At 42.6% G+C, this 72,089-nt stretch overlaps 1 protein-coding gene and 2 long non-coding RNA genes across 3 annotated transcripts; 1 reads left to right on the plus strand and 2 right to left on the minus strand.

Moving 5' to 3' along the window:
• Positions 1-622: 622 nt before the first annotated feature.
• DLX6 (distal-less homeobox 6) lies at positions 623-5,931 on the minus strand. Its single transcript, XM_090046974.1, has 3 exons — positions 4,880-5,931; positions 3,515-3,708; positions 623-1,883 (listed from the first exon to the last, which is right to left on the minus strand). Exons 1-3 carry the CDS (start codon positions 5,247-5,249, stop codon positions 1,632-1,634), a joined length of 816 nt encoding a protein of 271 aa, XP_089903100.1. The 5' UTR covers positions 5,250-5,931; the 3' UTR covers positions 623-1,631.
• Positions 4,796-40,194, plus strand: LOC149864869 (uncharacterized). Its single transcript, XR_016442308.1, has 2 exons — positions 4,796-4,934; positions 40,001-40,194. It is a non-coding gene; the product is annotated as an uncharacterized LOC149864869 (long non-coding RNA).
• A 146-nt stretch (positions 40,195-40,340) lies between these two features.
• Positions 40,341-45,512, minus strand: LOC149864870 (uncharacterized). The gene is made up of 3 exons (XR_016442309.1): positions 45,415-45,512; positions 45,088-45,173; positions 40,341-44,489 (listed from the first exon to the last, which is right to left on the minus strand). It is a non-coding gene; the product is annotated as an uncharacterized LOC149864870 (long non-coding RNA).
• Between the last annotated feature and the right edge of the window lie 26,577 nt (positions 45,513-72,089).

Raw genomic sequence — 72,089 nt, forward strand, 5'->3', positions numbered from 1 at the left:
TTATAGTGACTGTCCTTTTGCACGACTGTATGTAGCTGTCATTATATGGAGCACTCTGAGTATCTCTATTGACTTCTGATAAATGGCTCAGTGGTTTCAAGGTTCATAATTTGAAGGATGCCCAGGTCTCTAGCCATTAATTCTCGCAGTATGGGGCATGCAGCTTGTGTGACGAAAGGACTTTTCATTTTCATTATTTCTCTGCTTTCCACAATATAGTAAGGATATAATTCTTCCTGGACAGTGCATTGTATACCTAGGCACCTTTCAGGGCTTTGCAAAACATTACACAGCTTTAATTGTCTGTCTGTTATTTAAAAACAAAGGAGGGCGCCTCCTCCTCCTCCTCCTTTTTCCCCCTTCCTCTCCAAACCTACTTGTGTAGGAAATAATGCAAAGCACCGAGTTTTACCTTGAGGGAACCCTCAGGTTAAATGACACAGTCATGTTTTTTAAACGTCAAAATGATAGCAGTATAATGCTGAAAACAGGCTAAGAAGCGACTGGGTGATTTGAAACATCCCCAATTGCCTGTGCAGCATAGACAGATGCGGGGGCTCAGGTTTATACTTTAAAAAAGAAGAAGAAAAGAAAAGAAAAGTCCTTGCTGGTACATTTATTGCTTTTCACGTCAAAAATGTTGCGGGAATCAGTGTGTGTGCCTGCCGGTGTCTGTAGCCATAGCTCTAGCTAGAGACAGAGAGGATGTGCTGTTCCATCTGCAGAGAAATACGAGACACACGGGCTTTTTGTGGCTTTTACTCTATATATGAAAGGAGACAAAAACATACAAAGTATATATACAACTAAAATTCAACAATATATACAGAAAGGGTGCTCCATATAAACGTCCCTATAGCTTAGTGAATGAGAATGCCACCAGTCAAGTACTAGACCTTGCAGAGCCAGGGTGGGCTGCTTTGGTGGGTCCTCCCTCGGTCTTTCCCTGTGCATTTCCGGGGGTCTGGAGGTGAGGTGGCGTGGGGGCGGGGGGTCCAAGGAGAGACAGTGGTTTCTTCTGCGTTGTTGCCCATTTCATTCTGATAAAGCATGCAGGTTTTGCTTCGTCGTTCTAATGCTCTAATCTTACAGGGTTTGTTTGCTTTTTTTCTTTTACAAACAGTTCTCTTTTTTTCCTATTCTTTTTTCCTTGTCTTTTTCTTCCTTTATTTTCAATCTGGATTTGGTGAATACAAATGCAGGCGTGCGAATAACCTCCCTTTCCTCGTGTAATGTCTTTAGCTCATTAAACAAGTAAAAACGTCGCCATGTATATTTGGGTTCTTCTTGGACTGGGGAAGAGAGGAGGAGAAAAAAAAGTCTGTAAAAAGTTTTGCTTTGACGTATACTCCAAAGAGAAAGAGGCTGGTGCCTTCAAGTCCAAATGAAAATATCCTAAAGAGAAGTGTCTTATGTGCGCCAGAGGGAAAATTGTGTCTTTCTGTTCAAGATCAATCGCTGAGGTTACTTAAAAAAAAGCCACCCTGTCTCCTTGCCACACGTACAAGTCCATGCAGAGCCTGTTAGCTGGCATCGCTGGCAAGGCAGGGAGCCTCTTGCCATGGCGAGACTGGGCTTTTTTTTCTCTCTTACTTCCTTTATTTCTGGACAGAGTATTTCTCTTGGACAATTCACATCATTTGTGGTCTCTGCATTGTGTCTTGATGTGGAGAGGAATACCAGTGAGAATACCCAGGCATGTAGCTGTTGGGAGGCATATTGACTCCCTTGGTGGAAGCTGAAACGTCCCAGACTGGAGGGAGGGCTGGCGAGCGCGGGGACAGGGCGGCGGAGCCCGGCAGAGGGTCGCTCTCGTGGGGGTTGCTGCCCTGCTTTAGCAGCTTCTTGAATTTGGAGCGTTTGTTCTGAAACCAGATCTTCACCTGGAAGCAAAAGGCAGGAGAGATTAGGCCGCGCGGGCTGGACCCATTGCCCAGGGACCCCCGGGCATCGACATGTGGAGCAGGGGTGTCCCTGCCGCGGAGGAAGGGTTGGCGTTGCCCCGCAGCTGGGACCGTGCGGACTAACGGGTTATTAGCAATAACGGGCAGGGCGGGCACAGCTTTGCACAGGGAGCCTTTCTTTTCGTGCCCAGGCCAAAACAATGACCCGGCGCTCCTAGCAGTTTAGGCTCCTGGCGCACACACGTGCGCGCGCGCGTGTATGTGTGTAAGCGTGTCTTTACACTTTTCCACGGATCCTTTCCCTCATTCGGGATTTTGGAGGTCATTCGATCAGTTGGGCAAACTGTTGTCAAACAGAGGGAATCATATGATCCTCTACTAGGAGACAGGAACCAATAGACAAAGGGCATCTTCAAAAGAAAAACGTGAATCAGAAAACAGGCACCAGCAAGCAGGCGAAGAGGCTGGCTAGGACGAGGACTGAGCTTTTATTTGAAAAGCACGACCTCTGCAGAGAGGGTCACGTCCTGGCCGTAGGAAGCACGCTGGGCTTCAGCCTGGTACCTTTTGAATCGGGTCAAAATCTCCGATACGGAGTTTTCCCCTGCACTAGGGCTGCAGGATCGGGTCCGTCCCGAATTACTGTAAGGTGACAGAAAAGGGGTCTTACTTAAAGATTCAAACCACGGGCTGCAGCTCTCAGGTTAGTCTTTAGGTAAGTAAGGACTCGTCCTTCGGTGGGGGGTGTTCAGGATCGGGCCCATAGCTCCGTGTGTGTGAGCACCCGCTATCTTTTCCAATGCCATTGGGATAATGACCAGATACGTTTCCGTGTTTCGGGTCTGCTCCGGATTTAAAAATCATCCCCATCAGCTAATGCTATCCATTGCCAGGCTGAAACACTGCAAGGCTTTGGGGAAGTCAGCACTGCACACTCTTACACTTCACAGGAGTCGACACCGTTTCTGCCTCTGCAAACCTCTGCTCGGGAAGCCTGTAATACCTGGTGTCTTTCAATCTTAAATTAGCAGGCTAGCACCACTACACCAACCACACTTAACTATGGCTTAACCTGCTATAATTTTGTACACGGATGGCTTTGATCTTCAGATCTATTATCACCTTTGGTACATTTTGCCCAAGGGTAAACACTGCATTTGAGTTAGTCATCCAGGATGAATTAACTATTGATTTTACAGGTATTTCCTAATGAGATCTTGCTTTCTCTGTATCTCTAGGTTGCTACCAGCTGGATTTTTATTTCAGCTCTTCTCTGAGAGCTAAAGGCCTAAGGTTTCCTTATTTTTTTTGCTTTCACAATTGAGCAGGTTGGTGAAGTAATTATTTTGTTTTTTTGTTAGTGGTGTCATCCAGAGGGGAGCGTTTGTTCGCTGCTGGGCTGGGGAACCGCAGATGCAATTATTGCAGTGGCAGACCCTACTCTCTGTCTCGCTTAGATATCGGATGGCATTAAGTACCGTACGGCATGGCATGTATTCCCTTCTCTACTGCCAAGTACACAGGCCGAGACGTCTAGTGAAGCTCTGGCTCGGGCTGGCCTGGTACCCTGCGGCCAGGATCTCAGTGACTCGGGGTTCCCAGTAATTTACCTGTGTTTGAGTAAGTCCTAATGAAGCTGCCAGTTCAGCTCTCTCTGGAAGTGCCAGGTACTGGGTCTGCTGAAAGCGGTGATTTAAAGCTTGAAGTTGTAGGCTCGAATAAATGGTTCGTGGCTTCCGAATCTTTTTCCCTTTTCCATTGAATCTGATTTCCCCATTCTCGATCACTGTTGTTTTTTGCTGATCTGCAAGCAAACAACACACTTGAAATAGCACCAGGGCAGGGTACGCCTCACGCACTCGGCAGCTTCTGAACGTGGGCATTTTGTCTGCCAGGCACCCTCCGCTCTCTCTCTTAACTGCAGCATGCAACAATGCCGGCTCGATCCCAGTACTCCAGTGCTGGCACACACATCCGCAAGGCTACAAGGCATCAGACAAGACTGACTCCGAGTAGAAACGTACCTATTTCCCCACGGAAAAAAAGAAGAAGCTGTCTCTAGATTCTGGATGATTTATTTGGCTTGCAAAATACATACCTATCTGTATAGCATTTGCTTTCACGGAGGGCTTGCTCATTCCATGGCCATTGAAATATCTATCTATCTGTCTGTCTGTCTGTCTAGCTATCTAGCTATCTATCTAGCATTTGCTTTAATGCAGGGCTTCTTTGGCCATCGAGGGAGGGGGTTGTTTTGTTTTTTACACGGCTAATTGACTTCACGTCGCCAGTTTGGTAGTCAGTGAATTCCTAGGTAGATACTTTTAACAGTGCTTTATTTATTGGTGTATTTATTTATTTATTTATTAATCTCAGGCGAATATATTAAAGAACGAGCTGCTAGCTGGAGGGAAGGGGGGTGGGGGGGAGAATGGCACAGCAAACTCATCTTGCAACTTTCACTCCGCAGGTGTTAATAGTAGTTCTCGCCCTGCGCCGGGAAACAAAGGAGCCCCGGCCACACTCCCTAAGCTGCCTTGAAGCGCCCCCGAAATGGTTCCCGGCCCCGGCCAGAGCCGCGGAGGCAGATCGCTGCGGGCCGGGCCGGGCCGGGCCGGGCGCGGGGTGTCCGGGCTGCAGGCCCGCGGTCACGGGCACCGCAAGCAACTAACCCCCCTCCCTCCCTCCCTCCCTCCTTCCCTCCTCCGCGGCCCCGGGCTCCGCGGGCAGAGATCGCGGCTGGGAGGCGAAGGGAAATGCGGCGCGCGAGCACGGGCATGTCTGGATCTCCCCGCAAACACATGCGTGTCCCTGCAAACACACACACACGCAGGCATGCAGGGCGGCGGGGAGCCCGGAGCGCTGGATCCGTCCCGGCGGGCTGGTGCGGGCGGGCGGCGGCGAGCCGGGCCCTGGAGCCGGCGCGGGCTGCAGGAGGGAGAAGCTGAAAGCGATAAGAAAGCGGCCGCTCTCACCTGCGTCGTCCGCCCGCGTCTGGCTGGCCGCGCTGCTGTTGTGGTAGGACTGGAGGTAAGGGCTGTGCTGCGAGTGGCTCATGTAGGGGTAGGCGGCCAGCGAGCGGTGGTTGTAGGAGTTGGCGCCGCCGGAGTAGGGCGAGCCGTGGTGGTGGTGCTGGTGGTGCGGGTGCGAGCCGGCCGCCGAGTGCAGGCAGTGCAGCGGGTAGTGCGCGCCTGCCATGGCCGGCGAGCTCTGCTGGGAGTGGGGCGGCGGCGGCGGCGGCGGCGGCGGCTGCTGCTGCTGCTGCTGCTGCCCAAACTCCATGAAGGCAGATTTGGAGGAGTCCTGCGCTTCCAACCCGTCAGCCATCGTAGTCATGGTCATCATCAAAGTTTGGGAGTGAGAGAGCGGCTCCCTCAGGCTCACCCCCCTCTCGCTCCCTCTCTCACCAGCCACCTTAGAGCCTATTATCCTGCACGGGGAATTAGTGAGGTGGCTCCTTTTTTTTTTCTTTCTTTCTTTCTTTCTTTCTTTCTTTCTCTCTCTCTTTTTTTTTTCCAGAGCACTAGTGAGAGGGGCCTTGTTCACTGAGGGAGGGGAGAAGGGGAGGGGTGTGTGGGGGGCGACTATTCCTGAGGGGGGTTTTCTCTCCTCTTCCCCTTCATTCCCAACTTGTTTTTTTGGCTGGCGGAGTTTAAGGCAGAGATTTTAAGGTGGATTCTGGTAAAGTTGAGCTTCTGCTTTTAGACTTGAGGCAGAGACGCCACAAGTCGAATGGTTTGTCTCCAAAGGGCAGCGCCTCCCCATTGGTCAGTCAACCCCTGACGTCACCACCCCGGAGCTTCTACTGGCGTCTGTGCGAGCTCGAGCTTAGCCCACCTTCGGCAACTCGAATCCCAGCGAGAGCCGCGCGCGCCCTGCCCGCGTGTGTGTGTGTGTGTGTGTGTGTGCGTGTGTACGCGTGTGTGTGTCTTGTGCGCGCGCGCCTGGTGCTGCAGCACAGCTCTGCTCTCGAAAGCCTCCTCACCAGACAGCAGCACCCTCTTGCAAACCCAAAGCATCCTCACAATGAGCCTCTTCCCAACCATAGATGAGGCACAAAAAAAAAAAGGATGCATTTTTATTTTTTGCACGCTGTCACTTTCTGGAGGGCTGGGGCATTTGTGCCTGTGTCATGTGCATTTGAAGCCAATGCATCCAATCCACCCAAGTGCAGCAGCCCATCTACTGAAGGTGTGCTTTAGTGGATCCGTGTGCCTCACACCTCAGAGTTTCCCCTTTACTGCATTTCCAAGCACGCAGTAAATACACGTAGGTTGAAAGGGATTCTGAAAGTGAAACCCCCCCCCCCCCAGAAAACGGTGCCAGCCTGTCTCCTTGCTGAAAAAAAAGACAATATTTTCTATATTTTAGAAAGGGCAGGAGCCTCTTCAGAGAGCGAATCCTTGGAGATCTGACAGTAATGCATTTTTTCCTATTGAAAACAGAAGCTACTGTAATGCTTTCAAATATATGCAAATGACACATGCGGTTAGTGGTTTGGCAAATCTTGATTACAATATAAACTACCCAAGTAAAAGTGCCTTCGTCCTAAATTTGTCTTTAGATTACAATTCCAGTTGATTTTATTTTATTGTCAACATTGTTAATGATAAAAATAGAGTCGTTTTACAGTTATTTTTACTTTCTGGAAGGAGGCAATTAGACTTCTAATCAGGAATACACAAAAATCTCCCATGATTAACTGCAGTACTTTGTTCAAATTGCTGCTATAAAATTCAGAACAATTTGCCTGTAATGATTATGGACTGGGTTTATTTTGGGAGGTGGAATAAAAGTGGATATAGCATAAATTATCCTCTAATTATACACCAGTGTCGCCTCAATTATCCTCTTATCAAAATGGTTGTCTAACTGCCGCATTTAGTTTCAATTCTCTCCTTTTTTCTATAAAAAGAACTTCATACCTTGTTATTATTAATCCATTTATTATTTGCAAGGGGATTTATATCTGAGCATCCAGGTGGTATTACCACTTCTCGTTCAAAGATGGACTGGAGGAAAGACATTTCGGTTTGAACCAGCACCGTTGTGGATCTATCCTTTCCTTCCCCGTCCCCTTGTTTAAAGCTCCTTGCGTCCGACTAAGGTGGTGGGGGGAAGCCGCAGCTCCAGAGCCCGGCCGGGAGGATGCAGGTAGGAGCAAGGCGAGAGCCATCCCCGGAGGAAGCTGCGAGCTTTTGGGCTCTGCCGGGGCGCCTCGGCGTCCTGCCGCGGGCTGGGGAAGCGGCCCCCGCACAGGACGGGGTCGCAGGCTTTGCGGGGCGCTCGGAGACGCCGCGGCGGGTGGACGCGGGGGGGGGGCGGTCCCGGCCCGGCAGAGGCGGCGGGGCCAGGCCGTGCTGTGCCCGTTTGCACAGCGCTTCGCAGCCCCTGGGCACTTGCGGTCCCCTGCTTGGGGGCACTGGACAGGGACTGTCTTTTTTTTGTTCTCCGGGGGAGCAGGGATCCAGTCCCTCCCCGGTTAACTGGTTAACTTCTCGAGGCGCTGGAGTCGGTTCAGTGACTCTGAATGCAGCTGCCGAGAGCACGCCAAAGGGTAACCCGAGCCAGGCGTTTACACACCGGCCCTGAACAAACCCGCTCCTGGTAACACCGGAGAGGGGGGAAGGCACGGGGCCCGCTCTGCCGGGGGCAGGGGACGTCCCGCACGGGGGCAGCGCCCTTGGCAGCTCCCCCCGCCCCGAGCTGGGCGCTGGCGCTGCCGGGCAGGTGCACATGTGTGCTCCGCTCTGCGGGTGGCCCGGGAAGGTGCCCGCAGCGCCCGGCGGCAGCGCCCGCGGGTTTCAAGGAGAAGCTGGAGGCCGCGCTGGAGAGAGCGAGAGACACCGGCTCAGGGAGCGGGGAGGGGAGAGGACAGGGACTGCTGCCCGGCTGGGCACAGCGCGGGCTCCCGCGTGGCGGCTGCGTTCAAGAGCGCGGTGTGTGTCCGCGCGGCAGGTCGCTGCAGTTAGGAGGGATAGAGACGGGCGGGCCTGAGCGGTATGTGCCTCTATGGACACCTAAAGTGCCTTTTAGAATTCATTTGATCGATCTATCTATCTATCTATCTATCTATCTATCTATCTATCTATCTATCTATCCATCTATACGTACACGCACTTATGTATGGGCACAATCCAGCATGACCACCTTCAGAATAAAGAAGTCAGGGTATGTAAGTATATAAAATTAACAAAGCGTCCCTGTATAGACAGTTGTTCAAGGGATACATACATGCATACATACACTTCTAGATAGCTCTATCTATATGTAGATACATATGTATAGATACACATACATATCATGGCACGTAATGTATCGAGAAATGTTATGTGTGTAACTATTCAAGGAGATAGGCACACACACATATAGACATAAATATTTATCTACAGAGAGGCAGAAATATTTATCTACACATATAGAGAGAGAAATATATTTATTTATATATATGTCGATATATAAGTATGCTTCTATGTCTATACCTAACATTTATCTATCTATCCATCCTTTGATCAATATGTATATTTTCCCTGAATAACTACACATCTCTTGAACAATTCTCTACACATGCGTCCTCTTTTATTTATTTGTTAATTACGACACGTACTTATTATATGTGTGTGTGTTCACGCACACATGCATGTATATGCCTAATGCTCCCCGGAGCAATTTTCAAGTGAAGGATTGCCATTTTCTATAGGACAGTTAACTACATCAAGTCTTATACTAGTAATTTCCCCAATTTAATTAGGCAAATCTATCAGTGTGGAGCTGGCGCTTTCTCGTGTTGATTGGCTGATGTTAATGACTCTTGACTAAAAGAAGCCAGGTTGGTTGTAAATATTTATTGTTTTCATTTTGTCCTCCAGGTCGAAGGGACCACACCTTTGGGGAGTGGAAAAGGCTGAGGGGGCTGTGGTGATATCACACAAAGGAGGTGGTGGAGGGGGTTGTTGCGTCTCTCCTCTGCTGAACTCTGGTTTCATAGCCGGGAGCAGGGCTATGCCGAGCTGGGCCTATTGTCCCTGCGGCCCCAGATGCTCCAGAGTGTCCTCTCCCCCGCCGAGAAAGGAGGGCGAGACTGGCCCAGGAGGGGACCTCTACTAGGCTTTGATTATTCCAAAGGAGGGGGGGGGCGCAGTTTTGAGGAGATTGGAAGCCGAAGCATTTCACTGAAAGGGGTGGCAGGTGTAAAGAAATATGTCGTGTCTGAAAGGCAGGATTTAAGGCCTAAGATATTTTTGGGGAAGGGTATGTGTATGGAGAAAGAAAGAAAGACAATCTTCGAGTGTAAGAACTGCTCAGAGACAGAGATTAGTGGCAGAGACCTGTTAAGAATATCTATCTATCTATCTATCTATCTATCTATCTATCTATCTATCTATCTGTTCTTGTGCGCGTATTTTCCCTCCAGCGTGTTTTATTAAACATTAGTTAAGCAGGGCACGGGTTGGTTGCCAAGCTGGTTTCAGTTACCAGGTTATTTCTAAAGAAATTAGACCTGTATAAATAGGCTTTGAGTTCAGAGAAATAACCCTGGGTTAACTTCCATGGTCACTAAAGACTCATAGCGTGGGAAGGAGCACGTTTCTTTCCACTCAGGATTTAAAATATTAAAAAGATATAAAAATCAGGAAGCAAATGATGAATCCGCCGGAGGAAAAAAGCTCCTTTGGTACCGAAGACCTGGGCAAAGGCAACTGTGGATCCCTTTGTAGAGGCTCTGGCGTTGGCAGCACGGGCTGGGAGCGGGGTACATCTGGTCAGGGAAAGCAAAGCGCTCCAGACTTCCACTTTACCCAGTAGATGCCAACTGGTTGTCCAGGCTTTGGGCCGAAACTATAAGACCAGCATGTTACAGTCATCTTGCAGCAAATCTTCCCCACGATGAAAAGCAGCAGTTACTCATGAATATTCTGTTATCAGCTGTTCGCTTTTTCTATATGTCTTTGACAGCCAAATTCGGGCTCCCGAACAGAGATGCTAGAAGGGCCAAAGCCTGAACATATCGTTTCACGGTCACAAATCCCGACCTGGCTATCTCGAGGCTGAGCCAGACCCTAGTTCAATCGCAGGCCGAAGGTGCTTTCCTTGCATCTTCTGGATACACAGTGATTAGAAAAACAGACTGCATCAGGCGGATCCGAGGCCGAGCCTTGCAAGCTCATGTTTTCAAATGCCCCTCTGGATGGCATTTCGTCCTCCAAAACTAGACAACAATTAATCCAAAAGAAACGGGCGAGATTCAGTCCTCCCTACCCCTATACACACACGCGCACATAGGAGTACACTTACACACCACGTGGACCTCTACTGATATTTCTTTAAACGAAAGCTTGCAATGCTAAAATACTAACTACAACCCTCTCTCTGTACGTGCTTGTGCGCACAGTGAGTGACTGCCTATAAATGTGGATATATTACGTTCTCTAGAATATATAATCTATACCGTATCTGCACTCTCATTGGTATACATAATATTGAATGGTCAAAGATATTTGACCATGTGGCTTAAACTCAAGTTTCTTTGGCTATATAAGTCAACAAACACCAGTCTGAAGGGACTAGCAACAACAGGAAACGGGGATCTATTTTTAGGATATAATACGGCGTTAATACAAGTGGCCAGAGGCTTCCTATCTGCCTTCTGTTTCATTCATCCATTCCACAAGAGCAGAGCTGAGAAAACCAAAAGACTCTTTTTTATTTCTCTGTTTCTCCTTTGCAGTCAACCCTAGGCTGATAATATACTGATGGGTTAAAAAAATGTTCTTTGTTTTTAGCAGGCACCAAAAATCGAGAAGGTGTGTGTGTATGTGTGTGTGTAGGCGCGTGTGTATGTGTGTGTGCATGTTTGTTTCGGGGTGTTGAAATCCAGTCCTTAATTAGATGAAAGTAAGCACTAGTTTGGTATTAAATTCTCATTTCAGATCCTACTTTGCGTAAGGGCTCTGAGCAGCTCTCCACGCATTTTGGACCTGAGTGTACACACACACGCGCGCACCCACGCAGGCACGCACCCGTAATAAATACACACTCCCCCACACATCCAAAACCGGGAGAAACGTTGGCTGAGGCATAATTCTCCCCAAGAGCCATCCGAAGCATCAGGACAGGCAGGAACTTATTTGGGAAATTATTTTCTCTCGTACACTTTTTCCCCACTAAAGGTAATGTGTGTGCGCGTTTGTGTTTGTACATATACACGTACAGTGAGCACAGCACTGTCACGTATATAGTGTGGGAGGGATGGGGGGAAAGCAGGCAGATCCCTTTATGACATCAAGAAGAGGAACCCTTTACGGATCGGGCTGGTGACAGGAAAAAGAGTGCTGAGGACAGTGTAGGGATTTATTTATAAGGTAGAAAAAAGCGATGACCAAAAGACCTCCCCCCCTCCGCAGAAGGCATCTAGCTCGCGGGGCTAACCTGGGAGGGGGACATATGTCACAGCCCGTGCGGACTGGCAGCCCACCGCTCTGCCTGCCGGGCCGGGTGATGCCCTCGCTTAGGGCAACTTTGACTTAGCCGGAGGCACCGCAGGCGGCTGCCGGGCGCGCCCGAGGGCTGCCCCCGCCCGGAGCCCGCCCTGCCCGCCCGCCCGCACCTCTCCCTGGGCTGGGACACTGTTCTCCAGCCTTTCCCTGCCCGGAGGTGACGGCTCGGCAACAAACAAGCCAAAAACCATCTGACGGATTCACCCCTTGGCAGCTGCCTGATTTCCAGGGAGCAGAGAGAGGCTAAAACAGGATCTCTTGCCCGGCATGTGCTGATCACATTTTCCCTCCCCCCCTTCCTCCCCCCGGTCTCCCGAGCCTATTTACCCCAAGACCCACTGCCTGGTCTCTTCTGCCAGGATGTCATCTTGCCATCTCCTTAATAGCAACCGAGTGGGAAGCAGAGGATCCCGCAGAAGAGGTCACCTCCGCAAGCTATTTTAAGGAGACGCTGCGGAGTTCAGTGCTCCCAGTCCAGCGGAGCGGAGCCTCCTCTGGATTTCAACCCACTAGCATTATAACAGACAGGCAGGCGTCGATGGCTTTCCATCCCGCTAGTGTGAAGGAAGTGGCGAGGAGGGGAGAGAGAAAAAAACCTCAACCCCCCGAGCCTGCAGATGGATCACACACGCAGCTCCCTGCGCTGCAGCGCGGGTCAAGCTAATCGAAGGCAGAAGGGAAAGATCCACAGAGAGCCAGCCACTGTCTCTTGTACAGATTTGTAGCGAAGCCTTGGCTGTAATTAAAACCTTACCGGCAGATTAATTCAGTGTGTTGCTCTGCAGCAGGCTTCGGTGTATTTTGTTTAATGGTACAAATCCGCGTTGCCACTGCGCTAGGACAAGGGCTAAGTTCTGCAAGTGGGGCAGGGGGTGCTGGATGCACGCAGCCGGCTACCTGGCTCAAGGTGCCCTGGGAGCAGCGGGAGGCTCTGTGTATGGGATCGGCCCTGTTGGCTTGGCTAGGGGGAGGGAGATGCCTCTTTACCCCCCTCCCTCAAAAAAAAAAACAACAAAAAACACCCACCCCCCAGCCACACTTATCCCGCGCACAAAGCCTGTCCCCGAGATGCTCCTTTCCAAGCCCCCCAGGCGCGGTGTCCCACGTGTGCCCCCTCTGCAGCTCCACTTGGGTGACACACGAGACAATGTGGGTGTCTGTCCCTACCCAGCCCCTCCTCCTCTTTTTAGAAGCATTTCTGCGGTGGGGGTGGCGGAGGCAATCCTCCAAAAGAGAAAGAAGTGGAAGGGGAAAAAAATCCAGGGCAATTTTTCAAGCCCTCTGTCAAAGCGCCTGCTGAGCTCTCCTCCCGCTCGCCCCCCTCCCCCGCGCTGTCTCACGCGCCGCCCCGCTCGCCCCCCCCCCCCCGGAGGAGCCGCGCTCCCGCTCCCCGCGCCGGAGCGCCCGGCCTGGAAGCCCCCGCGCAAACTCGAGGTTCTTTTCAAGGCAATTTCTCCTGCGGTCCCAGCCAGTCTGCCCTCAAACCAAAAGCGGCTCCGCAGTCGACTACCTTCCTCTGCTCGAGTTGCAGCTAGTTCATCAATATTTGAGCTGCTTAAATTAACTTCTCTCTTGAAAAGAGAGAGGGAGAGAGAATCAGACTTCTATTAAAAATCACAATTAGGATGTCACCTCAGCCGCGTTTGAAAAAATCTCCTCTTCCTTGGCGAGTGAAAGCAGACGCTTTAATTGCAGCAAATTATCGCGATGTCCTCTTCTCAATCGGCTTCGCCTCCGTTTATTTTTAGTACGCTTCAAATGCCTACACATTTCCCTTGTTGAGATCCGCGCAATTATTTATTCTACCTTTAGGGATGCATTTAGCTACCATTGAATGGGGATGTAGTAAACACAGCGAAAAGGAAAATGCAGTTCTCGAGGTTTATTTAATATACAAGGGAAGAAAATAGCCGGGCTTTACGTTTTCTCCAGACAATCCTCATTATCTGCGATAGATTGCAAGGAGCTTTCTGTATTTATTTACCTTTTCCATCTGCGTGTGTATGTTTGCTGCTTTTTTTCCCCCCTGAAACGATCTCAGTAGACCGTTAAAAGCAAAACTAAAAATTAATTTGGTCCGGGGGATCCAGAGGGATTCATTACCTAATATCTATGCAGAGGAAAATCTAAGCAGAAAAAACATGCCTAGGAATGCGTTTCATTTTTTTTTAAGTAACCTCTTTTATAGCAACTTCCCTCCCGCGATTCGGTATGGACCCACTGGCAAAAAGAAGTCAAGCTTTCAGTGTCACTGCGGAGAGCGGCGAGACCTGAGTAACTGATCTCAACACAGGGATTTTTTAAATTACTTTTTTCCACCAAAGAATTAATTTCCTGCGAGTGGACGCCCTTTCCCAGCCCACAGAGTGGAGCCCACTGACTCGCCACCCCCGGGTGCATGATAGTTTTGCACTGAGCATAGGCAGGAAAGAAAGGGAGGGAGGGGGGTGGGGAGGACACACCGGGTATCTATGGCATTGAACGAGGGAGGTAGCCCAGGGTTCTGACAGATGGATCCGAGACAAATCAGATCTGGATTAACTTGCCTGTTTTGTGAATTGTCTGCATTTGAGAAAGCAGCCCCCCTCCATTATGCCTCTGGCAGGTTTAGTTACACGTGCCTTTATAAATGTATTATCCGACCCCTCCCGCCTTGCAGCCCAGTTCAGGTTCCCTTCCACACCGGTGGAAGAGAGGCGCTCCCTGCCCACTACAACAGAAACCAGAACAAGGAGAATCGCTTTTTCTTTTTTTTTCAATGAAAACATTTCCAAGTAACCCAATTTCGCATCGTGGAAGTAAATTTCATGCTAGGATATATTTTGTACAACATGTAATCTTTCCGAGCCGGAAGACACTTAATTAAAGCCATACTCCGAGAAGTACAGTCATGCCACCACATTCCCTAATTCATATTCAGGCTCCATCCTTGAATTCACATTGTGTTAATGTAGTGTATCGCCTTAATGACATACCTCTCCGAGGCCTGGGGAAGATAAGAAACAACACTGAGGCTAGCGGAAAAATAACAGTGCGGGCAGCTCAGAGAAACGGGCATGAATTTGTTGAGCCGAAATGCCATTGTTTGGCGCTTCGGGATTCGGAGTTTTCGATCGAAATCATTTGCAGGCATAAAAACACAGCGAGCTCAGCCCAGCCCAGGATTTACCGCGGACCTGGAGGGTGTCGTCGCTGCGCTCGGATATGCTGATGCCTTCTTGACATTGCCTCTCCTCTCGCCAAGTGGGCTGCTGTTTGGTCGTTTTTAACATCCCCATAAAGGATAGGGATATATTTGCCTTTTTTTCTTTTTACCAGTACCTGACACGAGTCAGATGCACTTTCTGCACTTGTGTCTGTAAGAGGCGGGCGGGAGATCTCACACATCCAGGCACAAAACCCCCCAACCCCCCTTGGCTGGTTTCATCCTCATCCCTCGGAGAGCAGAGCTGGCTGCTGCAGTGTGGAAGAGAAGAGTTAGCTGGAGCCCCCTCCCCTCGCCTAAGCAAATCTGGTCGAGCCCCGGAAACCGGGGAGGAAAACTCAATCCCAGACCTACCCCTTTGGCCATGACCTCGCACCAGGGCCAGGACCAGCGAGGGGAGGGGGGATTCCCATGCCCTGCATTTTTCAGAGCTCATCTCCCTCATGCCGGTGGTCACAGCGGGAAGGGGCTGCGGAGCCCGCTCCTCAGTTACCGCCGGGGTTTCCCTGGCACGGAGCAGAAAGGATCTTCCATCCAAGGGAAAAAAGCCTCCAGCCATTTTGCACAGGGAGCCGGATCAGGTCCTCAGATGCAGCCTGTAGCGCCTTCGGCTTAGCCCCCGCTGAGCCCGGTCCGGAGCGCGGCTCCTTGCCTCCCAAACCCCGCAGCGCCCCGGCCCCGGCCCCGGCCCGTCCCGCACCCCCCGCAGGAGGGAAGGGGCAGCAGCTCCAGCCCGGGCCGGATGCGCGCGCTGGGAGAGGCTCTGGGCAGCCAAACGAGCTGGGAGAGGCTCTGGGCAGCCTCCGCTTAGCGGGCAATTACAAGTGTGAAGTGGCTTCGCCGGGCAGGTGCTGCGGGAGAAGCAGCGCTGGGCCTGCGGCAGGAAAGAAGGAAGAGAGAGAGAGAGAGAGTTGGGTTTTTTCTTTTAAAACAGCCGTCTAGGACATGTCCCAGCGCTGGGGGAGATCCTCCGCCCGGGCCCGGCACAGCGGCGTCCTTCCCGCAGTCCGTCTGGCACTGAGGGGTCTTTGCCGTGTCCCACGACCCCGGCGCCCCATCCATCCCCGGGGCCGGGGCAGCCCCCGCGCCGCCTGAGCCAGCAGCCGCTCCCGGAGCCGCGTCTACACTAGGCGGAGGCCTCACGTGAGCGCCCGCCCCAGGCCTGCGCGCGCAGCCGCGGCCAGGCCGACCCCCGGCGACAGGCTGCAGGCGCCGGAGCCCGCCCGGCGGGGAGAGACACCGCCGTCTCGCCCGTGTAACATCCGCGCCCCGGCAGCGCGGCCTGCAGGGAGCGAGGCCCGCACGTGCGGGGCGCAGCTCTTCCCAGCCCCTCCCTGGCGGCGTCTGCGGAAGGCCCTGCGGGCTCGCGCGCTCTCCTCCGTCCTCCCAGGGGATCTGGGTGCCCCCCTCCCACAGGGCCACAGCAGGAGCCCCATGCTTAAAGGCCACCTTAGCTGCAGCGGGTACAATCACCCTCTCCACCGCGATACCCAGTCATCAGGTTGAGCTGACCAAGGGATTGCGCCTCCCCCCCCACCCAGTTTCCTGGCCTTTGTCACATGAAGACCCGTCTTCAAGCTGATACAGGGTCACTTGCGGTGTGTGAACGTTACAGAACTGCTTTGGGAGACAACAAGTTTTCATATATTATAATCACACACGTTTTCTACGAACCGAAGTCACTCGCATTCACAGGCACAACTGTATGTGTTTCAGACAGCAGCCCTGTCCCTACACACACACACACACACACACACTTTTCTTAGCACTGAAAGCCGCTCACCTGCATTTGTTTCAGAGGGAAGCCCTGTCCCCAGCCATAGCCCTCCCCCCTTGAGAAACATCACTCCCAAACTGCGGGCATTTGCACAGTGCTCAGCTCAGGACCTCAGTTATGGACGGCTTTACCTGAGTACGGACCGCAGGATCGGGTCCGAAGTTTCTGACACGATGGCTGTTTGACTATCAAATCCCATTGCTGGTTCAGCCCAAACATTAAAAGTCCCTTTTACCGCTTTAAAGGGCTGTTATCAGCTCGAGGACATTAACCTGGAGATGGCTGTAATAGATATGCTGGCTGAGACTTGAAATGCAGTATTTCCACAATCATTTATTATTATTCTTTTTAGTTAAATAACAGGAACTTTCCTGCAGGGCTGCTGTGGATTTTATTTTCCTAACAAGGGACTTTTCCTACCTTTTTATTTTTTTTGAAAAATAGTATTAACCAGTAGAAAAGTGAGATATGGGGTTTTGATGCTCTGATATGACATTAATAATTGTTGCATCATGTAACTTCCTACATCTTGGTTTTAATTTGCAGTGAACCAAACAAAGATATTTGCAATTTTTAAATAAGCACTCTGTAATAAATGGGAACATTGTGCATGAATGCTGTTTCTTCCCCTTTTCTTTAGAAGACATTATTAGCTCTGACAGCATGCAGCTCAGGTTGGGAGGAGAGGATTTTGCAAAGGGATGACAGACAGGAAGGGCAGCAATCATGGGCTTCTTGGGCTAAAGCTTTTTTTCTTTTTTATCAGAATGTTCTGTTCGATGCCATTTATCCTTGATGATAGAAAATTGCTCTGTTGCCAGGACGCTGCTGCTGAAATAGAGGGCAGGAGCCACATTTCCATTTTGCAGCTTGAAAGCTATTCAAATGAATTTGCAGAAAGGGGGAAAAATCTAGAGATAAACAAATGAGAATAAATCGAGATCCCCTTTTCCTTTTTTCTTGTTCTCTCTTTTTTGGCGGGGGGAGGAATAGAGTGAGGGGACTTTCTTCATTTCCTAGATAAGGATTTTTGTTCTTTAGTGTTTGGAATACCTAGGAAGTGCTAAAATCAAGGGACATGTATTTCGGTGCTGCTAAAGCTACAGAGCATGTAAACATATTAGAGAAACTTATGTATATGTGTGTGTATATTCATCCACCTACCATTTTCTTGTGCGTGTGTACACAGGTAAAGGCACACACACAAATACAAAAATAATCTTTAAACATTCTTTCAAGAAGTATAATCAGCCAGCGTTTGTAAGGTGTTGACTATTAGGAAATTCCTTGTCATTCTAAAACAATTAACCCCACAAAATGCTTAAACCGGAATACTGAAACGCAAATCAGAGTTGCCTTTAAGGCTTGCTTATTTCTGGTCCTTCGTTTTCACTCCACACTGATTAGGTGTGTTCGATTCTCTTCTGAGTTGCAAACATCAGTGTAATAAATAATGCGTCTGGATAATGTTCAACATTTAGTCCAAAGAGATTTTGCTGTTCTTTCATTAGCATTTTAAATTAAAAGTTGAAAAATAAAAGCGGACACGTTATTTAAAAGCCAGATGTATAAAAATAATAAGCAATTATGCTCTTCCTTGCTGCTTATTCAACGTTCGGATCTACTCAATAGTTTAAAAACAAATAAATGAAATGTGTGAAGTTTGTTAAATGCTTTCATTACATTGACTTGTTTCATCTACAGACTACTGCTGTGTCAGGCTAGGAATATTGGACAAACCTCGACTGAAGCTGTAAAAACTCTCTGAGCGCCCTATTACCACAAAATAACTTTTAATGAATTCTAACTTCACTGGTCTGTGCAAAAGCCTGGTGCCAGTGAGTCATGGGGTTTTTAAGATTATGCAGCGTCCTCTTAAACATAGAATTTTAAGTGACCATAATGTATTTGATGACATGCTAAATTTGATCAGCTTCGATTTTTTTCACTGTGTCATTTCAACCGAGTTTTACCTCCTATTAATCTATAATTAGCATGTTGGCTTTAAGTCTGAGGTATCTCAAAGTGGTACCTTGTTAGATGTGGTTCCTCTCCGCAATGGGGAGAATGTGAAGAAGAAGAAACAAAATATAACAGGGAGAGAAAGAGAAAGATTGATTTATTGGCCTTCTTCAATAGCTTTTCCAGGAGTGTCCAACCCAGCCAAGCATGAGGCTCTATTATTGATTTTTAAATCTCTCTTCAGCTGAAAATACCACGCTGCAAATAATAATAAAGTATAATCACTGCTGCTATTAGATTATACTAAACACACACATCTGGGGGCTCAGGGGTGTTCAGTTTTCTAAAGTATCGAGGGGTAGACCTGCCCCTTGGAGAGGTCCGTGTGCCCGCCTGGGCATAGGCATCACACACGCGTGACAGGCGATGCTACATGTGACACCCGTGTGCTAGCCTCTGCCTGGCTCATCAGGACCAATTCCTTCTTTGCAGTCCATGCAGCACTCCAAGTCTTTCAATACTTCCAAATGGGACACCTCAGCGCGAATTTACCCGGCTGCCAGTCTCCCTGCATTCAGGGGACATGTGTGCTGGGACACGTGTCTCAGGTCGGTTTGGAAGATGGAGCATGCCTGGAGCCGCGTCCCCCCCCAGCTGCCAGTCTCTTTGGCGCAGGCTTGTCCCGTTTTGGTCTACATTGAAGGGCGTCTGTGTGGAGAGTTTCCTTGGCAGGTGCCGGGAAGGGAGAGGAGAGAGGAGGGCCGCTGGGATGCAAAGCTTTTCTTGGCAAAAGTCGGGACGCAGCATAAGGGCAGGACCCGATCCCGCAGCTCTGCCGGATGGGGCGAGAGGGACCGCAGCGAAGCCCACGCGCCTCCGGGGCCGGGCTCAGCCCGACGCGGCCCCTCCTGCCGGGCCGCCCGCCGCACGCACACCTTCGCGCTGCTGCTGGTGGGCGCGTCGTGGCGGTGGGAGCCAGGGGGGCGACTGAAACCCCGAGGGACACGGAAAGGAAAGGCTTGGGCACGAACAGAACCGGGCTTCTCAGCAACCTTGCCAAAGATCAGGGCGCTGGGCCGACTGCAGGCTGATCTCGGTGCGCTGCCAGTTTGCCTGCCCGACTGCCTGTGTGTGCAGGGTCATGGCACTCACTGTGTGTCCGGTCCAGCACGGCCCTTTGCATCGTCCTCCTGTGCCCATACAAAGCTGCCTGGGCCCTGAGCTGGGAAGGGCTCTCTTAGCGTAATCCCTGCTCGGAGAGCTGTACCTACAGTCTACAAATGGCCTTTACTTTCCTCCTTAGCTCACAGGACAGGCCAGCCTGGAAAGGGCCCTTCGGGGTCCGGAGCCCCCAGGAAGGTTAGATCTAGGGGAAATGTAATCGAGTGAAACACTGGGAATAATGACAAGCATTTGCGGGGTGGGGGGAACCAGGTCTCCACTCTAATGCGACTGGGGAGTCCTCCAGGGCGAAAACACACCGTTAGTTCTCCTTCCCTTTCATCATTTAATAGCTCCAACAGCAGAAGCGAGAGGGAAAAGGTATGAGGCGACTACGGAAAGGGTCATATCCAGTACTGTTTCGGTACGCTGTCCCCCTCTGTCCCTCTCACACACATGCAATGGCAGAACCATAGAAAACAGGACTAGAAGGATCGGGTCATCTAGTTTAGCCCCTGGCTCAGGGCGGGATCAAACCACAACTAGACCATTCCGGACAGATATTTTTCCAACTTGCTCTTCAGCACCTCCAGTAAGGGAGATCCCACAGCCTCTTTAGGGAATCTGCTCCCGTGCTCAACTCCTTTTACAATTGGAAAGAGTTTACTTTCCCCTAAAGCCCAACCCCGTTGCAGTTTCAGACCATTATTGCTTGTCCTATCCACACCCACATCGGTCTACACAAACTGAGTGCTGCTTGGAGTCTGAACTGCATCAGAGCGCCATTCGTTCACATTACTACTTCTTCTCGTGTCTACCCCACATTTGACCATCTGGTTACACATGCCTGTGCTCGTTTATTGTACTTTGCAAGATTCTTCGTTGTACATGTGCCTTCGAGCACAAACAGTTGTGTTCACATTACTGAGGAGACTATATGAGCTGCCAGTGGACTTGAATGTAGATGCATATGGGGCCTGACAAATTCCACTGAGGACTATGGAGAAACTCTAATTGATTTCAATAGGGTTTGGATCAGCCCCTTTTCTGGATGGGATCAGTATTATACATAAGAAAAGAAAACAACTAAATGTGTGCATGCATTTAAGCCCCCCCCCCCAACTATTTGAAGTGGCTCAGTTGATGGGAAAATGCTAGTCAGCATTTATTGGTCTCCTTTAATTAAAATCTCACTGGGTTCCATTTTCCCTGCATTTGGAGCCTGCTTATGTACTTATTTGCCATCCCATCTCCAGAGTTTTGTGATGTGCAATGCAAACAGCAGAGCATTACATTAATCCTGCTTTGATCTCTAAAGGGTGATCACAGCAGAAATCAGGTCATCACACAGACAGGCACTGCTGTGGAAATAAGCTTTTTGCAGGATATCTCCCTTGGTTTCAGGGCTTCCATTGCCAGGTGGCAAACTGAAGATGTGTCAATATAAAGGAATAAATGGTGATTTGAGAGTAGAGATTAAAGCTTCTCCAATCCAATCTCTTGCTATTATCCGGTAGATTCAGAGGCTTGTATCTGTGTTTCCCAACCCTAGCCACCTCAATGTATTAACTTTACTGGACCCTAGGAAACATAAAGTGATATGTGTTCACTTAATTGTCTGCAGAAGTAAAAGTGTGCATGTTTAAACCTTGCTTTAGTGCGGGAGAAAGCCTAGAATATGACCAGTGCATGGCTATTGTTTTGGGGAGTTTTTTAAGGGGGGAGGGGTGTTTCTTTTTCAAAGGGATTAAAACACATCTACCTAGGTTCATATTTTAGAGAGCAGTTAATTAAAACACACTGTTAACACATTGTTTCCAAAAGCACCATTCTCTCTAGTCTAGACAAGGCAAGACAGAGCAATGTGTGGCTACTATTGCCGCCAGTTCTGTTATGAGAACCAGAAAAAAAACAAAGATGACAAGACCTGGATATGAAGCTTCAAAGGACCAAGCTGAACTTTTGGCAAAACTGTATTTAGAGAAGAGGTGATAAAAGGCATGAAAAGTGCCAACACATACAGTCTACTGGAACAAAAAATAACATTGTTAGTACTTCATTTATACTTTCAAACAGATGGCTACAACCCCCTCCCCTCTTCCCCCCAAAAACTAAAGAACAACATCTATGCGGAAAAGCACTTTTTGTCTTATACATTTCCACCATGGCAACTAACATCTTGCATATCTGCATATCCCAACCACCATCTCCCTGCTTCTCCTCAGACAGCTACATATAGATATATTTTTTCTGTCTAATTAGGTGGAGTTGTTAGTGCTGCCTATAATTAAGGTTGCCCGATGCTTCCGATTATAAGATCCTGTTTTCAGTTTCTTATAGCTATACTACACTTTAACCATTCAGGCTGAAATTATCCAGGTCCTGTGGAAAGACCAGTATGTGGCCATATAATTAAAGACTATATTAGAATGAGTTCACACAAGGGGGCTAAATTAAAGTTGAACATATAAACTTAATTCTAACATCTCCTAACTCTTGAGCTCTGGACTAAATTTTTAACCTTAGTGTTCTTTTACCCAAGGTGTGGGTGTATATGTGTGCAGAATCTTTATACATCTTCAACCAAGATGATCATGTCTGGAACCTTTTCTCTGAATCCCTTTGCATTTGAGGTTGTCAATGGTTAGGTTTTGATCCTTAAGGACAGAAGTGTTTGCATTGTTCTGGACTTGATCTAAAGCCTATTTTATGATTCTTCAAATGTACATAAATGCACATGATTCTTCTCAGTGTTACATAGCTTGACCCCAGAAGCCTGGTCTAAAAGGATTCCACACTGACTCTGATGATTGCCTCTTCAGTTGATATTATTAAAGAGATTATATGTTTGAATATTTAAAAGATGAGCATATTTGATTATTTAGCTATAGTTTCTTAGCTGTTAATTATCTGAAAAAGCTTAGGTGTTTTATTAAAATACACAGTTCCTTAAGATAAATATAGTAGCAGTCACCTTAACTTAGAGTCATGTTTTTTTCTTTATCTTTAATGTATTTTTCTTTTTTAACAACTATGTAGGATTAATACAAAAAATTAAGGTTCACAGAGCATCTAGGTTACAGACCCCATAAGATGTGCACAGCTTGTGTTCACTATCATTTACCAGTGCTCTGCAAGTTCTGGACTCTACAGTGTACCATGACACTGAGTGCAGTGTGGCTAGGACTTCACTCCTGATCTGGGTCTCTTGCCTCTTTTTGCCCAGAAGAACTCCAAAGTTAGGTATGTCCCATTTATTTTGTAGTGTTATGTGGAGTTTGAGACTAACCATGGAGTTTCTATTACTCCTTTACCATTCTTTGCCCTGAACAGATTTTACAAAGCTGCTTTCAGCATAGGCATGCTTTATAAAGGTTGCATTGCTACAACAAATGATAAGGCTGATATTTTATAAATAAGTCTTTTTATTTTTGTTTTTCTACATTCACTGTATTAGGGCTATATTTTCCCACCCACAGCTCTAGTATCCAAGTACAATGCAATGGTAATTAACTATATATAAAACTAGAAGTTGTCTGATTAAGCTGTGTTTTAATTAGAGGGAACACAAAGTCAGGCTTTATGTTTTCCAAAAAGTTCAGTTCTTCACCAACCAGAACAAACTAGTTAGATCAGTGGCCTCCAGACATTCTAAGCTTAGGCTTGTGTACCATGAAAGTAATCTAAAAAAACAGGTTTCAATATGAAATTATGGAAGAAATGAATATAGACTTTATGCTGGAAACTTTTAATGGTAAGCTCCAAAGTAGTTCAATATACTGGGTAATTTTAATAGCCTGTTAATGAAAGAGAAAAAACAAACAAACCCCAGCCCAGCCAATTTGCTTCATTTGTTTTTAGACACATTCGGGATTCTTTCTGCAATGAAACTATAGCCATATGCAACACAGTTATTGGATAAACTGTGCACATACACTAAAGATAAAGAGGATCCTTCAGTTCTGAAATCAGGGGCCTTTATCACTTGAAATAAAGGAAAACTTCCTTTGCTTTAGGCTATAGAAGTACCCTGATATTCTATCTAACACACTGCCAACCACCAGAGGGCAAACTACTTATACGTGCATCAGAGTTGCTATAAATAGATGTAATTATTAATTACTATATTCAGTTACAACCTATTTACTTTGAATAAAATCTATATACATGTTTTCAAGGAACTTCTAGCAGAGTAAACATGAATCATTTTTTCAGCCAGAGGGATGCCCAGAAATATCAGACACACATTCATATTTCAAATCAGAGCGATTTTGCAATGACTGAAACTCCAAAAAACCCTAAAACATTCTTCAAACGTTGAAAAAAGCCCATACTTAGCCCTTCAAAATAAATTTCAAATAACGATCAAGATACAAAATGTGAAATCTTACTAGATTGGCGGTTCTCAAAATTTTTCCCCACCACATCCCAACATCTATAACAGAAAAAGGACCAACTTTTTGGCAATATGACTGTGCAGTGACTAAATGGGTTGGCCCATATCCTAAGCTGGCATCAGTCAACATTGCTCCATTGAAGTCAATGGCATTGACCTGGTTTATGACAGCTGTGGTCCTGGCCTAAGTATTTGCACTGCTGAAATATATTTTAAACATGCTCCTTATCTACCAAATAATTTCTCCAGCATAGAAGACAGACTATTTTACTGCTGGCCACTCACAGTAAGAACACTCACAGATGGTATACTGTAAACAGTGTTAATATGGTAAGTATGTTGTTGAAATGGAAAATAATCAGCAATTCTCCCCTTCCTTGGTATGAGCCTGCTCCAAAATCTATTGAAGTTAATGGGGGTATTTTTGTTGACTTGTCTGGGCTTTGGTTCAGGCTTTATATATAATTCCCATAAACAAGGAGTCAAGCAAGGGGAGTGGAGAATAGAGTCCTTTGTCTTTTAATTAGAGTTTACACAGCTTGTGGAAAGCAGTTTTCCTCCAGTCTTAGATCCCTCTGCTCTACTATTTCATTTTTACATTTCCCACACTAGTTTCTGCCTCCTTTTCAGACTAGTATAATGTTGGTAAACTATGTACTGCTTAGCAGTTTCAGTTCAGCTGATGCAGTAGAAACATATTGCATTTTGTATCATTCTCTTGGGAGGGCTTTTGCCCTCTGTAACTGAGGCATACTAGACAGGGGCAAATATGGTATAGAAGATTCTCCCCCTGCAACATCATACTATGTACTACCTTTTCTCATTCTCATTAGAAAAGTAGTTAAGTTGTCTCTGTCACAGTAATTGACTGTTTGTCCAGTAATATGGACAGAATGGGTGCAGCAGCCACGCAGATTTCCCCACAGTGCCAAAGCCTTAAGCTGGAGGGAGTAGAGTTAAGTCTCTGTTTAATCTCCATCCTCCTTTTCCAGTGGCTCTGACTACCAACAAATTGTGTCCAGTTAAGAAAAAAGATCTGGTTGGACCTGTGATGAGGTTCAGAAGATACAGATTTTGTTTCAGGTTCTCCCCAGATTTTTGGACCTTGGACAAATTACTTAGGTACAGATCTCAGAGGGGTTTATGTGCTTCACTCTCAATGGACAGCTAAATCCCTCTGAGGATCTGTGCCTTAACTCCCCATGTGTAGAATGGAGTCATAATACTTTCTTTCTCCCACTCTTTTATTGTCCCATCTACATAAACTATAAGTTTTCTTGTGCAGATTTTCTCTCAGTCTGTGATGGTGTGGAAGTCCAAGCACACAAATGCCCGGATCTTAGCTGGGGCCTGAGTATTACTACTAACAAACTGTGGTGGTAGTGGTTTCTGTGGCAGGGATATTTGATCTTCTTTCATGGGAACAAGCACACCAAGTCATTTCATAAAGAGCATGAAGCAACTATAGGATCAACATTTTTACTCACAATCAACTTACTCTAAGTTCAGACTGCTATTTCAGTGATTAAATAATCCTGTAGCAAATTGCTTCTACACCTAACTCCCATGAGTTACCTAATCTACACATTTTACTGTGGTTTTATAAAGAATGACTTTGATATAGCAAAGTTATTGTGAACAAAATAATATAATAAAGACCAAAATGTGAATACATTTCAAACCAAGGATAGACTTTTCTATTCTTAAGGTAGTGTTTTAATCCAATTTCCCATCCTTACTTATCAGTTAAACAGACAAAACATCACATACGTACATAAGATTTATGTGTGTGCATTATGCATAACATCATTTCTCTGTTACATAATTGCTAGCAATTAGGGAGGAGAAACTCAAAAAATCATGTAGTAAGAGTTAATACATCTGCTATTTTAGGAAGAAGTCAGGCTGTTTTGGGTCACACATTTGTATCTCAGAAGATAGGTGTGACTGAGGCTAGCTAATATTTAGATGGGAGGAATAACCCAGAGGTCACAACAGGAGGCTCCAGTGATTCCAAGAAATATTACTTTTCCATCTTAGGACCTGAGGCTGCAACATTTAATTACATACTTAATTCTAAGTCAGTTGAATCAATACATGAAGCTAGGAACTGCTCTAGAGAAACAAGTCTTCTCTGTCTGAGCAGTTCCCAACAGAAATCAAAGTGGTACATTTTGAAACTCTCTCAGGCTGAGAACAGAAAACTACTTCTCTCTAGAGAAGCAGCCATTAGTTTGCCTTTTAATACCTGTTTGTTGTAAGTGAGTCCAGCTGGCTCTGCTTCCTTTCCCTTGAGCACCTGAGGGAACTACTCCAGGTCCTAGGTTCCCTCTTCTATCCTGCCACATCTTCAGAGGTCTAATTTGCATGCGGTCCTCATGCATGCACATGAGTGAGAGGTGGTATGCAGGGACCTTTGAGAACTTGGTTCTTGAAGGGCATTGTCCACCCACATAAAATTACTTCTTTCCAATATCATGCTTGAAATACATCTGCACACACCCTTGAATTTAATAGGAACAACTTCCACTTACAAAATCGAGGGCATTTCCTCTGATTTATAGCTGACATTCTCACTTCATACCTAAACCCAGATTAGCCACTTGGTATCCCTTAAAAGGGAAAGTAGGATATGAAAAGCTGTACATAGTTTCTGTCCTCTTCAAATCCTCTCTTTGCATAATTCAGGGTTTGTAGTGAAACAATTTCTTTTAACCTAACTTATAAATTATTAAAACACTGATTCCTAAATACATCACATCCAGTCAATGATTCTATCTTAAAATCTACCTCCCCAACAAAGCCCATAGGGACATGTCCAGACAAGCGCAGGCGTGCAGTGTGTGGGTCCAGATAGGTCTGCGGCACCACATACTGCACATGCCACACATGTAGACATTTGCTGCTCTGCTACTTTACAAAGCAGGATTTTTTTTTACTCCAGGAGATCCCATGGTCAAAAAAACCCCCATGCATAAAAAAACTGGGCCACCAGCATGCCACCCTAAACTGGAACCTGAACAGCTGGAACCAAGCTCCAGCACTAGGCTCCCTGCTGCAGGAGTGCCATGGCTGCAGCTCCCAGCGGACCCCAGAACTGGAGATAAGGCTGCTGGGCCAGAACAGTTACTGGTCCCAGCCTCCCCATATCCATCCGGGGCAATGTGCCATGCACCAAAATGCACCTGGCATGGGCATTTCCTGGGGGCAAGTAGCAGTGGCACCAGGTATGCTGTTGCTACTTGCCCCCAGGGAAACACACATTCCTGCTCATGGGGACGCACCCTAGGAGACATTTTTTGAACCATACATGGCTTCTCATACTTAGGATGTGCCAGTGAGTGACAAGTGGCACTTGGTCATACAACCAAGTCAATTCAATTCTGTTCACTGGATTCCTTTCCAAGCAACATGTCTAATAAGTTTCTGCTATGGAAGTCTTCCTTGAAGCCTCTTACATCCCAAATGTTGCTTCCTTTTTAAGAAACATATTCCAAGTTACGAACCGAACAAAAACAATACTCAAAGGGATGGTATGCCAAGCTCTTCACATCAGCGGGAATGTGTGGAAGAGGCAAATACAAAGCCAAAAAAGGGGAGGAGAAAGGTTGTATTAGGAGGGATATTTCACATATGCAATGGGACAAAGAAAGATAATGAGAAAATAATTCTGTGGCAAAGAGATTACTCTTTCATGAAATGTCCATTTATGACTGCATGGTACCACTGTCAGTGTACTGTGTTTTCCTCTCTGCTTGATCCACAGACAATCTGGATCTTCAATCACTGCCAGCTAAGACAATGTGGCCCTTCAGTTCTAGGGCAGAAGCTAAAATGTGCTTAGCAATAGAAGTTCAAGTTCACTTCCTCATGATGACCAGGATGACAGCAGCTTTATAGCTGTAAGCTACAAACACAGCAGTGTTCAGATTTTGGCTTGTCATTGTGGTTACTCTTGTACTCCTCTCTCTCCATATTTATTATCCACCATCTGAGATAAACAGAGATGCTGATAGAGATAGTCCCTTGGGGTCAGATCTGGAGGTGGAGTATTCTTACTGGGGGACCTTCAGCTCCAGTACTCACTTCCTCAAAGGGATGCCCTGGAAAGCCTACCTAGTTATTCAGGTTTATACATGAGACCTGGTTTAAGTCTTGGGAGCAAGACACTGGATTTATTTTACTGGAGATCTTATTCTGGGGGGTTGGCTAGCAGATGTGCTGCCAGATTTGCTATATTTTAATTTATTGTGTGGTTGCAATAATTATGTATGTATGGTGAGAAAATGGAAGAGGCACATTTGATTCCTCAAAATTAGATAAAATATGGTATTCAATCTCTCATTTTCTCTGGATCCATCCTGAGAGATTATGCTCTGTGTGGGGTCACTATTTTAGTGTATTTCCCTGCTTATAATAATATTCCCTCTTTAAACCCAAGTGGTTAGCTAAAATTCAGAATCTTATACCTTGTTCCATTTAGGAAGGGAAATAGGTGATGGAGTCAAGTCTCTTTAATACAGTCCTATTTATTTACAAATAATGTATAAATTCCAGTTTCCCTCAACATTGTAGAAATTGAATAATCAGAGGCAATTTCCTTGCTTAGAGGCAGATCCCCTGAGAAAGCTCTCTAGGCTTTTGAGCCTACCTACTTACCAGCTCGCTGCTTGTTCTGGCTGTGTCTGGAGATTATTTCTCTATTTTATCTTGCTTCTTTTTTTTGTGTGTGTCCACACCACATTCTCCCCACTCAACATACAAGCAAAGTCCTACATTCACATGGTTCAAATTCCTGAGTGGTTTTGGATGTGTCTGTGTTTTGCTCTGGAGAACACCGTCATGGTAATGGAGCTTAACTGTGTCTTCCATCTTAAATGAAGGGAGGCAGCTACCTCCCACAGTTTCACCCAGGCTGCAGCAATACTATATTTATCCTTTACATTTTTCTTTACAGAGCATTCTACCCATTTTTCTTTATTCCTGTGTTATACTTTGCCTGGTTTTAAGATACAGAATAAGGTTCATCAGGTCTGCTTCTTTTCTCCCTTGCACTGGTGCACACTTGTCTAATTGCAGTGATTTCAGTGTAGTTATTCCTGATTCACACATCGAAATACCTGAGGAGAGAATCCATTAACTAGGCATTTCATTACCTGTGATAACACAGCCTGCTGGGGGATGGGGGCAGAGCAGATCTGTTGTCTTGCTACAGCTAGAAATGTGCAAGTTTGTGATTCAGTCAGGAGTCATGATAAAGATCCTTCTGGTCTACTCAGTTGTTAATAGGTACTGGGGGGTCAACACTGGATGTGATATTAGCTACATCACTCCCTTGAGTGCTGTTGGTTATAGAAACTGGTGTGCTTAAATCATGCTAATTTAACTGGTTGCTAAACTCAAGTGGACCTCTGACCCTGAATAGCACAGACCTGTTTAATAACTGAATTATCAGAGAAATGGTCCTTAATTTGCTGAAACCTCAGCGAATGTTAGAGGAAATCAGCAAAAGGACAAGTTCTATACAAGGATTGCAAGGAAACTATATTACAAATTAACAATATAAAATACCCAAAAGTACAGCCAGGCTCCTGATCAAGCAGGCATCTTCAGGATTTTTCAAATCATGTTCTTCAAAAAATGCTCTTTACTGTTAGTAAGTTATTAAATGATAATGCTGCTAGCTATTTCTCTTGTCAAATACCCTCTGATGGCCAAAACACATGTTGGCAGAGATATGTATGTCACTGACTTCCTTTTGGGTGAACTACCAAGAGACACATAGATCAATATGATCCACCCGTTCATTACAACCATGGAAATGTAGGTTTTTACAACAGAATAGCATCTCTGCAATACCTTGATTGTCAAAAAACACAATTACAATAATTGTTTATGCATTAGGGAAACCTCATCCTAAATCTGGCTCTGTGTGGGGGTGAAAAGAGCAGCAGCTGACATTTTAGAATAATCATTATGTTCTTGCTGCAGATATGAGTCAGCATGGTGAGTTTGACAACAAGGGAAAAAATGCAAGCGGCATGGACAGGTTTCAAATGTCATTTCAAGATGCCCGCATTAGTGCATATTACAGCCGAAGAGACTTTCATAACACAAGTAGTGGGACAGTTCCTTACTGGTTATATATTTAAAGTCTAAACATAGGGACTTTACCAGAGGACTCTTGTACCTTACACAATCAAAATGGATGAAAAAATCCAACAGGGAAAAGAGGGTAGGCCATGAAGAGTTTCAGAATGCTGAAATGGTCCTAAGTTTTGCCAAAAAAAAAAAAAATCCAGTTCTTTCTGGAACTCTGACTTAAGGAATATGTACAGGAGCTAGACCACAGCCATTCATGCATCTTGGAAAAAAGGAGGATTCCTTTCAATTAGAAGTTAACAAAGCTGTCTGATTCCTTTATGATTTATTCTGTGCAACCCAACATGTATAATTCAACTTCTCCATATTTGTCCCTAAGGCCCATGCCTTCTCCAGTTGTAATTCCTTTTTTATTCATTTCCTGTGCTTCCTATAATGAACTTCACTGATTTGCAAAGAAACCCCCTTTTGTTGTTTAATTTCCCTGACCATTATCTGCCTCCCAGTCCATAGACTGCATATGAAACATGCAGGGACCATACCTTCCTACATGTTTGGAAACTAGCTACTGAATGTAGGGCACTATTGCAAATAAATCTTATTAACAAGCAGTGACAGCAGACCCATTTATTTTGTGCCAAAGCAGGGTGTACAAATAAATATAATGAATTAAATCAGAAAATATTTTTGGTATCCATGTTGTAAGAATGTTGTTTCAGACTCTAAAGCATGCCAAGGAGTTAACCCGCCTGCCCAGGTTAGAAAATCTCAAGCACTTGGTATATTTTCATAGAATAAAGGGCGAATTTCTAAATATCTCAAGTAATTTGACTGAAGTTATTCTCATAAATTAGATAAATACATAAATATACATTAGGAGCTAGACTCCTAAAATCCTTGTCATGGTAATTTGAAAAGGTACTGTTAAATGACTAGGAAATATATTTCTATAATTTTCCTGCCTTCTTTGGGTTGTGTGGGTGGGTAATACAGCTAAAGAGCCCTGACCTGTGCACTTACGCAAAATAACTGTGTATTGATGTGTTTATAATGGATACACATACAGGGACCATGTTTATAATGGATACGCATTAAGGGATACGTACAGGGCCCAACTGCTATTATTATCATTATTGTTAATAACAACACTACTTCTGCTGCTGCTGCTACTACTACCGTGTGGTAGAGATCCCAGGCAGGATCAAGGTCCCTTTGTAATACACTCTACGCAGAGAAAAGGATGGTCCATCAACTTTCATGTTGATCAGAATGTATGTTTGCTTTGCTGCCATGGAGCAGCAAGTTTCCTGTTGCTGCCTGGGTGCGCCAGGTTAGGAGAACCCAACAGGCATTTGGCTTGCTCCAATGTGCATGGCTGGGAAATAATTATATTCCTTGTGTTCTCCAGAAGGCAGGAACTGCTCCCTTTCTGGAGCCTTTAGGACACAAGACACCACAAATGAATAGGGAGGAGATGAGAGGAGACAAGTCAGTGGCCTTGAGCTGCTGTGCAATATCTAACTGACTCTATATTTGTACAGATAATATGTTGCAGCCATAGGTGGATGTATCAATGGGTTTATTCTTCCTAGGTGCTGAGCAGAACAGCATTCAGAGCTACTGCTGGGGTGATGAGGCCTTAATGCTAACTTCAGTATTGAGCCCAGCTGTAAAGGTACAACAGAGGCCTGGATAAGAACCACCCAACTGCATAGATGCTAGAGGTGGAATAGATCTATTAGTTGAGTCAGCTCATCTCTGCTTTTTTTTTTTTCCTTGCAGTACATTTTCTTAATCTGTCTTTGCCTCTTCTAAATGTAAACTGCTCTAGTGATCTTGCTGCCATCACTTCCCTTTGGAAACTATTCCACAACCTAATGTACCTCCCTGTCAGGAAGTTTCCTCTTACATTCAGCCAGCATTCTCCTTCTCCTTATTCCATTATTTCTGGATTTATTGCCAATAGCCTCACTAAATAATTCTTCCCCTGAAAAAATTGTTATACTGTTAGGCAGCCATCATAAGTGGTACTAAATTTATTTAACCCTTACTGTTTCCTCATAAGTCCAGCCTACCATTGATTTTGGTTGCTTAACTCTGCACTCCCTCCAGTTTGCCCATATTATGGGGGTAATGTGTTGCCTGGAATCAGTAGAGATGTTACAAGTTCGAACATGCCTGAGGCAGCACTAAACTGCACTCTATTTCCTATACTACAGCAATTCTCACAAACACTCCCGCAAGCTCCCAGCTTAGCTGAGCCTATTGTTATCTCTTGACATAGGAGGAGTGGTGCAATTTGTTTCCTAGAATGTGCAGCTGTGGTGCTCTCATTTGGTACGTATGCTCTTAAGAATAGGTAATAATGCCACCATAGGGCCAGGGACTAGGGTTTTGCTCACATGACGACACCGGTTTTCCATAAACCAGTGCTGTATTAACCTGTGGGACACGGAGTATGGTAGGAGTATGAGGGGAAGCTCAGAACAGTCAATATAGAATGTGATGACTTATTTAGGGATATTTTCTATTTTAGATGTGATGGCTGATGTGTTTCTCTATGGTCCACTGGATGGCTCTCTTATCACTTGGACACTTTGTTCAATACATTCTTGCACAGACTTGAGGTTTTTTCTTGTTGCTTAATTTAAGATTCAGACACCTGTGCCAATTGGCTGATGTGGGCAAGGTTTAATTTTTGGTCTTACATGGTTGAGAGAATAATCGTGCGCCTAGATTAATGGAAGAATTTAGTCCACCAATGCTGAAAGTATAGGGAAGGAGTATGTGGGGTAATTTTAATTTTGTATAGTGGTTATAACACTTGGTTCTGATACTTGGGTGTTCTGCTGAAGAACGTGGTATGCTAAGGAGAGATGTCTATTTCTGGGTAAGTTTCTATGTATTAACATATTCTATTAATCTTGTCTTGAAGTAAGGCAATATATGGTTCTCATTATACATGAAACCCATAAATAATTTCCAACAAGACTGCAGGATTTTGTCTAGAAACCAAAATATGAAGGTATTTCCTTCATAATAACATGACATCCACTCTGCAAGCAAAAAGCTATTTGTATGAGAACACATCACAGAAGTGTTAACAACTCAAGGGGAATACCTTAGTAGCAGAGATGCCATGACTAGCTGCTGAACTGCATTAACTATTAAAGTGTAAATACTACTTTGTTCACTTCTTTGTAGTACCATTTCTATTGTTTCATGGAAGAAGCCTTTTCATGCATTAGTCACCTCAAAAAGAAAGCAAAGACAACTTACATGTGAAGTGTATTGGTTACAAAATGCATAAACACTAAGAGGCAGAAAATTCTGAGTTGTCATAGGTTGATTTATTCTGTTGGACCAATGAAGTCAATTTACATAGCAAAAAAATTAAAAGATTGGACTGTTGCCGACTGTGGCAACAACATCAACCAAACATTTGCACTGTCTTAATTGTATCCACATTTTCACTGCATTCCTACAACTTGGCTGGTTACAATGGGAGAGAACTGTGTTCACTACAGCCATGTTCAGAAACAACAGCTGCTTTCCAGCTCAGATATTGCAATCATGGTTTAGATGCCAAAGCAGAAAAATATTTTTTAAAACAACTACAGTAGCAGAAATTATCCTTCTAGCAAATGTATAACATTATTTCTTAGCACAGACCTCTTTACTTTCCTTCCTGAATAAAAATATACAGAAGGAAGCAATCAAACACTTACACAGCTTTTAAAATGCATTGTTCTGGCCACACTTTTAGGTTGGTCCAGGGGACAGGTGGGGATACAGAAACAGCAAAAAGCAGTGCCAAGAAAATGAGGGGAGGCTGAAAACCCATGCAAACTCTGGCCAGATTTGTTGATGATTTCCTCTACACTCCTTGGAGGCTCTTAATTGGCAGCAGTGGCAGTGTAATTGCCTCCTGGCTGCCTCATCCTTGGATACAGCCTGTTCTTTGGGATTCCTCCAGTACGAGGATGGTAGTGCTGATTTGGCAATCATTAACTCATCTCCATTTTTTAAACAAATTAAAATTGGCAGTGAAGTAGGGTCATGCTGCTTAGAGTAGCTGCTATTTTGTTTCTTGCTTATACTCTCTAGTTATGTCCTCTTTTCCCACAAATGCATGGGCTTTAGGAATTGTTGAGGGGGCTCAACATCTTATAAGAACGGTGGTATGGCCAGGGTCTGTATTTCTAGGATATGGACTTTGTGGTGAATTGTACTGACTGGCCACATCTACATGAGATGCCATGTCACCACAGTGACAAGCTACGGCTGCACAGTTTGTTGCTGCGGTGACGTAGGATTATGGGTACTACCCAGGATGCCACCGCTACTGCGCAGTATCAACAAACTACTGCACAGTAGCTCATTGCATGACCCAAGTGCCTCTAGGACCGTGCAGTACCAACCGCACAGTGGGGTGCATGTGTAGATGTGCTCGCTGACAACCAAAATGCTTCTCAGAAAATAACTTTAGGTCCTCACTAAAAAATACTGAATTAAAAGCTTACTAAGATATTTGCAGCTAGACCAATCTAGGCAGAAACAACAGGAGTATTTGTGTATATATGGGTGGGGGGAGGGGTGGACCGGTATGTGATCAAATAACATAATATGTATTTATAATTAGCCTGCTGAACACAGTTAGAAAACACAGAGACAACTTTTAGGCCTTGAACCTACAACCACATTTGTGCCACTAGATTTGGTTGCTGGATTGGTATCTTAGTCCTCACTGATTTCTGAGGTGGGTAGGGTGGATGCATAGCTATAAAATTCAAAAAGCTGCTGATACCATTAATCAAGGTCGACTGCATGACACGTGGTTTGGTTGGGGATCTGATGTATTAAAATGTTCTGTGGTTTGAATCATATCATCCTAATTGCTATGCTAAGTAACTGTCAACCACATAACATGGCCTGGCCAATCTCTGTACTGTCTGTTTTTGCTTTCCTCCTGAGCTTCTTGTAGTATACAGCAAAGACCTACTAAATAGCTACACAGTCATTAAAGTTCTCACTGGTTGGACATGACAGCAGTTCAGATCGAAGCTACAGTATGTCTGAAGGAAAAACAACTTTGTAGTCTGACTTTGCCAAAAGTTTCAGAAGTGACTGCTCAATATTATTTAGCTCTACAAGCAGCAACAGAATTATTTCTTCTAACTGTGGAAAAGCAGAGACAGAATTTTCCTTTGGTGGTGCTGCTGGAAGTCTGAAGTGAAAGGGGTTACTCCAGAATGATGCTAGTGTAACTGAAATAAGAATCTGGCCCATCAGGTTTCTAAGACATGAAATATAATATTTTTCCAGGAAGGGGGAGTGATGAGTACTCCTATTTAATTACTTCGTTGTCAGTTTTGTCAGATTTGACAGAAGCAGGACATGTCTGAAGATATTACTTGGTGTAAAATCTTTTCTAAATTTAGCACAGAGGCACACTCTTTATTACACTGTGTAATTCAATAAATATATACTGGTAACACTTTTGAGATTGCCCTTTGTTAATAGTTTCTAACTTAAGGTTAGTCCCCTTCCTTGACTGACTCTTACCTCAGAATGGTATAGAACAAAAACAGTGCTTGATATCTAGCTTACACTGTGGAGTGTAGCAAGACAAATGTATGGTTTTGCAAACTGATGCAAATGTATGCATTGTTGCACTCTTTTAAAATGCTGATGGACTTTTTACTTCATAACATTCCTGGAGGTAGGATCAGACACTGATAATCTACATCCTTGGAAGATAGATCTTTATAAGCAATTGTGTTAAACGAAGTAAACCATAGAGTCTATCCTCAATCCAGAGCTGCAAAATCCAGCTTTTTCCCTTGCTCCAGGCAAATAAAGCTTTTGCCAAGAATTAAGTATTGATGATTTTTTTCAAGATCATTAATCAGCTACAGAGGGGATGAATACATGTAGCCTAATCTGGTAACTTTCATAGATTCACATTCATAGAGTTCAAGGCTAGAATGAAAAAATAGATCATCTAGCCTCACTTCCCATATATCCCAGTCCTTAGGTTTCACCCAGATATCCCTATGCTGAGCCCAGTACCTTGTGTTTTGCTAAAGCATATCTTCCAGAAAAGCATCTGGTCTTGATTTGAAAACATCAAGACATGGCGAATCCACTACTTCCCTGTTTGTTCCAATGCTTAATCGCCCTCACTGTTTAAAATGTATACTTTCTTTCTAATTGGAATTTTTCTGGCTTTAGCTTCCAGACACTGGTTCCTGTTACACCTTTTTCTGCTGTAGTAAAAAAACTGTTTAGTGCGTTTTGAACGCACTATATGCTGTAATCAAGTCACCTCTTAATCTTTTTGATAAACTAAATAGGTTGAGCTCTTTAAATCTCTCACTGTAAAGCATTTTTCTCATTCTTTGAATAAGTTTTGTGGCTGTTTTCTGCTCCCTCTCAAGTCTTCTAATACCCCTTCTAAAATGTGGACTCCAAAGCTATAGGCAATATTCTAGTATGGTATTTACCCTGCTGCATTCTGGGACATAGATCTCTGCTTATTTCATATTCTGCAGTTTATACATCCAAGGTTTTCTCAGTCCTTTTTGCCATAGAATTGCACTGGGAGCTCAGGTTCTTAGGATTGCTTACTGTCATCCCTTGATCCTTTTCAGAGTTGCTGCTTTCCATATACATTATAAACATATGGCCTGAATTCCTAGTTCCTAATTTTGTATCCAACTATATTAAAATGTATTTTCTTTTACTGGCCCAGCTAACAATGCAATCCAGACTGTCCAATCCTCAACACTATTCACTATTCCACCATTCTCTGTGTTATCCTCACATTTTATATATACTTGGAAGTATTTTGGCTCTTTGATGAAAATGCTGAACAACAGTGGCCCTGGAACTGATGCTCGGGGAACCCCTTTACATACACCTCCATTTGAAGATGATTTCTTATTGATAATTATTTGCTGAGATATGTCAGTTAGCCTATTCTTAATCTAGTTAGTATGTCATAGATATTGCATATATTTTAATTGTAAGAGTATGCCAGTTGTTGTAGATTATATCAAACACTTTGAAATGTTCCAAAGATTAGGAGAAGGATCTGTCAGTCCAAACCAATACAGAAATGTTTATTTTCTTCATTTGGGATATCCTGTCCTTCCTTTTTAATTGGAGTTATGTTCGTGTAACATACAGAATAGTTACTTTTAATTATTATCATAATAATTAATGGAAAAGGTGCAATATAATTTTTATACCAATCTTAAAAATATCTGGGTGGAAAAATATTTAAAGAGGTCCTAGCCAACAGCTCAGTCTGAGGTGCACTTGGCACAGATAGGGTGACTGGTGTGTTTATGATGCCAACACTCCTTCAATGACACTTTTGCATTTCTTTAATTCTGACTTCACTCTGCACTGGGCTTGTGCCCCAGCACAAATTAGAGCAGCCTCTATTTGCACAAGCTGTCAACCACTCCAAACCACTATCTGGCTGCCACGCTTCCTTTCATGTGGCCATGGACCCTACCCCAGCCAGGGACTGGGGTAGCATAAGAATCACTTTTGTGGCTCTATGCCATCCAAGGCCCTGCTGTGTTGGTATGATTCTCCTGTGGCCAGGCACTTTGGGTTTAGAAACTCTTTGTATGAAAGCAACATGAAGCTACTCTAATTCAGCGGAGAAGCCTTTTTTTTCCCCCAATGGCAATTTAACTTCCTCTCTCTCTACGTTTTATATCTCTGCTCTTCGCTGCAGTGTCCAGATGCTTTCCACATAAAATAAATAGCTATAGTGATGCTGCAAGTGAACCTCATGGTGTATCTGGTAATTAATCAGAATTAAAGCAATGAACAATATATTAAACTATGTTGCACACTAACATGATATGGTCCAGAGCATAGAGTTATGATGAACAGGGGCACTTATGCAGTTAAACAAGTAATTACATAAACATAATTAGACATTAACTTCTAGTCTCAGATATTTGAGGAAGAAACTTACATTAATATAATCTACAAAATGCAAAAAAGGTAAAGCCACAATGACATCAAAGCTAAGGGATTTTAATAGCTCATGCTGAAAGTTGCTGTATTGTACATGCTAAAAACCAAATACAGTTGACATCAAGATGACTATTTTGTCAGTATGCTGCAAAGTAACTAAGAAAATGAAATATGCATTACTATAATGAAATAACAGGGAAATGAACTTTATGGGCATTGAGTATTAGGTGTTTAGTGCGAATAGATAAAGGAAAAAAAAACCCTCTGGGGGTATAAACAAAAGAAATCCAACCAAACAGTAAACTAGCTGAAAACAGGATTTCACAGTAGTATACATATCTTGATTCTGAAAATGCATAAAATATGACACTGTAGAGGCAGTGTTGCAAAATTGGGTCCTGTAATCTGGGTATACAAATTAATAGTAATATCATGAATAAAAATAAACATTGTGTAATTACAGTGTAAATGCAGTGTAACTACTACATAATTGCGGTTTTAGCATTAGGAAGTACATACATGGACTTTGTTTCTGAAGAAGAAGCCAAAACTATATAACCAAGAAATGCAAGACAGGGAAAATTGTTTCTAATAAGCTAAGGCCTATTTTTTAAACCCTAAGTATATATTTCAGGCATGTAAAATGTGTGATAAAAATTTCCAGTAAAATTTTCTATAAAAAGTTCTAGAAAATGTTGTATCATGCACTGTCATCTGAAAATAAAGGGGTAGAAACAGGTGGAGTATCTAATTACAGACATAGTCTATTACATAGACAATATCTATTTACACTGATATCAAAAACTGAAATAACACACGAAGGGGGAAATTCATTTAGTGTGATATGTAGGCAAATGGTGTAAATCAGTGTAGTTCAAATGAATAGATAGAGCAGTGATTCTCAACCAGCGTGCCGCAACATCCTGGGATGCTATGAGATCCTTTTCAGGGTGTCGTGGCGTGCTGCTTAATACAAACACTGTTATGTGTGTAAACACCTACACATAATTTATAAGATAAACTCAGAGATTACAAATAGGAATCCATAGTATAAAAAATATCTGCTCTGTTGTGGGCTTTCTGAGTTCTTTCAAACAGAGGAATTGCTCTATTATTTTTCCATAGTCAAAAAAAAAAGCAAAAGCTAAAAGCTGGCATTTTCTGAGGGGTGCCTTAAGTTTAAGGAGGGTGCTTTGAGTCTAGTAAGGGGTGCCTTGAATCTAAAAAGGATGAGAAATACTGATATAGAGATATGTTAATTTACACCAGCTGGAGCTCTGACCTGCTACTTTCAAATTCTGTGGAGAAAGTCAGAAATCACTATTTTATTTTGGGGGGACATTTGAATCTGCTTTGATTTGCAACTGTTTCTTTTGGTTTTGTTTATTAACATCATCAGAGACAGCTCCTTATTGGCTTCTCATTGGAAAAAAGGCCTAGATAAATAAATGATTTCATCAAAGGTTAGTGCTTTCAATTAGCTCGGAATCGGCTTGGGAAATATAGTACTGTAGCATGGGAGGATTTTCAGCACTTGATAAATGTCTTTATTTTGTGCCAAAACACATCTCCTTTTGCTATGTGCAGCCTCATATGTGGACATTAGGCAGATCAAAAGATCCATTTACTCTGGAGGACATTGAGATTCTGCAGATTCTAGGGAATAAGTGGAGAAGATGCTCTCAGCCCTATTTGCCACGATAACTAAGGATAGTCAGGACAAATTTGATAATGGAATTTGACCATTTTCCATCAGAAGACTAATATGAAAGGACATATATATAACAGAAAATGCGGCGCTAAATTCCCCATTTGTATGTATGTTTGGTTTTCCCTATTTAATCAATGACAGACACAAGGGCAGATTTTGGCTTATTATGTATAACACTTTAAAATTAATTTAAGATGATTAATGAACAAGTCAGAAGTTGTGTAGTATTTGTGAATTCTGTGCTTCAACCATTGGTTAACTTTATATTATTTTTAAATTTACAGCTGCCATGGAAAATGACCAGAAACCTACTTTCTCGGAAAGCACATCCATCATCTTCAGGCATTCTTCCAATCCGTTAACTGTAGCTGTTACTAATGAGTGTCTCAGTCCAGAAAAACCAATTATTACAATGTTTCATGGAATGACATCCACATATTGAGAAAAATAAATTGTATTTGGGCAGCATTTCTTCTGATTAGGTTGTCTTTCCCTTCTGTTCTGTAAGCAGTATTATCAAACATCTCTGTGTTAATAATAAAGGTACAGCTCTTGAGCTGTTGTAAATTTATAATGCTCCATGGATGTCATGGGAGCTATGCCAGTTCACATCAGCCAAAGATTTGGCCCACAATGTTTGCAAATCACCTGTTAACCCATGTGTTTCTCTCATGTGCAAGCTTTGTGTATTTTCTTTTAACCAGGGAGGAGTTATAAGATATACATTTTTATTTCTTACAGTGTATCATGTAGAGCAGAATCTGGCATTTGGCTTTAATTTCAGGGATTTTTCTAGAAAATCTAATATTATTTTTAAATTTTCAATACATTTAAAATACATGATCATCAACACAAGCAAATGTACCTCCTTGCTTTATTTTATTTTTAAAGTTCCCATTTTATTTCTTGTCATGTCAAGGCCCTTGATAAAGCTAATTGCTCATTGTTATAACATAGTGGGGTACTGTCAAAGCCATTAGGTTTGAGTGTGGTAGACTTTTTTACTCCTGCTGTGTCCGCACAGAATTTTGAATTGAAGAAGTGGTCATTTTGCTTTGGCTTGGTTACCATCATAGAAAGAGTCTTCCCACTGGCTTCCACTCCCATTCCAGGCTTCCACTGCTTGTGACCATCTCTGGTGGCAACTCTTGCAACTTGCAGTGGCCAGGGCTGCTGGGAAGCAACTCTGTTCTCCATGCTCCTTCAGCAGTCATTCTGCTCCATAGAGTTTCATGCTTATTGTGGTCAAAGCTTCATCTCACCTGTCTGCCCTCCCTGTGGCACAATACAGTAGAAAACAGAAACCATGTGAAGCATATCCAGTTTTCTATCTACATGTTTCTTCCTCAACCTAAGTCAGGAAATATCCTCATTGTCACTGTGTACCAGAGGACAGGAGGAACCTTGTGGAGCTCAGGGCTCCATATAACCAGTGTTTACAGGATACATGGAACACAGCGAGTAGCTGAGTGGCACCACACCCTGAAGGTGAATTGGGCAGAGGTTGAGGAAGGAGAGTGACAAATTTAAAAACAACTTTTTGGTTGGGAAACCCACCTAATGCAACAAGGATAGGGCAGAAATGCATATGACTTCACACAACATTGGCCTTTATCCTGATGGAAATCTTGTTTCCCCTCACTGTTACCTAAGAGTCCAGGAAATGTATCATACAGCATCAGGGATCAGGTTAGGGATGCCTCTCTGCAGCTTCCTAGTGAATGTACCAGTGTAGGGTTATTAAGTATAGAGGCACCCCAACCAGTGCCTAGGTCAGGGGTGGGCAAAATATGGCCCGCAAGCCAGAGGTGGCCTCCCAGGCAATTCTATCTGGCCCGTGGGACCCCTAAAAAATTTAGAAAATTAATATTTATCTGCCCCATGCTGCCTGTCATGCAGCCCTCGATGGCTTGCCAAAACTCAGTAAGCGGCCCTCCACCCAAAATAATTGCCCGCCCCTGGTCTAAGCTGTCCTTTCCTGGAATGCTTCTAAGCCTGATGATGGCAGGAAGGAGAAAAGTGGCCCCTACTGTTATTGTCTACAGGCTCTCATTCTGGGGAACTTTGCATATTACCTATATCTGTTAAGTCAATGTACACAGCATCTGTACTTGGACTTGGTTTGGAAATTTGTATCTCAAGGAAGCCCATAATCTCCAGAAAAACCCCCTGTGAAACATACTTAAGAATTTCAGCTTAACTACATCACTCCCATTCACTCACTGTCTGTTAGTTGCCCTACAAATGTGGGAGCCTTTCCAAGGATCAAAATACAGCTTTGTTGGGTGTTTCAGCAGGGCACATGCTTCCTGCACAAACATGGGGGATGGCAATAGAATCATTTTTTTGCTGGAATATAAGGGAAGATTCCTCTTAGAGAAAAGGGAAACAATGTAAGCCAAAGCAACTGTCTGTAACTTATTAAGGGCAGCTTTTACCATTGCATTCTTTCTGTCATCTGACATTTCTAAGTCATCTAGGGAAGCAGAAGAAAGGGCCATGCAAGTGCACTACAGACCACAGACGTATATGTGGGTGGAGTGCCATCTTTAGTTCCTGGAGACAGATCAAAGTGGTTGGGCTCAGTCAGTGATCTGTGGTATTGCCCATCAGTACTGAATGGCGTCTTGCAGTGGTTGATGAACATCCTACATAACTGTTGAGGGCCCCCTTTTTCTTCATGTGGATATTTCTTAAGATTAATTCCTGGACAACCCACACACCTCTTTTGTTCTCAAGGGTCAGCCCACAGCAAGTTTTCTATTCATTATTCATTCTGCCATGGTTAGATTCCCATATGGTGATATCCTGGGTCACTGGCAGATGACATTCAGCATGTTGCCAGGGGTATACCCAACCTAAAGGATGGTAGTGAATTGTGGACATAAATTTCTAATTGTCTTTTTCTAGTGTATTGTAGAGGGATTTCTAGAGGTGATTCCTTGGTTTGTTTGGATTTCTGATATAGAAATTTATGACTACCAGGAAGCAGGGCTTTCCTTTGGAATTATATGAAGCTATGGACCAGATTGCCCACTAAAAGTCCAGGTCTATAGGTTGGATCCAGCTTATGGTTTTTATCTGTGATGTGCATGCCAAACATAGGTACCTACCATCATCTATTATGCAGACAAAATACCTGGCCTCAGAAACCATCAACCAATGGTTAAGGCCAAGTAGGACAGCTGGAATTAAGGAACTTTCAGAACTGGTTCTTTTCCAGCTTGGTTTCAGAAGATTATACATTGGGGGATTAGCAAACATACTTTTCCATTAAGTAGACAGATAAATGCTTTGGGTGCTCAATGATTATTTGCTCATCCATCCGTACTTTTCCTGATGTGCATTCTTTGTTTGAATTATTTTCAATGACAGGGTGAGTGATGCCTGGTGAACAATTTATTAACGGAAATTTATTATTGGCTAGTAGTTCTTAGTAGAGGGTCAGGAACTATCAAGAAGTATAACCAACTGATGGGTGGGAATTCACGGCCACCAAATCATAAGGGAACTAGATGACCTGGGAATCCACCCTTGACATGGATTATAGGTAAGTCTGTAATGATACATGGACAGAATTTTGACTGCAGGAAGGTACAGTCACTCACAGCCCAGATGATGGGCTATCCTTTAACAGATTTACATAACAAACCTGCTTGCTCTCCTACTGGATACACCAGTGTAAACTGTACTTAGATGGAAGGAACCTATGGGAAGTTGTAAATTTTCTGTGTGGAATTTCTTATCAAATTCTTTAACTTCAGGTGCACCTTTCACTTGGGCATTTAAGCAATAATGAGATAAAGTTGTCAAGAACAGTAGGCATTTAATATTACCCATATAATTTGTTCTGTTGTTTGTTATAATAATGATAATTAAAATAGAAATGACAGCTCTAATTTGTCAGCCTGAATTCAACCTTGAAGCAGAGTCCAAAGGCCAAACTGTCCCTTACTCTAGGTTAGAGTAGCATAAGCTTATAGACTAGAAAACCCTTCTTGCTTTGTATTATAGAGAAAGTGTTTTTTAAATTAAATATTTAAATCAGAATTCACTTTAGAAAAGTGGCTCACTGACCATTTTATATCTACTTCATAAGACAGCATGCAGCATTTGGAGTCAGACCTTATCATCACTGATTTCAGTGTGGAAAACTATGCTTCCAAACTTATGGCACAATAAGGCTCATGGTGCATTAATTCTTCACTAACATACCCAACCAGTAAAAACTATATACAAATAATGAACAGGGTTGTCAATCAAGTTAACCTTGCTCATTCATATTCTTGCATGAGACAGCCATGTTCCCTGAAACTTTTCATACCTGTCATTTGGCTTATGTGCACAGCAGGGCTTTGACAATTCTGCAACTCCTTTCTTAGAAGGGAAGTCAAGAGCAGAAAGAGAGAAATGAGTTTCTGTCTCTGACAACTTGAAAAACTACTGTTATCTGAATGTTACTGCTAGGCTAAAGTATAAGAAAATATATACAAATTCACTAAATTTATTACCTGACTTTCCAGATACTCAAAAGAACAGACATGAATGCTTGAGTAACACTTTTTAAGCAGCATTTTGTACCCTTGGACTGTGTAAATTACTACGCATATTTAATATTTTCTTGTATTGTTTCTTAGTGCTCACTGGTCTTGAAACAGATTCATAAATAACAACCCCCCTCCCCGCCTTAAATTCCACATTATTTATCCATCTTGGTTCAAAGACCTCTTGAGTCCACGAAAAGGCTGCAGCGGCTTTGGATCAGGCTTGAAGCTGTGAAAGAAGAACTGTCCATCATTTGGGGTTTACTCTAGCATTTTTTATCTTCTGTCTGTAAAATGGAATCATGACACTTCCTTTTTAAAGTGCTTTGATATGTCTGAAAGCAAACCTGTATATAAGAGCCAAGCATTTATTATTATAACTCTTTTAGAAGAGTTAACCAAAAACTATGATTTAAAGAAAAATATTTTCTTATGTTTGCTCCAACAAGACTGGAGTATAACCTTTATATTTAAAAATCCAGCTGCAGATTAGATTTTGATTGCAATGTTTTATACTGAAAGTGAGAATAATGAAAGCAATTAAGTGTTCATAAACCTGCTCTCTTACAAACACCTTCCATGGTGAGACTGTTTATGCAACCGGGTGTGCGGTACAATTGTTTTTATTACCTTCTTATAAACGAGCCTGTATAAGGCACTTTCTTTTTGATTGTTTTCTCATGCATTGTCAGATGTGTTTGCATTCTAAAGGGCTTTGCCTCATTAAAGCAATTACTATAAACTTAGTTTGTTGGATTTTTTTTTCCCCCAGAGCACTAGAAATATCCATAAAGAGCTCTTGCTAGGTCAGGATTTTCTGTATCTACCTAGTGTAGCAGTGGGGAGCTTCATTCTGAGGAAAAAAACATCTTCAAAGATTTTCCTTAGCTGGAGCATCAAAACAGCAGTGAGCCTGAAAGAGAAGAAAAATAGAGCTGAACTCTGCTTGCACTCACAGTCCCTGCCCTCCCTCTTTCTGACAGGATCCGCAAGAGGAACAAAGATTTTCGAACACCAGATTTGCCATGATAAGGGAGCAAATGTACTAAAGACTGACTGATCTGATACAGGGCCAGATTTCAACTAACCCTAACTCCTCAGGGGTCTGAGGAGGAGTAAAGTATTTCCTAACCCCCTCCCACAGCCTGGCCCACCTGGGTTACACACTAAGTACAACAGGGTGAGTTGATCCTGGAAGGCTGCTTCTCAATCACTTTAATGGAGGGGGGCTGGTGGACACCTTCATTTTTCCTCTGCAATTCATCAGCCATGGCTGCTCAGCTGATGCAAGATGCGGAATATACTACACCTGGTAAGAGGCTGGAGGAATTTATTTTCTCCTAGAGGCAGGGGGAGGGAGAACAGGGATAATTTCTCTTTGGAGCTGTTGCTGGGTTATCATGGCTGTGTGCTAACCCTGCTAATGGTTCAGCCTAAGCCTAGGGCAAGCTTTATTTATGATGAAATAAAACCTTTTTTTAGGGGCAGGTCTGTCTCTCTTGGATATTTTTCTTGGCAGCTTGCATGGCAATAACATGGCAAAAACTTTCTCAAAGAACAAAGGAAGAGACTCCTGGAGACGGGACCAAAAATGTGTCCCTTAGAAACTCTAACAATTACTGCAACAGGGAATTTTCTGACTACATTTTTTTTGTGGTGGGAAATACAGTTTGTTAAAACTTATACCATCTATGGGAGTGCATGTATCAGTTTCAGCAAGAATGGAATTTCTGGTCAGATTGAGAGAGCCAGTTACCCACTCCAGAGTAGCTTGTGAAGCATTCACTTGCAATGTAGGAGATTTAAGGTTTAAGTATATGCTTTTCCTAAGTCAGACCAGGGGCTTGAACCTCAGTGTTCCACATGACAAGTGTCCTGGCTGTAAGGCTATTAACAATTTCTGGATTGAGAACCTTGCCTGTTGGAGCCGTTTCACTTCTTACTAAATAAAATATTCATTAGGTGGGAGAGTTGATGGGGAGGAAGTAGGGCACACAGCTTGGGTGAGGTTTGCTGATCTGACTCTGATAGAGCTGGGGCTTGAACCTAGGTCTCCCACATACTGGTTGGGTTGTTGACTGCTCCAGATGGATGAGTGACTTCCATTTGGAAGGTCTTGGGTTCACCCAGATGTGGAACAGAAGGCTTTTTGAGGTTGAGAGACCTTCATGAGCTGGGAAAACTGTTTCCCACCCAGCTGCCAGAAGTAGCTGAAGGGAAATAATAAAGATTTAAAGGCCAGGAAAATTTATAACACTTGATAATGGGGCCCTTTATTTTAAGAAGTGCATATAAGTAGCTACTACGAGTCTCTTGGCATCTATAGACTTGCTAAACAGAGCCATAAGGAAAGAAAAACTGGAGGGGGAAGTTCTACAGCATGCTCAAGAGTGATCCCTGTTCAGAACGTTATGCTTATCATCTCAGTTAAACCATAGGGTGTTATATCCAGGCTTTTCCCCTGAGATCTTAAACTTGAGGAGCTTGAGTCTTCACTGCCTTGCACCATGAATGGCCATTTCTATATGTAAAGTGGCTTTAAAACTACCATTGGTGTAAATGATTTGGAAAATTTTGATTGGGTATTATTTTATGCTTGTTTTCCATGGATGTAAATGATTGCAAAAGACAGCAGAGAATCAGGCCATGTTCTGGTCCTTTGTTTTATAGGTAGAGTTCCCAACTGTGAATTTCTCAGGTTGGGGAGTGTAAAATTTAGGAGTTGCTTAGAAGGACTGTTTTGCCACTTCCTTTCCTAATTCCCAGTTTAGGAAACATACCATTTTGTGTCTCCAGGGCAGGGGGCACAGCTAGAATGTTACTGCACCCTGCAAATCCCTGGCTGGTAGATGAATTACACAGCAAAGTGGTGTAGGTTAGATTGGTACTGAATGGGCGCATTTACACGAGATGTGCTAATGCACATTAGCCTAATTTAACGTGCATTACAGGCACGCATCTACACATGCATGGCCTTCATAAAAATGGAAAAATTAGGCTAATCATGCCTAAGTTTGGTAACTGCAAATGCAGCTATCAAATTTAGGTATGAGGCGTTGAAGTGCATTAGTGCATGTGTAGATGTGTTCCAACACTAACTTTATAACTGGGTCTGCCCAGCGACTCGGGGAGCATGGCAGGGCTGCAGGAGCTTGGCACTAACTTTAGTGCCAAGTCTCTGCACATGTAGACACCTGCCAAAAATCACTTAGTGCACATTATCTTAATGCACATTAAATGAATGTGTAGATGCACCCAACTGAATCCTGTGTTACACTCACCATCTACTGAAGTGCAGAGAATTCTGTAAGATGCACAGGTGCACAGAAAGTGATGCTTAGTTCAGAGAAAGACTTTAAAGCAACCTTTCTCTTTCTGGATTCATGCAGGAAAACTGGCTGACCTCATGCAAAATTCTTCTTCGTGCAAACTTTCAATTATTTTGATTGAAATTTTCCTGATTGAAATTTCTGGTTAGACAGTCTTATAGTGTAACCAAGACAATTCCATTCCCAAAGCAACTGTTCCTGTAGTGACTGCAAAGGGTTACTGCAGGCAGATGTAATCTCTCTTTTCATTGCCGGTGGTTGCTCATGCTGTTGGCCCTGATCCATGGGAGGTGCTGAACATATACCTTTCAGCATCCAACTCTAAATTGTTACTTTTCAAACAAACCAGAACCTTAAAGCCAGTAATAACTCTTTCTTTATGATCATATAACTACTTAAAGAAAATAATTCCTTCCAAATGCCCACATTAGTTCTCAGTTTCCTTGACATTATTTTTATTTCATTAATACTACATAAGTGCAAGATTTTTCAAAACATCTCTTGTTATCAGTATTTCTACAGTTTACATTTCAGTGCCTGCCTTAAAGAGTTATTATAATCAAATCAACATTACCACAACCTGACACAGTCTCACAATACTTTTCCTAGCTATACACACACCTTTCAAGAAATGTTACTTGTATTTATTTGCTAGTTGTCTCAATGATTTCCAAAACTTTCAGTAACTTTGTTAGAATGATGACTACAATATTAATATATCATAATGAAGAAAAACATAATAATTTAAGAATGAGGGGATTAAAAAAAACATGACAGACAATGGCTGCATCTTGGAAAGTAGCAATACATACACAGCAAAGACAGTAATGAATAGCATCTGCTTTATCTGTGGAACAGCAAACAGCTATAGACATTTATCATTTCTCAAAAAGAGTGATGTTGACCAAAAACATGGAGGAAAGCCATCCAGAAGCTATTTTGTACAAATGAAGTGCAGATTTGTATATAAGAGTCTATACCCCATTTGCTGTTTCCTTTCATTAAAACCACAACATTAGCACTGGAAAATTATTATAATGGTTACAGTCAAAGCCACTGTAATGCTAAATTCACAGAGAATCTCAATGAGTTCAGGGAAGAAAAAATAGTTTAGAAGTCTAATAAATATAGTTTTACCAATTCAGGCTCAGGGATCTTTTTTTTTTCATATATAAAACTACTTTGTTTAAGTATGTCCTTCATTTAATTCTAAGTACGTAGGTACAAGTGCTGTACTGCAGCACGGCTGTGAATCTCCTAAGTCACCTCAATACAGCTTTAGGTTAGATACGGACATTACACCTAATCCTCACCAAGCAACTGTAACTGTACAGAAGTTTGGGGCACATAGCCAGGACTGAAAATGGAAGAACCCAGCCTAAGACAGTCCCAGATCAATGTGCACTCAAACTTTTCGCATTATGGTAGTCCAATACATTGAACTTCTGTATCAGATTGCTATTGAATCCAGTTAGGTCACTGCCCACCAGCATCCCAGACTCCTTTGCAGGTCCCCACTCACCTCCCCTCACAGGGAGGCACACTGGAATTTGGCCCATGCCCAGCTGGCCCAGACCCCAGGTTCTCATAGAGAAACCTCTGTCCCCAGTCCCGCCTCCTGCCTCTGGCTGGCTGTCATTCACAGCTGGGGAGAGGGCTCAGTGACACTGGGGTGCTTCATGATGGGGTTGGAGGGGATCATAAGGAGGATGGGAGACTGCTCTCCCATGCCCAGAAGCCAGAGGTGGTCCACCTGCTCAGCTATGCTCAGCTAGGCTCAGCCCTGGGACGTATACATGAGAGCCCTCAACCTGCTGGCCTCAGTCAGTGGAGACAGCCTGTGTGCCCCCTAGACCACAGGGTAAACTTGTGTTCTGTTTGCTCCTGAATCAACCTAGTTCATTTAGAAAAACCTGCACAAATTACTTCAAATCTGCTTTGGGCTTTTTGACCATATGTATCTAGCTTTAGATTCTTTGTCACTCTTTAGGGCCAAATCCTGCTTGCTCGCATGAGCCAGCCTAATGCACCAAGTTAATCCTTGGTGTCACAATATTAGCTTCAATTGTATGAAGGAGGATTATTTTTTGTACTTTGCCTGTCAAGAGTAGAGCTGCTTGAATATTACAGAAACTGTTTGTGACCAGTCATTTGAATTCTGAATGATTATTCAGTTTGACCATGTTCTCACCCTCTTTTTGTTCATAAATATCCAGATGCTTGTTCAAAAAAAATGGCTTTTCATCATATAATTACAGTTACTGGCATATGAAGAAGATCCAGAACTGCATCTTGCTGTCATTCTACAAGAGTGTTTCAGCCCTCCTCCAGACTTGTACCAACTTGTGATTTGTAAGTGGGTACCAGATGATGTGCTCTGTGGGTCACAAGTGGACAGATCTGGTGCTAACAGCATCTCTTCCTTTGTACTGCTGACTACAGAAACAGAAGTAGCTTTACCACACTAGCCTGGTGGGTCTCTAGGCTTAAAAACACAGAGAAGTGTGTGTTTTAATCACTGTTCCTTATTAGCCATTTGTTAGTAGAGTCAGCTCAGAATCACTCATCCTTAGGGAACAAGGACTGCTTTTCTCATAAAGTGTTTGCAAGCTCAGGCCTAGAAGGAACAAGAATCAATACTAGATCTGTACACAATTTCTTAAGAGCAGATCACATAGGCTGCTTATACATGTGCTTGGGGGTGGGCCATTTTTAAAGCCATGGGGCCTTGTACACATGACACTGCAGCGATGCTACAGTGTTCTCATTAGAATACAGAGCAGAGTTGATTAACCGAGTCTACTCCAACACATTCTAATTAGAGTGCGTCAAAGCACATGTATAAGCACCCCTAGGTTTTAGTGGTTTTCCTGTTTGTATCTCTTTGTTCACTCATTAGGACTGTGCAAAGCTTCAGGCCCTGATTTGATCCGGGGGAGATTTGACCTGATGCAGTGGCCAAATCTCCAAATCCTAATTTGAATAAGAGGACCCTTTAATCTCTCCGAATCGAACTGGAAAACTCCGAATCAATTTGGAGAGATTTGGAAAGATTCAGTGATTCAGACACAGACACATCTTGAAATGTTTATTATACATACCTCTAGGTAGTGGGCGGCTTGTGAATGCTGCAATGCTGGGACGTGTGGAGTGTCCCACAGAAGCGTGGGGGGCTCCCCAGTGTGCTTGGCAGCAGACCCGGCAGTGGACCAGAAGTACAGTGTCAAGTACTTCTGGTCCACTTCTGGATCTGTTGGGGAGAGTGCGGGATGGCCCCTCCACACCTCCCCAGCTCAGCGACTGGTGCCTCCTGGGTCTGGGGTGTCATCCAGGGGTCATCTGGGGTCTCCCCATGGCCAATCGCTATGCTGATCGCTGAGCCAAGTACTTCTGCTCCACTTCCAGGTAAACTGCCAAGCACATGCCTCCCCCCACCCCACACACTCCTGAATCAACAAGTCAAATGCTCTATGTAACTATAACATTGAATCCCAATCCTCTTTTCATTGAAGGACATTGAGAGCTGGTTTGGGCCCATATCTACAATGTGAAGTCCTTTTGAATTTACCTTATTTACAACTTCTATTTTGCTGTAGGATACAAAGGGACCTGATCTTGCCTGATCCTTCGTAGGCATTAACTCGTAGAAGTCAACGGAGGCTTTGTTTGCCTGAATAAAAGCTTCTGCACTAACCAGGCCCTTTAACGAGGGACCTTCAGACACAAAGCACCACAATTATGCTTTCAAAGAAATGATGTAAATGTCTACTAACCAATTTGTTACTCAGGCTGTCTACCTCCCCTGTTAAAATAACTTCAAAGGAATAAGAGAAAGTGAGATTTCTTGGCTTCGTTTTTTAGATCCACGTTAAGTTCAGTTAATGACTGGTCCCTGGAGCAGAGTCCCTTCTTTCCTTGTGTGCCTGATATCCTATAGAGTTGCAGCACCTCACTTGCGCTTAGCTGTGATTTGGCACGCTGATCCTCTACCTCTGCATTGCTGGGAGAGGCCACTGAAAATATACAATCCCCAGACGGGAGTGATTTAGTAAAATTAAAAACAGACAGGGGGCACTGAAACAAGGAGGTGTCAAATGTTCCCTTTGCCCCACAAAGATTTTGATGTGGCTGCTCTGTATACCTGTCTATCGCCTCTTCACTGCTGTCTGATTTTGAAAGCTAAAATGAATGAAATTACAGCAAGGAGACATGGGTGTTCACACACACACACACACACACACACACACACAATTTTAATTGTGGGTTATTACCAGTTAATTTTGTTTTATTCAAAGGATGGAAGAAAACAGGTTTCAGTGGGTCTCAAGACTCAAGAAGCATTGTAAAAGATAACATCCAAGGGCTTGCACATACTACATTGAGTCCTTTAGCCCACAAAGAATTTATGAATTCATATTGTTTGATTCTTTTACATTCCTTTGCTTTCCCATTCTATTCCCTTTTTCTTATTGAGAGTCAAACTGGAACACATCAGCGCATGTCAGTGCTGCTGTATTACAATGGGCAATACAAAGGAGGAAAAGCGAGAGGGTTAAGATGGCATTTGAAGAGCATATTGCTAAATGCGTGCAAACAAACAAGAATGCATTGTCTTAGTTTGTCAGAAACATGAGGCATGCAACAGTGTTAGTGCAATCACTACAGGTTAAAGGGAGCAACTAAGGGATATAAGGACATTTGCTTAGAAGTGAAATTGTTTTTTTGGCTCAATATTTGCTTCTCTTCCCTAGTAGTAAAGATGAGGTATAAGCAGAGACATAGCTACCAAAGGAATACTGAAGTGAATTGGTAATGAAGAGTAATACCATTAGACCCACATGGTATATGCATTCATAGAAAAGTGTAAATCTGAAATGATAGCACTGCTTAACAAAAATGGCAAATTCTTATTAAAAACACTTTCCGTTGCACATGATTAGAAGGCAGCAAATTCTATAACTATATGTAAAAATATTTTCATAAGGATCCTGGGAATTACAGATCAGTGAGCTTTCCACCTGTAGCTATTAAATTCACTAAAAGAATGTGTAAACATAGAATAATAAAACACCAGAAAAGCATGAACTGGTAGGGTCAGATCATCACAGATTCTGCTAAGGAAAATTGTCTCAGCTGTCTTTTAGGATTGTTTGAAGGTATAATATTGTGGATACAGGAGAAGCAGCTGACTATTTAGCTTTCCACTAGTCCTTTTTATAACACCCATGCAAATGGCTACTGAAGAAACCAAATAAGCACAGAGGAGAGGCAAAATATTGCTGTGGACCAAAAAATGGCTATAAGAGAGGAAAAAAAGAAGTAGGGTAAAATGGTCAGTTTTCATTCTAGTAAAAGGTTAATAGTGAAGTATCTCATGGTTCTATGTTAGGACCACTGCCATTTAATATATCTGCTTCAGGTCTAGAAAAGGGGAATCTGGAAAATATGCAAAGAACAGAAAATTATTTTTCTTAGGTATGTCCCAAGAAGGATTTAACCAAGTTAGTGGGTAATACAATTGCAGATGAAAGCCACTATTGCGAAGTACTTCATAGTACTGGAGGAAAAGTATTCCCTTATAGACTTTTTAAGTAACGGTATTTATTCTAGGAAGGGGTCTGAGCATCACAGTCAAGAGCTCATTGAAGACCCTGGTGCAAAATACACTTGCAGTCAAAACAAACCCAAAATACTAGGATGCATCAAGAATGAATTAGAGAAAAATTCATGAGGGCATGTCTACACATGCATTAACATGCTTTAGTTATTGTACATTAAATCTAGTACCTCCATTGTGATATATTAAAAAAATGTGCATTAGCCTGTCTTAATGCACATTAACTAAAGGGCATGATTTAAAGTTGTACTTAATGCTCATTAAGTGTCAACTATTTTACTGTGCTTTAACTAAATAGCACAGTGATGCTTTAATGCCCATTAAAATAAGGTAATGTGCATTAAAGTGCATGTGTAGATGCTTCAGGCCAATCAATGTGGCCTGAGGTGAAGTGTTTTGTGCAGCATGGTCACCCTATCTCATAAGGCTGACTCAGAATAGAGTTCAGAAATGATCACCAAGAATGGTCCAGAGCATGAAGACACTCTCTTGTGATAGGCAAATAGGCTTATTTACCTAACAGAGGAGGAGGGGGAGGAAAACAAGGGACATCGTAAAAGTATGTAAAATAATCCCTGGCTTATATGGAATGGGTAAAGTGCTTTTCTTCTCTGTGTTTCATGACCCCAAAAAAGAGGACCTTCAATGAAAAGGAAAGGCAACACATTCCATATTAATTACAGGAAATCACATGATATTCCATTAGACTATGGAACTCCTTGCCACAGGATGTCGCTGAAGGAGAGAATTCAGCAAGGTTCAACAAAGGATTAGTCAGATGATTAAGAACAGCATCTAGAGTTCTAATCATCAATGACAACACACAGCAAACAAGAGACTAAAACCTCAGGCTTCACAGTTCAAGTCATTCTCTGTTGGAGATCTGGCTGAGATCTCCATAGGAAGGGAGGGAGTAGATAGTCACATCTGGTTACTGCTGGGCTATTACTCTGAAGTGTATAGTGTTAACTATTACTGAAGACAAGCTACTGGATTAGACAGACCAGGGGTCTGATCCAGTATGGAAAGCCCTAAGCTTGTATGTACCCCAAGCTACAAACAGATGTTTTGTAGGGTCGCGCAGCTGTCAACAAACAGACGTGGCTTTCTGTTTGTTGTAATGTTCTCTTTGTTGTAATGTGCCCTCTATAATGATAGCCTCATAAAGTGTTTTAGAAGGACTTTTGTAGTAATAGTCATGGCTTCTTTATGTTTTAGCTAGTAAAGCCATAGTCAAAAGTAAAAACTGGAATTATTCAGGCTACACTTTTTTTGTGAGTGTATCACATATATTATATACATATATTATACTGATATCAATTCTTAAAACATTCTCTTTTATCTAGGTTTCGAATCAGCTTAAACAATGAGAAACAGATAAAGAACAATTTATAGCTTGAATCCCTCCTCTTCTGTCCTGCATAACTTCTTAGAACACATGAGATCCATGAGCCAGACAGATAGGACGCTCAGGATCTTTTATTTTCTTCAAATACTCTATATTTAAAATACTACTCCAGTGGTTTCTGACAACTGCTTAGGGCAATTTTGCTTAGCCTAGCGGAATGTCCTGGAAACTACTGGCAATGATTTAGCCCCCAAAATTGGAACACATTTAGCAGAGACAGAAAGCCTATGAACAAATAATGGACAAGTGCCAGAGTAAATAAATGTGGTTCATGAGCTGCGGTCAGAAATGTCTCTCTTTCAGTATGCAGTGCAAATCTTCTGCCAACATTTACCATAAAGTTATTACACAAAGCAGTTTTTCCTCTCAGTAAGACAAACTCAATGAAAGACTGCTTCTAGTCCAGCAGCCTACCATTAGGGCTGCAATAGCCTGTCATGCCAGAAGAAACCTGTGTGCAATGGTCTCCTTTCAAGCTGCGCTTTTCATTATGTTAGTCAGGCTTCTGTGCAAAAAAAAAAAAAAAAAGGCTCCTCACAGCTCAACACTCCTTCAGGATATCATGACAAACCACAGAGTCAGTTCTGTTCCCCTTGCCTTCCAAACCCAAATTCTGGCCCTGACTGCACAAGTCCTTCTAAAGCACTTCATGAGGCTATCATTACAGAAAGAAGTATTAACAGCATCATCACCATGCATCACTGCCACCTTCCTTTTCAGATTCCTCTCAGCAGCTCAGAGACAGAAGAGGATAGACATAAATCACCACCATTTTATTATTATTAATTTTTAAAGAGGTCAACTTCTTCACCACACATTGCAGAAAGATTTAATGCATCTCGATTGAAAAATACCAGTCCAGTTTCTGGGGTTTGGGGTTGCCTTCTGAATTTAGGGTTTGCTTGAATGGGATTTCTATTCTTGTATCTCATAGTCTCAGCAACCACTGAAATCCTGACAGAGGCAACTCAAACTATATATATAATTGTACAGGAGAACCTAACAGTTTTTTTTCTTCTTTATATATCATTAGGAACCCAACGTCAAAAGCATAACAGTCAGAGATGGTTACAATTAGTCCTTCTCTCACCAAAAAAGGTTACTTTCAACTATTATAACTGTTACTAACTTCTTACTACAAAACAAAATAATTGTTCTGGAATAGCCCAACCATTCTCAGGCTCAGATCAACAGGGGAAAATTGAATAGGAAGTCAAAATTAAATTTCCTCCTGTTTGTTCTTATTTTATTGATAGCTAGAAGCACGTGAATGAAAGCTAAAATCTCTGGGATAAAAACTCTCTGTATATTAAATTATGATGTAATACTCTATATCATATGTGTGTGTGTATAGAGAGAGAGCAGTAGTAGTAGTAGCAGCAACAGTATATCTCATATATGAGACAGAGAGAGAGAGTTCAGGTCTTAAAGCATCTATAATATTAGCTTCAGGAAGATTATTTTACAGTCCTACCACCAGTTCCATGTTTTGGGATCTGATTTAAGAGGAAATAATTGTTTTTCCCTCCCTCTCCCCATACACATTTCCTAACTTCTCTCTCTCATGCATGGCCGCACACCCACACATCTTCCAGTACCATCAGGGTTGAAAGGGAGTCTTAAGCCAGCCTGAATCAATAGGGATCCTGTAGTTTGCAGTGACCTGACTGAACTCTTGAAAGTTTTGTTCTTACTGTTCTGTGGGTTTTCCTAACTGACTCCCACCAGACAAATGATGTTAAATGATTTAAATGGCATGGGCCAGAAGCTGGACTTAAGCTACAGAGTGAGAAGCCATTCTACTTTTTTCCTGTAGAATATTCTTTTATTTCTTTATTCTGAATCCTCCCAGCTCCTCCACCTGGGATGCATTTCTTTCATTCTAACTGTATCCCTTTAAGAAACATGCATCATTTTGAGCTCTCTGTGCTGCACCCAGCAGATGTAATAATAACAATGTCTAGTGAGCTTTTGCAAGGAGCCCTGCAATAACACCACCTCCCCCTCCCCCCTCCCCCCCAGTTAAAAGAGAACAAGCTGACATGTATTGGAAATGCATAGGCAATATAATGATAGCAAATTACTTTGAGAAGAAAAAGGTTCCATGGCATGCATGTCATTTCAATCCATGGTTACAAGGCAACGTTTCAGCTTCATCATTTGTGTTTCCCCCACCCAGTTTCCCTTCCCTCCTGAAAGAGCAGTCCCTGCATTACAGATCAATAGGAGGGTTTTTGCTGCAAAGGGGAACAAATAGATACAATTAATCTCTACTACCCTTTCCTCCCAGAGTGTGGCAACCCTATTCACATACTTTATTATTGCAGGGCATATACGGAAGATGTGAGTGAATTAATTCTTCTCTAGCCCCGCTGCTTAATTCCTGTGCCTGGTTTATCCCTGATCCCTGGGTGTTTGCCTGTGAAACCCCATCCAGTATGTGCCATTAGTATCTTGTCACAACAAAGCTTTTTCAAAGCCAGTGACAGAATCTTCACTGTAACCTGTGGAGAAATGGGGCTTAGCTATCATTTCTAGGATGTACTTACATCCTCAGGGAGATTGCTTTTGAAAATGGATATTTAATTTTTTTTGTTTATTTTGTTAACCATTTTAAAACAGCCTCCTGGAGAACCAAACTAGTTTTGAATATGCCAAATTGTGGCCTGTCATCCTGGCATTGGAGCTATCAATCAAGGAGAGAGAGATCATTTTGTCCTCATACTGTCTGGTTCCTCATCTCTGAAAGCCCATCCATCCTATTCTCGGTTCACCTTTGGGCTGTGTTTTTGCAATTCTTAATCCATTTTACAAATCACCATATTTATTTTTGCTAAAAACTGTTAAGCTTTTTCCGAGGCATAACAGACACAACTGCGAAATGGAGCAAGTCAAACTGATCCACCTTTCTGATGTGTAATGTGGTCAGGGTATCTGGACACTGTCAGGGCATTGTAACACATATCCCAAAGTGACTTTGTTATAAGAAAGGAGTTTAATTTTTTTCCTCTTTGTAACCTTGTGAAATTTCCACATTAAAAAGCAATCACATCTTTCAAACCAGCCATGATTGTGTTTGGCATAATGGCTGAAAACCCCTAGTGTGCTGGGCTGAACTTGTTTTCACTAAAACGAAATTAGCTTTCAAAATAAATGATCTGCAACAACATTATATTCCCCAAATCTTATAATCCTATTAACAGAGTTTCATTTTTTTTCATTGCCACAGGGCTGACAAGATTGGCCATGTTTCAGTGGGGAGAAACAGAAAACCAGTTGAGGATGTAGCCAAGACATGCACTGTGGGCCTAGGACTGCCCTGTCAGGGCCTGTGGTTAGAAGCTCTTAATGACTATTGTAAGCCCTTAAATATAATCATCTGTTTTTCACCTTCATCTAATGTACTTCATGTGTACCATGTTTATCTATTCACACAGCAGTTCAAGAGACTCAACAAACAGTCCTGTTTGAAGAAGCAAGGGGAGGCTGGGTAGCTGTTACTCTTCCACTGAATGAGACCTCTATCAAAATTACATGAAAGTGCCAATATACCAGTACTAAGTGAAAATGTGTCCAAATTAGCCTTGGCAAAGTCTCTTTGCCAGAAGTGGAAATTATGTGGTAATATCAAAAAGCAACTTTACTTATATATAATTCCAGGTTTCTCTATATGTGTTTTTTTTGGAAAAATGACAACACAACGAGATCTTGCAGTCCTTTTAATAAGCCAATCCTACATATTTGCTTATTTAAGCAAGCAGCCACAGAGAAGTCAAATAGCATTGTTGAAGTCAAACTACGCAGGTAAGCAAGGACTAGTATGGGTCTACAGGCTCAGGCCTTGTGCTCTTATTCTAAATAGCTTTCTGAAGTTAATAAGAATTTAGGAGAATAAAACACTGGCCAAAGGTGCAGTATTTGCTGTAGGATGGGGGAAAAAGATAATTTTATGAAAATATAACAGGTTTTTTTCTTCTAGAAAGTCAAAAGTCAGTATAGAACCAGAGTGGGAGATTCACCCACTTACTAAGAACTATGCAAACAACTATTTATTCATGGGTTTTATCACTTAGGAAGTCCTACTGCTTCAAATCCTCTGTTTCTGTTATTGTTACATACCTGCAATGGTTGGTAGCTGAGGTCGGGTTTTAGTCTTTCGGTGTAAATGACTGGTCACGAGTTCGTGGCTGCTGTTTATTTGTGCTAAATGTAACCAGGTATTACACAGAACAAGGAATTTAGCTTTAGGTTGAAGTACTAAGATTGAAAAAAATTCCCTTGGGGTGTGACTCTCTTCAAACTTTAAATCCTCAGCAAAGCTAATGAAAGAAAACAGGAGCAAGCAGGGAAAGAGAAAGAAACTTTGAGGTTAAGGAATACAGAGCACTGCCGGAAGCATTTTTCACTTTTATTACAAGATGAAGAAATGAAATGCTGACTGAGGAATGTAAACAGGGTCTTTACTTTTTACATTTTCCTCTTATTAATTTACCAGTGTGATAGCGGTTTTTTGACATTACAAACAGCTTCCAAAAACCACAAGAAAAGATCTATATATGGCAGCAACCTCTAGTTAGAAATAGATATAGTGATACCGGCTGTCACTTGACTGAATGCTATTGCTCTATTGCTAGTTCATCTTGCTGTTTACTGAATGGATTTGCAACAGCTTTATGTGTAATTTGAAACCAATAAAGTAAAAGATAAGATTAAAAAGTAAATAGACATAGTACTTTCTATGAAAAAATAATAGCCTGCAGCTATTGCTAACATCTGCAGTGGAAAAAATGTCTTTGATGGGTTCAAAGAATTTTGGCCCATTTCTCTTTTTGAAGCCAAGGAGAGTTGTGGCATTTGTTTCAACAGAAGACAGTCCTGATAATGCCAACTGCAAGCATTCATACATTAAGGAACCCTCCCAAATCATGACACTTGCTTAATTACAAGAGATTCTTTTTATTTGTGGTCTTGAGTTTCTGGGGATCACTTTGTTCAGTTTTTCTCCCAATAGGAGGTTCAGAAACTTATTTACATTGAAGTTTAGTTTCTTTAACAAGATTCCAGGACACAAGGCTTTAAAGAAATGTCAAGTATCCCAAGACTTGTAATAAAATCATCAAAATTGGAAACAGCAAAATCAGGTAAACACATATTCACATACATTATGCAGACAGGAATTTGCAGTCTACAGTCTTGTTGAGTTGAGTTTAGCCATTTTCTAATAACATTGTTGAGAATGAATCTGTATTGGTAGATTAAAGGCCATAGGCAGCTCACCTTAGCTGTGTCAATATTTGTGGATAAGGGTAGCAGTGTCAATTGACTTAGGATTTGGTATTCATTTATGGGGTTTTTTCCTTAGCTCATAGCAGCACACTCAATTCTAAGCACATCTTGCACTCACCCCTCAGCACAATTTAGCACATTCTGATTAGGATTCAGTTAATTATTTTTACTTAATCTTTGTTAATATTTCACATCTGATATGAAGACAGATATTAGTGATGTTGGTAGGCACATAAACCTATCTTTTCTTCTGTGTCTTGGACTAAAACCTGCATTTGACATCCTATAGAAGTAAATGGGAAAACTTGTTTGGAAATTCCATAAATGCTTGTCGTGTATGGGGCTTTTTTCCCCACAAAAAAAAGGTTTTAGGCTGCAATTCAGAAAGGACTTCATTCAGAAAAGTTCCCAGTTCTAAACATGTGAGGACTTTCATTGTCTCCAATAGTGTCACTGACTTCAAAATGAGACTGATGTTTAAGTATCTTGTTAAATTGGGGTCTTTGGAAATGGGCTTAAACATTTAAGTGCTTTGAATTCACATGATCTTCTTCCCTTCAAAACAAACCTATGATCTCTCTCCACCTTAAATCTTACACAGGCATGCAATAGTTGGAAAGAAATATAGCTAAGGTTTTGAAAGGTACCAAGGAGACCTGAATGGCCCATTTCTATACATTCAGTTTGGTTGTCCAGATCCATAAGACAGATATGAAAATATTAGCCTATCTGCTAGTTTCTTAATAGCAAAGTTACAGTGGAAGCAGGAAAAAAAGCACTGGAATAATTATGAAAAATATCTTGACATTTTTCTTGTAAGACATTTTTTCTTGTAAAACATAATTTTCTAATGGAATTTACTCAGAATACACTAGAAATGTATTTATCAAGCTGAAAAGATGAATGCCTCTTCTGAGCTATAGCAATAAATGCTACTCACTCTTGTAGGAGCCACTACAGGTTATGGTTACAGAGTAAAAGAACAGCACCTAAAAATTCATGCCAGAATGAATCTCACAGGTTACTATTAGATCTTGTTAAATTAAAAGCAAGATACTGAGATCTGATTGCACAGGATATACATTCTAAGTTTAGTAGATTGTGTTTACCCTATATATCAGTATTCATTCACCATAGCAAAACCTTTTGAAGCCCTGTCTTAACATGCACTTGTTTTTTAACTGTACTGAAAAATTTCAGGAAAGTCTTCACTTTTGTTGTTTCAAAGTCCTGACCAAGAATCTGAATGGGATATTTCTATGAAAGTATAAACCAGATAATTCACCTTTACAAAAGCCCTTGTACTAATTCTCCTTACCCCATTCATATCTCTTCTGCTGTTCCTTTCTTGCTCAACTTGGTCCTCTTTACATTTACAGCATTGCAATCGTTCAGAATTTTTTCCAAGTCTTGTAATATCTGATGCTTTTCTCAAAGCCCAGCTGCTGGAGTCATTTCACTATAGGAAAATATCAGTTTGTGCTTTAAAAAAACTGTTCTCCGCCCTCCTGGTTATAGAGGAAATATCAAGTAAATGGACTCTGAAGGCTCAGAGCAAATCCAGAGATTCAGTATTTATTATCCTTGCTTAAAACCTCTTCATTTCTAAATTATTTCAACATTTTTTTCTTGCATGATTTTTTTTTATGGATTTACTCTATTGTGAGATTGGCAGTACCATGTTCAATCAAACTATGTGAATGAACCTTCTTCAAACAGCATTCCAGCAGACTGACTTTTCTTTATTTGGCCCTTATTTATTCCTGGAGCATGATATGATTATGGGTTGGTAATTCATACTCTCTAGACCATTTTAATACTTTGTTGGCAAATATACTGTTATTGGGGCAACAGCTATAAACCAGAAGTAAGTTGTCTTTTCTTTTTGTTTCATATCTTGGCTTGATAGACATTGTAGCCTTTGTGTTTTCTGAAAACCCAGTGAAATGGTTTTAAACATTTACATTTTGTGGCTTCAAAAATATTGATAGAAAAATAAACATCTCGGATCAGCAGCCTGTTCCCTTTCACGGACATTGTAGAGCTGGATTCCTTAGGCCCCAGCTTGCTGTGCTTCTGTGCTTCCAAGACCACATGTTTGTCTCCCACTCTTGCCCTGCATCTAAGGACTATATTCTCCCACAAAAAATATGAGTAGCTAGTATTGTCTTCAGTGGGATATTATTTGTATTTGGTGGACAAAGGCAGAGAGATGAATAAAGATCCAAGAGCTTATCTGTTTATCAGGGCCTTGAACTTTCTTCCATTTTATTAGCTGACTGAATCACATCTCTCTGCTTCCCTCCCCACCCTCCCATACCCCTCCACCACCATTTCAGGGTCCTTATCCCTGAGTCCTATGCCCCCACTTTCCCTGTTTCTCTCCTTTCTCTTTTCCTCTTCTTTGGTGTTCTGTTTCCTTCAAGCCCACTGATTTTATTTCTAATCCCTTTTGTTTTTCAGCACTCTGTATCAATGTGATTGGCCAGGTGGGTTCGCGATGTCTCTATTAAGCAGAATTTTTTTTTTCAGTCAGAAAGTCTGCAGATTTTCTCATACCTTTCATTCATCTGCTAGAATTGTCACTCATCAGAACCATTTTGGGCTAAGATATTCTGCAATACCCCAGAGATCACCCCAGGGATATACAAGACATTTATTTTGACAAAGTGGGCACAAACATCCTATACTCACCTGTTGTAAATTGACATCGTTCCATTGACGTCAGTGGAACTACTGTAAGTTCCACAAGATGAAGACTGAGTCCAGCTAGGAAGATATTATAGTTCTGAACTGGAAAGTAATGGCGTCACCCTATGCACATAAACATGAAACAAAGAAGTGCATCAGTGTTTGTTATTTAGATTCCTGCTCTACTATTAGAAGGATCAACGGGTATCTTCAGGTAAGTAGAAATGTGGGGCTGCTCTACAAAAGAGGTGAAAAGGAAATTACTTCACAACTGTTATGCAAATATTATCTCCTACCCACCTACAGATATACCCATTTGCTAGGGTGACATTTTGTCCATGGACTTGATAGCATGCTAGTTTTAGTGGCTGTTTCCACAAAGTTCCTTTCCTAGGAAAGCACTATCATACAAAGCCACCGTTTCTCTTCATTCAAAAAAATGCATTGATACTTTTCTGCCTAAACAAAGTACGTGGAGAAGAGCAATGACCAAAGATAAGCTGGAGGAAAAAGCATATGGCATTTCATGGATGACGCTAGTATCTAAAGGATCTGCGATATATTAGTAGGAATGGAAAGCAAACTCTCTGCTTCCATTACAGTAGCAGAGTCAGATCCTACCTTCAGTAGAAGGACTCTAGGAAATTCAATAATTCAATATCTTTCTGAGGGGTACAACCTACCCACTTAGATTAGAGATTAGGTTCATGAAACTTTTGACTGCATGCTCTGGATAAAAGTGGCACATGGTAAAGTGCTCACAAATCCTTCTTTTCCTATTGATCCCTCCCTTAATATGAAGGTTTTCAGATCAGGTTGCTCCTGATTTTCCCATCAGAGATAATGTCTATAATGCAGTCCTGTTTTGCCAGAGCAAAAATCTGCAGCATATTGAAAAGTGAAGAGGTTGGGATATAATAAGCTACTATCAATATGGGTATGATAAACTACTGTCAATATGAAAGTAAAATCCACAGGACTCTCCACATTATTTGTGTTCATGTCTAATGCATTAAATAGCTTATTTTTAAATCTAAATACATGCAGTAAAAGATTGCAAGAAAAACAGAGGTGCAGTTGAAAGGTGAAGTGACTTGTGCATGGTACATTGGTGGCAGTACTGTGACCTCTAGCCTCTGAACCACTGATTCTTTGTGTTGTCTTAGCAATAAATAACTGCTAGTGATAGAGTATTTGGGTATGCACAGCAAGTTTAACCAAGACACCATGTCCAGCAATTAGTACACAGCATCCATAGAGATAGAAGTCAGGTCTGTCACAAATTCACTGAATCCTTTCAATCTTTCTCCATTTACTGCTGACTATTAACACTTTGAAATACTCAGGACCATGGCTTAACACTGGCTATACATGTTTCATTAAAGGAGACAGTCAAGGATTTGTTTGGGTGATATCTTCAGTTTCATTAAAAGGCATTTGAAGAAAATAGACAAACCCAAAGAGGTTTATTAATTGTTGTGAAAATTAAAAAGGGAGGGACAGATCAAAAGTGGCGTGCCCATCACAATGTGAGCGTGGCATTTCTGAGACAATCACAACCCATGCAACACTGCAAAAAGATGCATTATAAAGCTATGCCTGGTGTTTGGGGGCTAATATGGTGTTACGGAAGAAATGAACCCACAATATGTAGTTGTACAGAGCACCTGAGAAGCTTCAGGAGATGAGGAGTCTATTTTCAGTACTGCTGCTGGCCTGCTGAGTGGTCTTAGGCAAATCACTTCCCCACTTTGTGTCTCCATATTCCCACAGGGCTAAAGTGGGTCTAATAATACTTAACTCCTCTGTAAAGTACTTTGGGGACTATGGTTGAGAAAGCAAGGTTAACTGTAAGTATTATTTTTGGAAAGTCTTAGTTTTGACTAGACTAGAAGTGAAGAAATTCAGACCATAACCTTTTTTCACACAGCAATCAACTAAATTGGTTTACTGCTAATGGCATACTTGCCTTGATCAAAAGACACATTTCTTTCTTTTCTTTTCCTTTCTTTTCTTTTTTAAAGCAAAAATTATTTTTTGGACACAAACAAAGCTTTAGAACGTTTCCAGATGACCACTGTGTAAACAAGACTGTAAGGAAAATGGCAAATTTTGAATTCCGAATTTCGAAGAGCTTCTTTACAAAGCTTAGATACCACCCCTGCTTGCAAAGTGGACTGAAGAGGCAGAGCAGGGCCACATACCCTTCCATGCAGCACCATTTCATAAGCCTTTCTTCCTTCTTCTGACAGGGTTATTAGTCATCATGACAAAAGTATTAACCAGATAACTTGAAACAGACAATATGCAGAGCAAGAGAAAGGAATTCTAGAAGAACTCAGTCCTCTTTAATTTGAAGTATTTAACTTGTTCCCAGTGAGCTTGATAATGAGCTACTCCTCTATTTGACAAAGCACTAGAAAACATATACTATACTAGGAAGACTTATACATCAACAGTGGTGGACAGGATGACCTGTCAGTCTGGTTTTTTTCTAATTTCCATGATTCTGAAACACTGACTTGACCAAACTGGACTGGTACCAGGAGACAAGACCACTGGCTGCCAGAAGCAATATTTGACATGTTCCACGCATGCTTGTATGGAGCCATGTCCCTCCAAGCAATGTTTGGAATCTGGGGATGGCTCCTAAGTATGTCCCAGTTGCCAGCCGGAGTTGACTGTGCAATGGTAGGGCAGTGAGACTGCAGAGGACACCTTGTGTTAGCCTTTAATAATATATTTTGGCATAATGCAACAGTGGTATTGTAGGACTTCAGAAAGAGCAATGACAATTTCCTGATGAGAAAAGAGTTGTTATGGCAGTTTTGAGACTATGGGGGTAGGAACTAGGGATGTGAACAGTTAAACAATTAAAACAATTAATCATGTAGCTGATATGCCCAGTGATAACCAGTTAGCTTACTCCTTACTGTTTAGCCTGGGGTGGGGCACAGTCTATCAGGGAAGTGGGGGAGGAAGGAAAGCTGAATGGTGGCCCAGCAGAAACTGAGGATGGGAGGGAGGGAGGAGAGAGGAAGAAGGGAAGGGGAGAGGTGTGGGGGGAGAAGTACCCACCCTATGAGGTTAAAGAGGAAAACAGTGGATAGCCTAATGAGTCATCGATTAAGCAATTAGCTGCTCTTTCATAAGTATTCCCTCCCTCTCACCAAATAACTTCAGGTGAGCTGTGCTGTCTTGTGGGGCTTGCCACCACCTCCTTTTCCCCCACACCTGTCAAAGGGCCTGGGGAGTGGCCCCAGCAGTAGCTGTGTCTGAGCTGCTGTGTTATATCAATTAACCATTTAACCAATATAATTAGAGGAGGTTAAACAGATAATTTTAAAATGATATTTACATCCCTAGTAGGGATATGGAAACAACTTACCCTGGGATAGGAGCAGTTGCTATGTAGTATCCTGCCGCTACGCCAAGCTGAGGCACTGCTTCATGGTGTCTGACACGATCTGCTGATCCCAGGACATCTACGTGGAGCACATCACGGGCCACCACCGTACTCTGACCCCACCAGACGACTGCCACCAGACCGGACCCAGAGGGGACTGACTGAACCCTCCTCTGCACCTGATGGACTTCACTTCGAGGAATCTTCAGCAACGGACCACTCTGCTCCACCCGAAGAGGACCCCTGCAGTGAGACTCTGTATAGACTGAGACACTTTCTTCAACCTACTGCGTTGTACATTGTACAGGTTTGTGTGTATCTATTTTCTTTCTCTCTCGGTGTCGCACCCCCCTTCCTTCCCCTTTCCCCACCCCACTTCCCTGCCCCTGGGCTTAGTTGGCTAACATTGTATTTTCTGTAACCTAGTTGAGTTCCCCTCCTCACCCCCATCCCTCTAATGTTAGTCCCTTGCTCAGGCAATTTGTATTTGCCTACTAGCTTTGTCATCTTTTTGGATTTACAATCCTAGACATCTACTAATACAATTCAAACCGTTCACACCCTTGCTCTTAGGTTACAGTAAGTGAAAGCTAGACTTCAATAAGTTTCATTGGGAGGGTACTATTCCAGTGTTGTTCGTATGTCCATGTCCTGGAGAGTTGTTGTATGCCCTTGTCACTGTAGCTGTTAGATGCTAAGTACCTACCACTGAAAACTATGTATTTAGATGCCTACAAAGGGATTTAGTTACTTGTGCACCTATGTTTGAAATATTGGCTTTGGGGCCTGATTCTCTTGACTCTGTGCCCTTATAGGTGCTCCATACTTCTGAAAAAGCAAGTCCTTAGCATTTAGACACCCAGAATTTCATCCACTGCTGAAAGTGTCCCTTGTAGTTTATGCATGGTACTGTTCAATTGAATCCCAGTATCTTGACTTCAGGAGCTCCCTAATTGCTTCAACCATGGTATTAACTAAACCTATTATTTTAGTGATCGTATTTCATATGACATGCCTACCATGGAAAGGGAACTGGACGACTAAGAGGGAAGGAGGCATGCCATTGGCTCAGTTAGTGGGTGTTCAGGTTTCAATATTTAAGTATAGATAGCCCCTAGACTGAATCCAAACCCCGAAGCTTAGGGAGGATGGATTCAGAGTCCAAATCTAGACCTGCATATGAATTTTATGGCTGCCCACTATCCTTATAATGGGCTGAGTCAAAACTCTGGACTTGTCTACTGCCAAAAATTCAAGGGAAAGGGGACAACATTTCAGACCCACATTTTGTGACGTGAGTCTGTCCAAACGGAAATATGTGCCTGTGGTTAAGGCATCAGGCTGGGGCTCTGAAAAGCTGTGCCATATTGCTCATGTGTGACCTTGGACCAGTTACTGTTGCTGTGGGTCAGTTCCCTTTTTGTGAAACGGAGATAATGATACAGCCAGTGGGGACAATGACATCCATTAATGTTTGCAGGACATCCAGATCTATGGTAATAATCACTGTATGAAAGCCAAAAAAAAACTTTACTAAAAACCTACACAGACTTTTACATTTAAAAATAAACTAAGCGCTTTATTCACACGGCTTTCTTGAAGCAACAACTCCATATAAGAGCCAACCAGGGTGGTCCTAATGTGATAATTTAAGGTTTCTGGTGGCAAAAGTTTCCTTTTCTCTTCCAACCAAAATGTATTTTTCCTTAATGTATTGAAAACCAGCCACCCAAAGACCATTCTTTCTAAGCTTTCACATAAAAACCAGGATTTTCTCATAAAATATAAGCTTAGTACAGTTTTCCTCTCTCACACCATGTGGGGCTATTTGAAGGCTACTTCCACAAACAAAAATGTTAATAGATAGTATTTAAAAAAGGCAAAGCTAACACAAAAATATATTGAGCTCCACTCATTTTCAAGATGTCTTGTTTTTCTGTTTCCATTATGCAGTAATGATTTAAAACCAGCTGAAAACCAATCCAAATGTGACAAAGATCACTCCATTGCTTTTGGGTTCAATTTTCGTCTGTTATCATACTCCCCTCTTTGTTTGGTCTTCTGTCACCATATTTTCTCCATAAGTTTACTATTTATGGCTGTCAGGGACTAAGATTATATTATCAAGACTATGTCAACATAATTAATGCTAATTAAATTTCTATGTAGAACCAATGTGACATATATCTAGCACTGTGGGAATAATGGTTATATTCATTCATTGTTAGTTCCAAAAAAAAGAAAAATGTTTTGGATCAAAGGAAAACGAATATTTTAATGTTTTTCCAGCAAATACAAAACCCCAAAAGATTTTTTTTCATGCCAAATGAAATGTTGACTTTGAATGGAGCCCTTTTATGTTTTTAATTTCTTAAATAAATTTGAAGGAAATTTCAAAATAAACTAAACTGAAAAATAGAAACTTTTGTTTGGAAAAATGTTAAAATGATATGTTCCAACTTTGTCAAATTTCTCTTTTCTTTCTCTTTTGACACTAACCATTCAATTAAACAGACAGATATTCAAGAAAAGTTTTTGAGTTGGCTAAACTGCATTTTTCACCAAAGAAATAACTGGGTTACGCACCACCTGGATAAGGGAGACTATGTCACTGTCATTTACTTGGACTTTAGGGGGGCCTTTCACTTGGTGTCCCATGAGGCTCTCAAGGTAAAACTAGGGAACTATGGCCTCAACAATACAATGATCAGATGTGTGGGAAACTGGCTGCGGGGTTAGACTCAGAGTGTACTAATACATGGATCTGTGTTGACCTGGAGGAAGGTAGCCGGTAGGATCCCCCAGGGTTCAGTACTTGGACCAGTACTTTTCAACATCTTCATCAATGATTTGGATGTTGGGGTGAAAAGCATGCTGGAAAACTTAACAAATGACACTAAGCTCTGGGGAAGTGCGGCCATGCATCGCGGTAGGCTGATGATCCAAGCGGACCTAGACAGATTGGTTAGATGGGGGGACCAGAACCAGATGATGTTCAACACTGACAAGTGTAAAGTGCTCCATATGGGGAGGAAAAATCTGCAGCAAACTTACAGGCTCGGTGGAGCTATACTAGCTAGCACCACCTACCCTGAAGATCTTCAAAAGGAGACTGGATGCACACTTTGCTGGGGTTATTTGACCCCAGCAGTCTTTCCTGCCCAGAGCAGGGGGGCTGGACCCAATGATCTCATGAGGTCCCTTCCAGCTCTAAACCTTTGTGAATCTATGAAATTTTTGACTAAAAGGTATTGCCCGCTCTAAAAAGTATTGCCAGTACACAGTTTAGTAGTCTTTCAAATATGGCAGCCCCCAGTGACTTGCATGTTTCCCAGAAGAAGGTCAGATTTACTATATTCCAAAAGAATACAGTAGGCATGTAATTTAAACCCAGGACAGGTAAAACATTAACCAAGTGTTATTAACTACAATCATTTTATGGACACACCGTGTCTCAAAATAATATTCAAGACCAAAACATTAAATTTCTCTGACAACTATCATTCTCGTCAAAAGTTGGAGTAAAACAAATGTAATAAATATAACATTCCAAAATTAATTCAAAGCTTTTCCCTCAGATCCTCCAGTTGGACTAGCTGATCTCTTGAAATCAAGGAACAAGAGGATGGGGGGTGCTTTTTCTGTCCAGCCTCTCTGGCAAGACGAGAGCAGGAGGGGCCAGACACTTTGGCTCCACATTCACCCAACAGCTTTTTCAAACTCCCTGCCTATTGAGCAACAAGCAGGCAATAGTTTGTATGTTCACATTACTGTGTTGACAGTCTGAATGGAGAGTTATAACTGGATTAGCCAGTTTCCTCTCCTGAAATACAGTTTGAATGGGTATATCAGAAACTATTGAGGTGCAAAGGTAAAGTGGGAAATGAGCACAACCACATTATAGCAGTGCAGTGTTTTGGTCATATTTTTATGTGAGGGAAATAGTAACTAATGCTCAAATCTGAAACCAAAGCCACCACAGTAAGTAGTTACTAGAACTTCATATTTGGCTCATGCAATTCTATAATGCACAGGAGATCAATTGTGTAAATGGAAAGGCTGAGGTGCTCCAAGCCACAACTAAACAGCATTTTTGCAAGATACTGGCCAAACCACTTCCATACAGACCCCATTAATGAGGTCTCTATTATGATGGCTTATATACCACATATCTCATATTTTCATATAATTTCCAAACAGGGGGAGGGCCAGTGTCACTGTCTTGCTAGAATTCCCCAAAGGTGGCATCATCATGAAAATTTAGATTATGTCTTAAGATAATGGCCAAGCCTGGAATGAAGAACAGAGGTTCTGCCATGATTAAGGAGAATAGAGAGAGAAAGGAAGAATAACCATCCCCAAATAGAGCCTTAGGATATATTGCTTTCTTTGAAAAACAATTTAATTCAGTGAGTAATGCTCTGGATGCAATAGGATTACACAAGGGACATATTTGGCCCATCTGTGTTTTGTAAAAATTGGGTGTGTAGGGCAAATCTCCCTTCAGGCAGGTTCAACCAGCAAAACCTGTTCACTCTCAGCAGGAAATTGGATTCCCTGACACCAACAGTATCACAAGTTGTATTTGCAAACAATATCATTTGTATTAAATACCATTTCTAAAACGACTGGAAACGTATCAATCTAAAAACAGTCTATATCAAACTACATTTCCTGTCTCAAAGAGCACCAGTCAAAATTCTGACCTAATAAATCCAGATCTAGAAAAATGCTGTTGATTCCAGAATTACTCTAGACTTGGTTTAACTGAAAACAGGATCTAGTTCTTACTGCTTAATTTTTATTGAGAAATTCCATGTGTGTGTTGGGCCAGAATGTTTTACTATGCAAAGCAGGCATCTGCCATCTATCATTGCCAATGCACATACACATATATATGGATATATATGCATATGCATATATGTATGTGTGTTTGTGTGTGCATGCAGATATGTTGATTTTCTCATGGTAATTAATGACTGACAATAATTAATTAATAATTAATGACTGAAGTTCTCTGTCCCTTTTACAGAGAGTACCAGTAGCAGGAATTCATGCTCTTGTTCCGTGATCATATTACATTTCTCTGTAAAATTTCCAGTCACTGACAGATACATATTAAGCTTATAAGTCACATTTAAACCATGTCTAACATTGCAGAACTCTTCCTAATAGAAAGTCTATTATTTGCCTTCCATCATTCAGGCACCTTGGATGCCATTCTAGTTACGAATTTTAAAACACCACATGGGCTAAGGATAGAAATTACATGTAAATCAGTATAAGTGATCAGAAACTGGTTCAAATCTGTAATGCAACAGAAATTCAGTGCACATAAACAGCTTTCAAAATAGCTGAAACTAATTTAAGATAAACCTGGATGGATATAGGACCAGACTTAACTGATTTGGGTTAAGTTGGTTTCTTGAACTTCTGTGGTGCCTTCACCAATGTGAGTGCTGGTTGTGGGGGGGCAGTGCTCATGACACCTGCATCTTCTGGAATGCTTCCCTGCCAGTCCTGGTGCAGAGTGGGTGCTCTGCGCCAGGGGTGCTGGACCTCCAGCTGCACACTGCGGTGGTCCTGCCCCTCCTCATCAGGGACCCCACTTACCTGTTCCTCCCCTGGTTCATGCAGCACTACACCAGCCAGCTGGACCCCCACCAGACCCACTTCAACAGGTGCCTAAGGCTGGACCTCTGCCCCAACAGAGTGTGCCTTCAGCCACCTCAAGGGACCCCGGTGCATCTGTACTTCTTGCCTTGAGGTCTTTGAAGACAACATCCCCCAGATCACCATTCCAGCCTGCATGCTACATAACTTCTGCAAGGCTTGGGGAGAGCTGTTTTGCAAGGCCTTGGCTGAGGAGGCACAGCAGGTAGAAGACACCTGGCAGCTGGAGCACCAGCTGCTGCAGCAGCGACAGCGATAGCGGCAGGCCCTTCATCCCCGTTCAGCTGAGGCCCCAGATGAGCTGCACACCTGCCAGTAGGGGCCAGGACACCAGGTGTGAGAGGCACTGGATGACCATCTCCTCCTACACCCCCTGCTGTAGCCAGCCTGGACAGATTCCCATAGACCCCTGCCCCACC

Source organism: Crocodylus siamensis, chromosome 5 (genome assembly GCF_052110815.1).
Source record: "Crocodylus siamensis isolate JL-2025a chromosome 5, ASM5211081v1, whole genome shotgun sequence".
NCBI classification, from domain to species: domain Eukaryota; kingdom Metazoa; phylum Chordata; order Crocodylia; family Crocodylidae; genus Crocodylus; species Crocodylus siamensis.

Bases quoted from the DNA above. Each gene is read 5' to 3' on its own strand.
- DLX6 (XM_090046974.1), bottom strand. From the start codon at position 5,249: ATGATGACCATGACTACGATGGCTGACGGGTTGGAAGCGCAGGACTCC. The intron at 3,709-4,879 runs GTGAGAGCGGCC...GTTTGCTTGCAG, and splicing joins GACGCGGGCGGACGACGCAG to ATCAGCAAAAAACAACAGTG. The intron at 1,884-3,514 runs GTAAATTACTGG...TTTTGCTTCCAG, and splicing joins TAGGACTTACTCAAACACAG to GTGAAGATCTGGTTTCAGAA.